The following is a 72089-nucleotide window of genomic DNA, read 5'->3' as shown; positions in this document are numbered from 1 at the left end:
AAAACAAAACAAAAGAAACAAAATATAAATATCTTGAATTTAATAAATTAAAATATTATAATTTTATTAAATGAAACATAAATTATATAAAATTTTAATACATATGCAAGTACAATTATTCAAATACAATATAAATGACATTCTCAAAAGTCATTTTCATCAAGATAAGTAATTTTCTCAAGACTCTTGAATACATCATCTTGGTCGGTGTTATCATTTTTCTGAGCAAAGTTTGTTTCAACTTCATTAGCCTTGAAAGTAAGGTTAGCCTCAACCCCCTTTCCCTTTTGTTTCATATAAGCCTGATAAGATTCAACAATATTTTCAGGCGAACGACATATACGTGCCCAATGCCCAGTCAAACCACATCGATAACACACAGTCTCATTGCTTTTTGGAGCTTTATAATTACCATCATATTCTTTTGCTTTTCCTTTTCCTTTGTCATTGAAGTTGTCCCACTTCTTGTGATTATAAGGATGATGGTAATTTGTACGACCACGACCACTGCCTCGCCCTCTTCCTCGTCCACGGCCTCTACCACGACCGCGACCATTATATTGTCTGTGCGTTGTAGCATTCACTTCAGGGAATGCAGCGGCACCAATGGGACGGGCTTGATGATTTTTTATCAACAGCTCATTATTTTGCTCGGCAACCAACAAGCAAGATATTAAATCAGAATATTTAGAAAAACTTTTCTCACGGTACTGCTGCGCCAGAAGCATAGTACCCGCATGAAATGTTGATAAGGTTTTTTCTATTAAGCTCTCATCAGTAACACTTTCATTACATAATTTCATTTGAGAACTTATTTTAAATAATGCAGAATTATAATCGCTGACTGTCTTAAAATCTTGGAACCTTAAGTTCATCCAGTCATGCCGAGCCTTTGGCAATATTACCGATCTTTGGTGATCATATCGGTCTTTTAGATTTGTCCACAACTCCAGTGGATCTTTGACAGTCAGATATTCTGTTTTTAAGCCTTCATATAAATGATGACGTATAAAAATCATCGCTTTGGCCTTATCTTGATTCGATGCTTTATTACCATCCTTAATGGTATCACCAAGGCTCTTAGCATCAAGATGGATTTCAGTATCCAGAATCCATGATAAATAATTTCTTCCCGTAATATGAAGGGCCTCAAATTCAAGTTTTACCAAATTTGCCATGATGCTAAAAATTTCAAAATACAATCAAAATTAGATTATATCATGACTATCTCATATTTAAATAAGTAATATATTCAAAGACATTCAAATTGTAATTGAAATAAAGTCATTTGTGATCATATATAAACAATAAAACTCAATACATTTTTTTTTATTGTTAGGTCATTTACGTATACTACTTAAACATGTCACCATGAATAAGAGAGAATTGATATCAAAACAAAAATACTACCTCCGTCAAGTGATAGACGATTATCTTTGATAGCTTAGCGGTAAGAGTCTCGTGCTGATAACGTGTTGTAAAACAAATAAAACGTAAACGAAAGATAGATAGTATAAAGAGAGGATCTTATTTACTTGTTGTTGTGTACATTACATATGAAATCATGAGTTTATATAGTCCCTTAGACTACATGAGTTTCACTTCATTTATAAGGCATAATAAATGAAACTCTAAGTTATATTATAAGACTTAAATGAACTAAAGAGTTATGAATGTTACTATGTTTCATAACAAAAATATAATTTTACAATCTATATTTGTGCAGCATAATTATTTAATAAAAATCAAATTTAAGACATGAATTATATAGCTCTAAGCCGACACAAATTTCCCTTTAAGCCAGAGAGGGCCTCAGTTCTTCAATTTCTTCTTTGTTAAATTTTCTTAACGCCGTCATGATGATTTTCTTTGTTTGTATACAGTTCAAATTCCTCCATCCAATTTTAATCACTTATAATTTAACTAATCAAACATATAAACAACCAGTTAAATCCTTTCATTGATTTTTCATCAGAAATAGGTTCAGTAGAATAATCTAATTAACACTATTTTTTTTAAGTTTGATCATCTAATACTATTTTTTTTTTTTTTTTTTTTGACAATAGAATGACTTGCTAAGTAGTTGAGATAAGAAAGCTTCTATCATTCTATGAAGACATGTTCTTTCTCCCTTGATAAAAGTAAATATCATGGCTTCATTTGAAATGCATGATAGGATAAAAACAGACACACACACATATGTAGGATAATTGAAAGGAACACGTTTGTCAAATTCAAAAACTTCAAGGACCAAACTCCATCGACTCAAATTGAAAGACATATCTGATTGAAGAAGAGTGGCTTGACTTCAATTACGACATTCCACTTTTAATATTAAAAGCGAATAGTCAGTGTTCTCTTCGGAAGAGTTGTTCAAATTTCCTAGACTTGTTGTTTACTTAAGACTCAGTTGCAACTCTCTAATTCTGAAAAAATGCCAACTCTGCTTCACTTAATTCTCTCAATTTCCGTCTATATATAACAAGTTGACATGCTGTGGGATTTCTTTCGAAACAGTGCACACGAGCAACTTAGATTACATCTGCCTGGATTACTATTATTACAACAAAAGACAAAATAGTGGGATCTGGAGCACAAGTGAGTTGACATGTGCAATTAATTACTGCTCCATGTACAAGTATTTCAAAGAAAATTAAGTATGCTTTATTGATGAATCTGAAGTAAAATGGAGTTACAAAATCCAATTATCAGAGCCTTCTAGACGAGGAAAGACTCCAAGCTAAGAAGACCGATATCTATGTAAAACAACTACGGAGTATCAAGTATGTATTAAGCAAGACTGAAAAAGGATAAAACTTTAAAGTTTAATATTGTAACATATTGTGTTCATTAGTTCTAGTTCTGTAATAAAGGAAATAAAAAGAAAAATAGAAGCTTTTGTAACAGATCTGTTAATCAAGTAGAAGAAAAGATTCTCCATGTTCTTAATAACTTGAGTAACAAAAATCAGTAACAGCAGCAGTGTTTGTATGAAAATGGCAAAATAAAGCTTGAAGGAAGAAAAACAGATTTCAAATTTGCCGTTCTCTTCATTAGAAAATTTGTGACTCACAATGAATACATAGTTCCTACTCGAAACCCTAGATAGATCAGCTAATCACTATTTTCCATGTGGCATTTTTCAAATTTCCTACACAAAAGATCTCATTGGCTTCTTACAAAAAGAAATGCAGATAAGTCCAAAATGCAACAATTCTGGTAAAGTGAAAAAAGGACAACAGGTCATTCCTGGTTTTACTAAAGTACTGGTTTTTCCAAACTGACTCTTTTCTTGTATTTGCTCTTTGTTGTTTCTCCACTTTAGTCCCATTTTCTTGATTTTGATCAAATTCGATCCTTGAGTAGTGATCAGCTCTTCAGATTTTGCTGTACATTTCTTGTGACATTTGGTCGAACACTTTCCTTGCAAATAGCTTGAGTTGCTTGCTCCTCAAGTTATCATGATATTCACTTCAAAAGCTTAACCCAGTTCTCTTTTCTCAAAATATGTTTCATTAGTATGGTGCTAAGAGTCTTCTGAATATTCTCACAAACTAAATGAAATCTAAGTGAGTTTACAAAGCAGACACAGATTGCTATGTAGAACTCAGTGACAGAATCAAGTTTTCATATCACAGCAACAGGTCGATACATCACACTTGATTTAAGCATGCAATATATCCCCTAGGCATTGTCTAACCTTAACTAGACAAAAATTTCAGCAGCAGAATTAAAACATGAAAATCCCTAATTCTAGTCTACCATAGATAAGCCCTAGAAAAGTAAAGATAACAAAAGTACCCAATTGATCCCTTCAGAGGACGCGCCTGAATTCCGCAATCAAAAGCCCTCTATCCTCATGATCTTAATTCTGATAATTTACCTTCAAATGTCCATTGTACGAATTCCTCAGTTTCTCCATTTCTCCAGAACCCTAACTCATTGTGATCTGATCGATTTTTCAGAGTTCAGGGCTATTTCCGTCAATTCCTTTCAGCAAAATCCCCAATCCTTTCGAATTTGAGGGCTTACTGTTCCCTTTAAACGAGTCGTTTTGAGACATTTCATCAACGTTTCCGTTGACTACTTGCTTCATTCCGTCAAAATCATTAGCTCGATCCAATTTATATTGAACCGATCCGTCAATTACATGATTATTTCCCGTTGATCTTGTTTTTGAGGTCGAATCAATCACGTTTCCGTCGATTGTTCGACCTTTTCCGTCAATTACGTTTGATTTATTCAAGTTTCCTGGAATAATTCTGTCAATTTCTTGATTATATCAGATCGGGTCATATTTTGAGATCGAACGAATGACGTTTCTGTCGATTGTTCGATCTTCTCCCTCAATTCCTTTAGTATGGTTCGAGTTTCCTCTAGCCAATCCGTCAAATACTTGTTTATAATCGAGAGGGTCAGTTTTTGAGACCAAATCAATCACGTTTCCGTCGATTGTTTGGTCTTTTTCCGTCAACTGCATTGGTATGATTCGAGTTTCCTCGAACCAATCCGTCAATTTCTTGTTTATAGCCATCAAATACTTTATTTTGGTCCACAGGTTTTACCCGCTTCCAACTTGAGTCCTCTTCTTCTCGACCACATTTATGGTTATCCTCGGACTCCTTCATTTGTGAATTGTGACTTGTGAGCTGTGCTGCTTTTTGCCATTAGCATTATAGTCCTTCCACTTCTCTCCTGGAACAATCTCCTCCTCAGCTAATGCAGCAATAACCTTCTTACCAGACAAGTCTTCCAAACAACTTCCTAGCTTTTCCAACATCTTCCTGGCAACAGCATCCACCAACTCTCTTCTCAAGGTGCACTTCTTTCTTCTGATTTCTTTCTTTTGGTCACTGACATCATGAGATTCTCTACTACATACTTCCATAGTTGCAGAGTTTGTGAAACAACTATATTCAACGGAATCATGACGAAGAAGGCCGCTCGGTCGAGCCGACATGGCATGGGTTAACATAAATGACTGGCACTAAGATTGTGTTGACATGGCTTGTTTGATGGGTTAACATAAATGACTGGCACAAAGACAACAAGGAAGTTCAGAAGGAAGATGAGCTTCCAACAGAGAAGCTGGAAATTGCTAATTAATGTGGGAAGACAAGATGCTAATTAAGAAGCACCTTGAAGAACACATCTCCAACCTTATGTGTCATCAAATATTGTCCGAACATTGGGAAGTACTATGCTTGATACAGTTGTATTCTAGACTAGTTACTCTGCTTTGCTGTCCTCTTCAAATGGAACGATGCTTTTTATTAATTTATTTTATTTTTATAATGTATTCAATTATGCTCGAATCTGAATCATTTTTATTGTTTAATGGCTTCTTAAGAAATGGTTTTGTTATTATGAATGAATGTAAGCTGTAGTTTGCTGATTTGTTGACGTCTTACTCTCCTACTCCTCAACTAATAGTTAATTCCTCGCCTCGATTCCCCTCGAAAGGGGAATTGTTTTCTCTATATCAATACCCTTTTTATTTCTTTTCTGTTTTTTGTCATCAATTTCATTCTTTATTTGGGTCTAAATTATTTGAACTGGTTCAATTTGGATTTGATTTGATTTCATTATCATATCATTGTTTAAATTTTAATAAGGATAGTTAGAAATTTTTCATATATACCCACATATAATATTCTAAAAGTAGTTGTGTCATGTATATTGGGAGTCACTCCAGGGAAAAAAAACTGATAATATTGATAAAGATAGAAGGTAGTTGTGTCATGCAAAAGAGAGAGATATGGGCTCAATATCGTGATGTCTTAATAAATGGCCAGCTATATATAACGTATAGCACAGCCTAAGTGAGGCACCGTCAAACTTCTTGAGTGTTTTGCTTGTAATTTAGCGATCTTCATAATTATTTTAGGGATATTTTGATTGATTTGAGAGATTGAGAATGTGTTAACATGTATGGTCTTTATGCCATTTATATTTAGTTGCATATATAAAATGCCTAGTAAAAAAAGTATATTTCTATCAGAATAACTCTCCTATGCAAACAAGAAAGGGAGCTAAGTTACACTCCCCTCTTTTCTATTAATCTTCTCGAGTGAATTAATGTAGTTGTGTAATGTATATTTAGTTACATCCGATGCGATACAGATATTGATATGAGTGTGACAGGAGCTATTTCCGAAATAGCGTACATTTCGGGAAAGATATGTCGAAATATACCCTATTTGAAAGTTAGCTCTTGTGATACTCATCACCAATATTTGTATCTCACCCGATCTAACCTTGGGCATCCCTTTTATATATGCTTGGCTTTCGAGGATTGAGAAATTGTCCGATCAAGTCATTAATCTTATATATATGCTTGGCTTTCGAAGCTGCAGGTTATATAATTTGAATACTGGATGCCCTAATAAGCTTTTTTATTAATTGAAAAATGGTTATATATCTTGTTCTTATTGAATGGAATTTCTTGATGACATCGACAGGTTAGGAATATGAGTTACATATAACATAAGAAAAACAAAAAACTAATGAATTTATAAATCCTTTATAATTTGTTTATGACAGGTAATATTATTGGAGACGAAAGGGATGAAGAAAAGATGAAGACAACTGCCATTGTGCAAAATCTCGTTACTTGTGTATGACACTTTAGGCTTCTACATGATTTTAGCCGTAACTTATTTTAGGGCTCTACATAGTTTCGGTCCATTTTCATTGTGCAGCTCATTCTCTGTCAAGTCACATTCACAGCCATACTTATCAAAAGACTTGTCCTTGTTCTCTTGCCAATCACGACAACTGGAATGAGTTTTCATTCCATCCGACCTCTATCATATCGCAACATTCTTTATACCATATTTAAAAATTAAAATTAGACTTTACTATAAACTCTATCGAGTATAGATATTTGTTATGTGCGTAAATAGACAATAACTCCCTTCGTAAAAATCAATTCTAACTTTCTCTCAAATTCTTGCACTTTAATTTCAACATCACATGCCACATCAGCTCGATTTAAACCAGAATTTAATAAATTGTGACACCTCTTTATGACAAAGTTTAACCTGAGAGCCACTTATAGTATGTATACTTAAGTAAATACAGTGGCTTAATCTTTTTCCTTTTTATATGTTCTCATCCTAATTCGAATCTTAACCGTCCGACGCATGTCGTGGTCGACTATCCTTTAATCTAAAACCCATGCATGTTTGCTAAAATAATATTATGTTGGAAGAATTAATCGATTGGGTTAATGGAATTAAAAGTTGGTGTAGACTTTGATTAGCTCAATAATGCTAAAATTTCCACATCTTCAAATAAACAAACAATTCATATGCAAACAAGTCTAATAAAAAGTCACGATCAAACTCTTTATTGACATAGACATAATTAGACTCTTTATTGAAATGAAATGAAAAGCTTCTTCTACTACTGATTAATGAAGGAAGCCCATTTTTGAATCAGATTGTTGGCTTCCACACTATCAGGATTAAATATATGAAATACATGATCTTCTTCTTTAGATTCAACAACCTCTATGTTCCCTTTCCATTCACATCCCAACAATCTCTCATAGTAATATATACCTCTATCTCTCAATATATCTTTCTCAGCCACGAAAATTAGCAATTTATCACACGATCCAAACCCTTTTTCGATATCCGGAGCTCCATCGGCAAACGGGTTGATAAGCGGGTCTTCATTCCCCTTGTCGGAAACACACACAAAATTCCACCAATTATCTACCATCGCTCTCCTCAAATGATCCGTTTTCTCCGCTCCAATCGGATCCTTGCCCCAAAAATACGGGTGGATCATTACACAACCCGAAATTCTCAATTTCGGATCCTTACAGAGCAAATAGTGGGCTATTGTAGCACCCGCGCTGTCACCGGATAGAAACACGTGGTCAAAGTCAACGTAATCTTTAATCCACGGCTCAGATTCATCCATGCTGCTTTCCTTATTATGATCAGCGATCCACTGGACTGCGTCCCACGAATCCTCGAATGCAGCTGGGAGTGGATGTTCAGGGGCTAATCTGTAATTGACCGAAGCGACGATGACGTTTGCTTGTGAAACAAGTTTGTTGAGACACGTGTGATATTTGAGCTCGGCCGTTGTTGCTATGAGAAAAGCTCCGCCGTGGAAGTAAACGACTAGTGGAAGCTTCTCGCCGGATTTGGCCAGATTTGGACGGTAGAATCTGACGGAGACACCAGTTTCCTTTACGATGACGACGTCCTTGGACAGAACTCCGGTGTCGGGATCCAACCCTTGTGGAGCAGTTTCTGTTCCGGCGAGGCGGTTGATGGTTCCGTCTTTGTAGACTTGAACCCATGGGAATACATCGATAGCTACTTCAGACATGGTCGAACCCATTTCAAATCGAGTCAAACCGAAAACTAACACACACAGAGAGAAGAGATGATGAATTTCCAGTAGAGAGAGTTTGGATTATATAGAAAGTTGTCAAAGTCAAAGAGACAATTTTGCATTATTAGTGAGGAGAATGTCGATGCGTGTTTAAGTAAAGCAACAAAGTAATCAAGTTTGAAATTTTACTTTACTTTAATTTAATTTAATTTAATCACAACTCAAATTGACCACTAATTTGTTGTGTTTAAATTATCATATTTTTGTATTGTGAAATTGTTTAACCTTTTACTTGTTTGGTTCTTTTGATAAAAACAAAATTTTCTGGTACTTGTATAAGTTGACATTTTTTTTTTTGTATGAATTGTTTAAGTTGACATTATTGAAACGAACAAACAGATGTGAAATTATTTAACTTTTATGTTAGTGGACGTCGTTAGTGCATCTTCCATTTGTATATGTTTATCTCTATATTAGAGTAATCATATATCATAAAATATCGTCCATATTTGACGGTAAAATCTCCAATAATTGCGGATACATCCGACGACGGGCCAAGAGAAACAAGCGAACTAGTTTTCGAAAGAGATCGAACCAAACTGAATCGATTATGACCATTAATTGAATTCTATATTTGGTTTAATCAATTACTACATATTGGTTTGGTTTGAAGAGAAAAAAAAGGTCAGTTTCATTTGGAAAACCTCAAACCATTTTAAATGTGGTTTGGTTTGGTCTAGTATCCAAATCGGACCAAACCAAACCAAACCGTTCTCACTCAGGCAGGGTATATGATATGATATCGTAAAAATGGAATTCTCTCATTCGGTCTCAAAGTCAACAAAAGATGGGCTCTTCTGGTTCTAATGAAGCAACCCGTCGTCATCACTGGAACATTCTTGACACTATGAAGCCCATCCCATCATCATCGTCACCAGAAGCTCTATTGGCGGAGATCGACGCCAAGATCTCCAATCTTGAATACGCACGCGCCACCTCCCTGCTCGAGAACACGTCATCATCGTCGTCTAATAATAGCTCCTCTGAATCTGATGTTAGAATGGCCGATGAAGCTTATAGAGCTGGTTGTGCCGCTTTGGCTGCCGGAAAACTCGATGAAGCTCTTCACTCTTTGAATATCTCTCTCTCCAAATGTCCGCCTGATAAGACCTCCGCCGTTGCCAAGCTTCAGTCTTTAATCTCCTTAACCTCAAAGCAACTCCAAAAATCGTCAAACTCAACAGATGGGTATTAGTTTTTTCGCTTTATTATGAATTGCCTTCTCTGGGTTTTGGCCAATTTTGATTCTGTCATGCATTAGGTTAGTTTGCTGTACAGAGATTTGAATTATTGTGTTGCGAAATTAGTTTGATATGATAGGGTTGGTTGTACATTATTACTCCTAGTTGGTTTTATTGACAAATTATTTTCCACACCAGCAATAATATGTATTTGGCTTTTTTACTAGCTAACTTATTGTGTGAGTTGGTTCTGCTGAATGCTGATGATTATTGATTAGTGATACATTCTGAACTTTTTCATTTTAGTTTCATTTAGGAATGTATATATACTTGTATACAGCATTGGTGCCATTCACTGTGATACATTCCGAACTGCTGCATTTCGCATACTGGTCTGAAACTCATTTCAAGTCTGTTTCGTGTGTCATTAGAATTCGCTATATAATCTAAATGCTTATGTTCCCACCAATTCATTTTGGTTGTGGACATTTATGTTCAAGAGCAAAAAGGGAGACTTTTGATGAAATTCTGTAAACGAGTAATGCGATATTGAGGATGGGTTTATAGAAGTGTTTTGGCCAAGAAACATTTCCTAGCATTTGATGTGGTGGGATAAATTTCTGAGTCTTTTCGTTCGATTTTTCTTATTCGGTTGGGAGGGATCCTAGGTTTTCAAACAAGCCACATTCAATCCATGGTCACCTCTAGAATGCCATCTTTCTTTCTGTATATCTATGATAGGATTGGATTGAATTTGATTCTTTATGATGATAACTCACATTCTCAAATGTTTCTAGGTTGTCTCGTTTGCAATATGTATGAACTATTTTACTTGTTCCCGACAGATAAAGCCTATATAAATATAGATTTTTTCTGATGGGAATAAGTAGATTAGTTCATACACCCGGTATTGCAGTTTTACTAGTTTTTCTGAAAAATTGAATCGAGACTTCTGGCCGCCCGTCTCTCTGCATCTCCTTCTCTCCGACCGATCTCTGTATTCCCATTGTCAATCATGCATTCCGTCATAATTCACAAGCTGTTCAATGGCTGCTTCGAGGAGCGGCCATGTTTTAGGACCCTTCTTGTTCCTCTGGCTCCTATCTTTGAACCAAAACCCAAGACATGTAGTTTTGAGAAAATAACCAACTAACTTTCCGATCCCCATTTTCAGTGAAGTGATTGTTGTGCTGAAAGGAGTTGTATCTTTTATAGTCAGTCAAAGATTGGAGTAGGTAAAGTTTAGGTTATTTATTTATTAGTAGAAGGTAACATACTTTTTCTGTGTTCAAAGGTTTTAATATGTTCCACTGTTTACTTGTGATCTTGACCTAACTTTAATTAGCTCAAAAAAAGATGACAGCTTTGTTTACGAAAAGGATTATTTTTAATATACAAATGTTCATGAAAATTGAAATAACGAATTTTTTGTTGGAAATTCCGTTGGAAGTACTTCCCAAGGACTAACCGGTCGCAGTAGTAATGGATATTTATGTCTCAACTTACGACTGAATCTCAAATATTTTCCGATTGAATACTATGTCATGTTAATATTGAAAATTGATAGAAAGATTTATATTTCTTGTGAAATAAATTACGATCCTAATAGACATCTATTTATATAAGTATTGAAAAGAAATAAATCTAGAGTTGTTGTACTGTAAAGTAAGTTAATTGTGGTATGATTGGTGAAAGACATTAGCTTAGCATGGTTATTGATTTGAAATTACGAGCATGTTGATTTTGGTGGAGTGTTGTGTAAGGAAGTTCTGTTGATATGTATGGAGAAGGAATTGATTCAATTGAACCAAAACAAGAGCGTTGGGCCAAAAGCCCAATTTACACAAAATAGCCTCAAAATACAATTGTTTTTAAGGGAAAATTATTTTTAACGAGAAGCACAAATTCAAACTGACTTTGCCATTCTGTCTTCTTCACTTATTCTTCTTCCTCTCAAATTCAAAACATCATTCCAACACGAACAAAAGATAACTCGAGTTGGAAGTCTCAACATGTCTTCGTCTCAAATACTCTGACATGTATGTCTCAATTTCCATTTGAATATTCCATCTCAAATAAGCCTGCAACAGAAAGTTCCGTTGCAAAGAAATAAGAAAATTAAAAAAAAAACTATTCCTTCTCGTCCACTTCAAGTATCTCGTAATAAAAATTGCAAATCTTAAGAAAATTACTAATGATAGAAAAAAATACTTGTATGCCCATCATTTATTATTCGGAAATCATAAATGTTTATTCAAAATTGAACACTAATTGAAATAAATGCAAGGATAATTCTAAAAAAAATAGCTCAAATCTTCATGAATTTTATAAAACGACACTTGAAGTGGACCAAAACAAATTTTATTATGAGACACTTGAAGTAGACTAGAGTATTTGTTTATGCGAAATTAACTAGACAGTAGAAGAAAAGGAAATTGATAGTTTTGTAATAGTGTTTATCGTGCAACTAAACTAGTCGAGAACAAAACTTTCCGTTCATTGATTCAAACTACTTAAAAGTTATGTATCTAAACAAAACAAAAAACAGATACAAGAATTTGTTTCTTATTATGAAAAAAAAAAAAAGAATTTGTTTCTTTCGTATGTAGCCAAAATTTGATTAACGCGACATTATTATTATTATTATTTAAAGTACATGACATTAATTTAACTAGGATGTAGTAGTAATACTAAATATGATGGGGAGTACTTCGAATCCATCCTTCCCAACTCTATTACAGCTTCGAAGAAACTATCCGAGCTTCCTAATTCATCAAACCAGTCTGCTTTACAAAAGTTAATCAAATTCCACATAAAAGCTATCTTAAGTTAAATTAATTGAAAACATATCTTCGTTAGTAACTAAAAGATCAAAATATGAATCCGATCGCCAAGAAAATCGATAGGTCAACAGAGACTTGGGATTAACATCCATGTGTGCAAGTATGAGAAGCAAGTTTAAAAGCTGTTTACCCGACATGAATGATGATAATCCTTTTGCATAATTATTAAAGTATATAAGAGAGTGTTTACCTGAAAATTCCAACATGACTATATATTAACAGTCATCTGATCATGAAGCAATACTTGGCTGAAAGCCAGCCCTAAGTCAAATTCATATTACCAATTAAAACTGCTAAATATAAAAGAAAAATGTGGGAATGCCGCTTCTGAGAATTTGGAGCACAACTTTTAGATTAGATCGATACCATCTTTGGCTTTCGGCGTTGAATCGATAGGCTGAAGATTGTGATCTGTAACGACCCGGCTCCTTCCGGTGTGGTGGCCATTCTTACCGGACACGAGCACCGGTGGCACGACGTCACCACAAAATCGATAAGATTGTCTTCACAGAAGAACACACGTCTTTCCAGCATGCTTTGTCCTCACTCGCACGCTCTTGGGAAATTTCGAGAAATTTTCCGAAACTTCCCAAAGGTCACCCATCATCGACTACTCCAGATTGAGCACGCTTAACCGTGGAGTTTCTATCGATGAGCTACCGAAAAAAAGCTGCAACTTGTTGGTATGAATAGTACAAATCATTTAGTATAGCACATCAACTCCCACGTAGCTTTTACAATGCGGGCTGTCACATGATCAGAGGAGGATGAACTATGAAGATACCTTTGTAGGATTCCATTTTTCAGTCTCAAATGGCTGTGAGTGAGAAATCTTCACTTGTTCATCAATGGAAGTAATTGCTATATTGGTGGGTTTTAGTAAAAATACATTTTTTTTATCACTGGTTCTTCTTGGATTTCCATTGTTCTCATTCAAGTTTTTTACATCTGCACCTACTACAACTACAATAAATTTTTATATTGAGCTTTTGTTGGTCGTCAAGCACAACATAGAGGAATCTCTGGATTACAAGTGTTCCAATTAGCATCTTCCTCATGTCCTACTACATGTTGTAGATTTGTTGAGTTATTTTAGAGAGTTGTAGGCTTGTTGAGAACTTTTAAAGAACTGTTTTAGCGAGTTATAGACTTGTTGATTTATTCTAGCGAGTTGCAGGCTTGTTGAGTTTTTTTCATAATTGTTAAAGCGAGTTGTAGACTTGTTGAGTTGTATTAACGAGTTGTAGGCTTGTTGAGATTTCTTCCGAGTTTTTTTGCAGCGATTTGTTGAGTTATCTTAGCGCGTCGTAGGCTTGTTGAGATTTACCATAACTTTTTTAGCGTGTTGTAGACTTGTCGAGGTATTTTAGAGAGTTGTAGGCTTGCTGAGATTTCTTCCGAATTTTTGAGCGAGTTGCTGAGTTATTTAAAAAAGAACCCTAGTATTATCTAAGCTAATGGAAAGGCGCGCGTTGATGCTAAAAATTACATGTGAATAGTGTTACATTCATTTAATTAATTAAATTATTATTAGGATTCTCAATTAATTATCTGGCAAGCCACGTTCATATATTTTGTTAAAAACAAGCCATCAGTTTAGTCCACGACTGGATCGGTTTCGGGTCAAATAGGAAGAACTAGAAGATTCCACCTCTGGAAAGCGCCTACACCTAATGGCTTAAGCCGCTCTTCCCATTTCCTCGCTGACCCATCATGCAAAAGGTACGCCGTTAGAGTGAGTTCACTTTACTAAGAGAATATTTTGGAAAGGCTCTCCCACTCCTTCAACTGATTGTTCACGTCGGATCTCAAATTTTCTATTTCACTCCCTAAATAGGGTTTTTTTCACCTTTCCATAGCGTACAAGATATAGAAATGTGAAAAGTAGAGAACAAATTAAGTTATAAATTTCAGAACTAGCCTTGAGAAAAAAATTCATGCATCAATTGACGTATTAAAACGCAAAACATTTTAGTCCTTCAAAAAGCATATGAAATACAGTATATATAGAAAGAAATGTGAATGTAGTTGTAAGCTTCTGTTGAGGAGATGCTTACTTTTCTCTGAAATGTTAATTTGTGGCTGTTGGAAACAATAGTAAAAAGAAATAAAAAACAGCTCCTTTTGTGTGGCAAGAGACTTTCATGTAGATGTACAAAATAGCATTTGTATTTTTTCTATGAGAATGACAATGAGAATTATCATCCTCCGTGGCTTTTTAACATTCATTATACGATCTCACTCCATAAATTGTGGTATTTATTTGCTGCTAAAAAAAAGGAAAGGAAAAACGTGCCATATACTTATATAACATTAAAATGGAAAAGTGTAATAAATTTGAAATATAAATACATGGACGTAATTATAATCTCCGGTGAGAAGGAAAAGCATAGGAAATACAGCAGATGCCGTCCCAACTCCAAACTGCTGCTCCAAACATTTTTCCTGTCCCCATATAATGAGTCAATAAATTACTTCGTTTAGTTAATGTTTAAGCGAAGAGAATTCTTTAAATTAATGTTTGTTTTGGACTTGGCTTGTGATATAGCAATCAGTATGATGGCAAATAAGGTGAAAAAGAAGCAGGGGACATTTCTCTTGACATGACAATTGATAAAGTATACAATTATGGTGAAACGTGCGGTGTTTCACCATAACAGTATATTTTATTAATTGTGAAATTCGGTGCCTCGTACAAAGTTATATCAATTGCTCCAAAACCGACTAACTTGAAAATAGCTCCGCTAAACTCATTATTAACATACCATCAAATGTACTAGTACTCCACAAATTACACCTGATAGCTTTCTAATAATGAGTTTGGCAGGAGCAACTTTTAACCTAGAATACATTTTCTATTTACAGTGAATCTTCCATTTACTTTTAAGCTAGAATACATTTTCTATTTACGGTGAATCTTCCATTTAGAACGAAAAAAAAGGAAAACATATATTTGGTTCAAATTCGTTTCAACTCAAACTCTATTTATATAGTTACTAAAATCGTGTGTGTTTGTTGTTAGGTGTGTTTATGGTAAGCATGGCAAATCGTGTGTGTTTGTTTAAGTCAGGTTTTGTTGGGTGCGTGCGTTGGTAAGTGGTGCTTGCCTTGCTTTTTTTCATTTTTTTTAACTCAAAACTATAATTGTCAGTTAGTAAGTAAATGTTTTGTCACAATCTCTTAAAATGAATGCATTTGCCATGTTTCTGCTTTTGTCAACTATTCTTAGAACTTGTTGAACCGGAAATTTGAACTCAAGAACTCCAGGTTGAATATCCAATCAGATAACTAGTTAGTTATCGACTTATCGTCTGTAGTTGACGCAAATGGCTCAAGTGTTGTCACTATTTTCAGCCTGTTATAATCTTATATACCATTCCTTCAACATCATATGTTATTAATGTTGCAAGAGTTTTGAGCTCAATATATGTGATTAAAGCTTTTTCACTAAAACTTCCAAATCATAAACTAGAAAAACAGCTGCGTTCGTCGTAAACTCCTTAGAATCTATGATCATCGAATAACATGGCATCAAAGTATAAAACAAAGGTGGCCCACAAAGAAAAAAGAGCAAATTGTGAAAACTCGTAGCATGAAGATAAGAACCATCTATACATAAGCTTTTTATTGAAAAGCCAATCACCACCAAACTTTTTGGAGGTATTCACATCCCCAACTATCTAACTAACAAAGATTTCACAAGCCATGCAAAACTAGGCATGAACCATTCCCAATTAATCATGCTAAGCTCTTTGCTCCACATACGATCCAGAGAGTCCCGAGGTTCCGAGAACAGATACCTGCAAATTAAAAGACCAAATCATCTTGAAGTGAAATTCTAATCTCCTTAAAAAGTGAGAGGAAAATTAGTTTATGATATCAGCTCAGACCAGAACAAAAGATCAACTAGTTTATGATTTCAGCTCAGACCAGAACAAAAGCGCAATTCAAACATGAACTTATCAGTGAGTCTTGTTTTCAAACTCTTCCACTTGCAATAAAGATGCATTCAAAATCAGTGAGGTAAAATGAAGGGGAACACAAAAATATATATATAGTATAAATTGGTATATATACCTCTCCTCAGCTAGAATCTGTTGCAATGAGATAAACTGCAGATTCAACCTTGTCTGAGCAGCAAAGATAAAGTTATAGGAGCAAACTTTGCAAGCCGAGACTGAGATAGTTGCAGCAATAGTGAAGTTTATATATATATATATATATACACATATATATAAGAAAGTTGTTAATGTTAAATGGACAGAGAAGAGATTATATTAGTATCTATCAACTATTAAGCAATTTGAACTCTTATGATTGCAGATTCCTTTCGGTTTGAATGCTTAATCACTGATATTACCTAAATAATCTAAGCTTTTAGTATGAAAATGGTAGAAACTTAAACAGCAAGAAGAAAAGTAGATCTTAATATTGCCGTCTCTATTCCTTCATAATTTTTCAATCTCACAATGAGAGTTTAATGCAAGAGAAGTTTCCAAAACCCTACTCATCTAAACTAATCAGCGAATTCCATCTGTCCCTATTAATGCTTTTTCCTAACCAAGAGCAACCAATGGCTCGACCAAAAAGCAAATACAGAACAGACCAAAATAGCAAACTGCCAGTTTTGGTAAAAAGTAGATTTCAGGTCCTACTTGTGTTTTGATCCAGTCTGGATAATTAAAGCAAGTAGTGAACGGTTAAAATAAGTCACTTTCCCTTTTTGCCGAGAGGAACACATCTTCTTAGGTCTGCACTTGAATGTGCTGAGTAGAGAAAAACAGTATTTGAATTCCAGCAACCGAATACCTTTTGTCGAACACTTAGTAGGCACAGATGAGTGAAGCTTGTTGAACAAGAAACCTTGTGACTCACTCCTTCTCATTGATTTAGAACGGAAATCTTCATTCCTTCATAGCCATTACTCTTCTGAATATTCTCAGAAACTAATTGAATTCTAACAAGTTTTCACAGCACAGAGGATTGCCATGATAAACATATATATTGAATCAAGTGTGCAATATCACGAGTCGATATGTCACACTTGACAAGATCACACATTACGTTCCTTATCCATCGACTAACAATATTACACTATCAATTTGATCATAGTAATTCAGAATCTAAAACGCCTAATTCTAAGAGAGAGCTGATAAGCCCTAGAAACCAAAAAGTAAAACATACCAAATTGAACGCCGTTATGGAAGCGCCTGACTAGTGCGATCAAAAGCCCTATATTACTGTAGCTTGAAAAACTGTTTTCACGATCAATGAGGTCCATACTGAGTTGTGCTGAGTTCTTCATTTCCCAGAACCCTAATTCTTTCAAAATTGGGTATACTGGTGAAGGTCATTTCCGTCAATTCCTTTCAGTAAAATCCCTAATTCTATTGAGATTTGGGATTTTCTGTTCCCGTTAAACGCGTTTTGAAACAAGCAAACAGCGTTTCCGCCAATTGCTTGCTTCATTCCGTCAAATTCATTGGCTCGGTTCAATTGATTTTGAACCCATCCGTCCATTAATTTCCCGTTGGACCAATTTTAAGAGACAAATTTGTCACTTTTCCGTTGCCAATTTGCTCACTTCCGTCAATTTCTTTTGATAGGTTCAAGTTTCCTTGAGTCCTTCCGTCAATTACTTGTTTTTCCGAATGGGTCAATTTTGAAGATCGAATCAATCACGTTTCATCTTTTCCGTCAATTTCATGTTTTTTGGTTCGAGTTGCCTCGAGCCGATCCGTAAATTTCTTTGTTTAGGTCCACAGGATTTCCCCGTTTTCCATCAAGATCCTCCACTTCCTGATCTTGCTCTATCAGACTCTTTTTCAGTGACTTCCATAAGGCCCGCATATTTTGTATCAGGCACAATTAAGTCCCTGGTTTCATCTCCAGCTCCACTTTCATTCTCCAGCCTGCTAGTCTTCGTTTGAACTAGATGATCTTTATTCCCATCACTTGTATCAGGGTCTAAATATTCATTAAGAGTCCTCGACATTTTCTTGGCCACAGCATTCACAATCTCAGCCCTTAAAACACACTTTTTCTTCCTTGACTTGTTCTTTCTTGCTGCTGAAGTCATTAAGTTCTCTATCACCTCCATTGTTGCAGAGTTGGTGAAACAACCATAGTTAAAAGAATCAAGGCCACTGCACCGCATCTTCAAGTAAATCAAGGCCACTGCACCGAATTTTTTCAGCGAACTTGTTGATTATTTTAGCGTATTGTAGGCTTGTTGAGATTTTTCAGAATTATTTTTAACGTGTTGTAGACTTGTTGAATTATTTTTAGCGAGTTGTAGGCTTGTTTAGATTTTTTGAATAATATTTTTTAGCGAGTTGTGGACTTGTTGAATAATATTTTTGAACTCCCCTGAAACTTGTTTAAATTAGTGTTGCCTTCTTCTTTCAGCTCATGCGCTCGCTTTAGAAAAATGGATGAATCCAGATTAACACCTCCATTAGCATTTGAGTTTGAATTTGAGTTGTTATCCCCTGAAACTTGGTTTGAACTCCCTTGTTTAGATCATCCCGACTTGTATTGTTGCTTGAATGGTTCAGAGTTGTAAACTTGTTAAGAACTACCAAAGTATTCCTAGTTGTAAGCTTGTTTAGATAATCCTAACTTGTAATGTTGTTTATATGTTTCCGAGTTGTAAACTTGTTAAGATTTGTTCCGAGTTATAAACTTGTTTAGGCAATCCCTACTTGTAGTGTTGTTTAAATGGTTTAGAGTTGTAGCATTGTTAAGAATTTTTCCGAGTTATAAGCTTGTTTAGATCATCCCGACTTGTAGTGTTGTTTAAATGTTCCTTGTTGTAGCATTGTTAAGAACTTCCCAAGTGTTCCTAGTTGTAAGCTTGTTTAGATAATCCCGATTTGTAGAGTTGTAGCCTTGTTAAGAAATTGTTCCTATTGTCAGCTTGTTTAGATCATTCCGACTTGTAGTCTTCTTTATATAGAGCTTTCCGAGTTGTACGTTTGTTTAAAAACTTCCCGACTTCTTTTCATATTGATTTGTTATAAATTAGGACATTACAAAATAAAATAGATATGAGAACACGCCGTCATCGTCGACGTCGTCTAATAATAGCTCCTCTGAATCTGACGTTAGAATGGCCGATGAAGCTTATAGAGCTGCGTGTGCAGCTTTGGCTGCCGGAAAACTCGATGAAGCTCTTCACTCCTTGAATATCTCTCTCTCCAAATGTCTGCCTGATAAGACCTCCGCCGTTGCCAAGCTTCAGTCTTTAATCTCCTTAACCTCAAAGCAACTCCAAAAATCGTCAAATTCAGCAGATGGGTATTAGTTTTTTCGCTGTATTATGATTTGCCTTCTCTGGGTTTTGGCCAATTTTGATTCTGTCATTCATTAGGTTAGTTTGCTGTATAGAGATTTGAATTATTGTGTTTCGAAATTAGTGTGATAGGGTTTGTTGTGCTCGTACATTATTAGTTGATTCTATCAACAAATTATTTTCCATACCAGAAATAATATGGCCTTTTAACTAGCTGCTTGTGGGAGTTAGTCCTGCTGAATGCTGATGATTATTGATTTGTGATACATTCTGAACTTCTTCAGATTAATTTTATTTAGGAACCTATATATATAGTTGTATAGCATAGGTTCTATTCACTTTGACATTCCGAACTGCTGCATTTTGCATATTGGTCTGAAAATCATTTCTCATCTCCCCACGTTTCTTGCGGAATGGTAAATGTGTTCTTTTATTCAAGTCTTCTTTTCGTGAGTCATTAGGATTCGTTATATAATCTAAATGCTTATGTTCCCATCAATTCATTTTGGTTGTGGACATTTATGTTTCAGAGCAAAAAGGTAAACTTTTGATGAAATTTCGTAAAAGAGTAATGCGATATTGAGGAGTGGTTGACAACCAGATGTTTCTAATTTCTGTCGCTTCCTTTTTTCCTAGCATTTGACGTGGTGGGATAAATTTCCGAGTCTTTTCATTCGATTTTTCTTACTCGATTGGGAGTGATCCTAGGTTTTCAAACAAGCCACATTCAATCCGTGGTCACCTCTAGAATGCCATCTTTTTGTCTGTATATCTAGGATAGGATTGGATTGAATTTGCTACATATGACCTTCTTAATTATGATAACTCACATTCATCAAGCAGCAGTAATGACGGATCAACTAGAATTTCTTAACCTATACTCGTTCTTTTTTATACCAATTGGAGATGATCATCTCTACTTTATGATACTTCTGCTGTCGACTCATGTTTCCTAGAAGTCTCAAGAATGCAGCAAACACTAATCTCTCTTATGAGAAGAACTTGGAAAGCTTGGTAGATATATATGGTACGTAGCGAGTTGATTCGTATTAATTAAGATTTAAGAATGTTGTTGTTGTGGTGGTTGGCTTATTTCCTAGGAATGATTTCATTTATGGTTGAAGAGTTAAAATGTTGTGGTTTGATAGTTTAATGATCTGGTTGGCTGATTATTTTATTGTTCTGGAAAGCATGATAGATATTATATTGTTCTGGAGGAGAGGAGTCAACCATCTGTGGTGGCGACGATTATCGGAGGAGGAAGTTGGGGTGGCGATGATCGGCGGAGGAAGTTTGGGGTGGCGAGCTGAGACTGGAGAAGAAGCATGGTGGTACTGTTGAGGTGGCAGATCGAGTGGAATTGGAAGAGAAGATTTATGTGAGTGTTTATAAGGGCTTATGAAATCACGGGTGATGATGGTGAGGTTATCAATTGATAAAAAAGTTTTATTTTACCATACGTTTAGGAGTTTAGTTAGATAAATCTTGTCTTTTGATTTCTTTAAAATGGACGGTTAATTGACGGTTAAGATTATGGCGTAGGTTTTACACTTACTCATGATGTCAATATATCCCTCTCATATATTATTAATAATTACTCAGCAGCACCACCATGCTTCTTCTCCGGTCTTAGCTCGCTCCGTCCCAACAGTGCTAGTACCTAGTTTTCATATAAATTAAGAAAATAAAGATGAAAATACTAATTTAACCAACATAATCATAATAAGCATTAACATATAAGTGATGTAGAAGTAATACAAAAATGTTTTTAAAAAGTAGGTGGTCAATCTTATTTTGTGTTAGACTCGCTCGTTATGTTGTTCAAAAAATTACTCAAATACGTTCGACTTATGTTGTAGGTGAATGTGGTATAATCACTTATATAATTTGACTGTAAAATAAATTAAAAATTATATGTTGAAATAAATTGTTTAATGTATACTGTAAAATATGGATAACTTATGGTAGTAGATAAAATGAGAAAAATATCCTCTTTTTTTTCTTAAAATTGTCAAATTTATATCTATTTTGGGACAAAAAAAATATGTCTAAATTTTTATATAATTTGAGAAGAGGAGTAGTTTTTAATAATTGTATGTTCTATTCGGTTCCGTTCGGTTTTTAAGAATTTTAATTTTCACCGAAAATCGAATTGATTATTTTACTTTTAAACTGATTAAAATCAATTGCTTATCGGTTTGGTTCGATTTTTTTAATTGGGTTCGGTACATATATGGTCGGTTTAATCGGTTTGATTTGGTTCATGAACACCCATGTAGAAGATAAGAAAATCTATGGATTTTTTTAACACATAATATACACTTGTCAAGTTACGATTGGTTAATATTGTCAACTAATTTAACGACAAATAATGTTGAAGGACCAAGTAGTCTAACGGAGAAGCAAACGCGAGGACCATATAGTCGCATTTGGAAAGAAAGAACATGTTGAAATTAGTGACCAAACGGTTATTTTTGCGGAAAATCTACTAAAAAGAAACTCCGAAATGCATTATTAATGAATGGAAATCTGTTGGATAAAATGATATGCAATATATGAAATTGTTGTGAGATTGTCGAACAAATATTGCATACAATCTCTAGCCTTCCCATAACATACAGGATAGCTTTCTGATATAAGTACGTAGAAGTTCGTCGAACATATGAAATTAACTGTCTACTTGATGGCTGGTGAATCGTCGCGTGATCAAGACTGTCCTACACAAGTAAGAAAGTATATAATTTTGTCATCGAAAAAATAAATGGAAGAATGTCATGATTAATTATAAAACAACCTCAGGCCAGGATTCCACCTCTTCTAATATAATATTAGCCGAAGTTGAATCCAGACCTGAAGTTGGTTCATCAATCATCAACGAGCACTAATGACGGATCAACTAGAATTTTGTAACCTATACTTGTTCTTTTTTGTTCCCCGCCTGATATTCCGTTACTTAACCACTCCTCCAATTAATTTTCTATAACGATAACTCGCTTGTCGTTGTACCAAAATTAAATGGAGGAGGGTTAGCCTAGAGATGATCATCTCTATTTATGATACTTCTGCTCGACTCGTGTTTCCCAGAAGTCTCAAGAATGCCGCAAACACTAATGTTTCTTAATTAGGAGAAGAAGTTGGAAAGCCTGGTTGATCGATATATATGGTACGTAGCGATCGAGTTGATTAATTCATATTAATTAAGAATGTTGTGGTGGTGGTGGTTGGCTCATTTCCCAGGAATGATTTCTTTTATGGTTGAAGATCAGGTAAAATGTTGTGGTTTGATACTTAGTTTAATGATCTGGTTGACTAATTATTTTATTTTATTGTTCTGTGGAAAGCCAGGTAGATATATTAATATTGTTCCACTGTTTTATAATATAGTAGTTAGGAGGACAAAATGCGGTTGAGGAACAAATTAAGTATGCTACTTTTTGTACATTGTTCTGTGAAATAACACAGAGGCCATCCAATTGTGATCTTTTCAATTACTATATACATATATAACTATCTATCTATACTGAAAAGAAAGAAATTGGATATCAAATCACTTTGTCTTTCAGAGAACGAAAATTCATAAAAGAACCAGAGTTTTCTAAGCTAATTAATGGAAAGGCGTTGATGCTATGCTTTTGACATACATGTAACTATATATATATATATATATATATATAAAATTATATGTGAATATTTATGAAAGCAGTACTGGGTGGTTCGATTCATGGTTTATGTATAGTACGTGTTTCATTTATTTAATTAATTAAATTATTCGGAGTTCCAAATATTCATTGCTAATTACCAAACTATACAGAGATTCTCAAGTTAGCTGGGTAGCCACGTTTATATATTTTGTTAAAAAAGAAGCCATCAGTTTAGACTCCACGACTGGAGCATTGCTATATATATAGAAATGTGAAATGTGGAGAACAAATTAAGCTATAAATTAAATTTCAGAACCAGCTAGCCTTGGAAAAACATTTCATGCATCAATTGACGTTGTATCAAAACGCAAAACATTTTAATCCTTCAAAAAGCAATAAGAAATCTAATATAAATAAATATATATATATATATATATATATAGAAATGTGAAATGAAGTTGTAAGCTTCTGCTGACGAGATGCTTTCTTTTTTTCTCTGAAATGTTAATTTGTGGTTGTTGGAAACAATAGTAAAAAAGAAATAAAAAACCTTCTTTCATACTCATATATTCTCCTTTTGTGTGGCAAGAGACTTTCATGTAGATGTACAAAATAGGATTTGTAATTATTAGAATTATTAGCATCATCCTCCGTGGCTTTTTAAGTTTTAACATCCATTATTCATTTATTCTTCTTTTTTCTTTCTTATGCTAACATTCATTATTCGATCTCACATCCTCTCGGGAATAGTACTTGCAATTTTTTATTAGTTTAGACAGTATATATATATATACTTCTTCTATTCGATTTTTTTTATTAGCTTCTTTAATAATTTAGCATTTAATCCTATCCTCCTTACATGATTAAGCAGCTTAATTTGTTGGCAATTAATTTAGTCCTGCTCCTGCCTATTAAATAACTTATATATATATATATATTTTCATGCAAGCAACCATTCAAGTTCACTGTATATATATCAAAAAACGTTGAACATATATATTGTAGAGATCTCCTTGGCTTTGGCTTTCATACAATTTATCTGCTGACTGAGTGTTCTTATGTCCTTCTTGAAAAGTATCATATTGAGATGTGAGCATAAGAACATTTTAGATTTTTTTTTTTCGATAATCACATTTTAGTATTTTCGTTTCAACTCAAACTCTCTTTATATACTTACTAAAATCGTGTGCGTTTGTTGTTAGGTGTGTTTATGGTAAGCAAGGCAAATCGTGTGTGTTTGTTTGGTTCTAGGTTTTGTTTGGTGCGTGCTTTGGTAAGTGGTGCTTGCCTTGCCTTTTCTTTTCCTTTTTTTTTTAACTCAAAACTAATTGTCAGTTAGTAAATGCATGCTTTTGTCACAATCTCTTAACATAGGAATTAGAAAAGTTGTGGCTATCTTAGTAGATGTTAAATACTATAGCATGATATATACGAGTCCCCTAGACCAAGTCAAATTTGATGATCGTAGTACTACTAGTACATAAGGATTAAAATGGCACTTCTTCACAGTTTTTCCCTATGCCAACTTTGAGATTGATATTGCTTCTTGATTATTAATGTTGCAAAGAGATTTGAGTTCAATATGATTAAAGCTTTTTTCACTAAACTTCCAAATCATAAACTAGAAAAACAGCTCAGTTCGTCCTAAACACCTTAATTAGAATCTTTGATCAATTACATCTTTATTTATAGATTAACTCTAACTGATTCCTAACTAACCTAACTAACTGGCAACTAACTTTCCCGCCATTTTCAACTAATTACAAAGTGATGGGCTGCGTGTGTTTGGGCTGATGTATTATTAGTGGGCTTTCAGCCCTTCTGTTTTTCCGCTTTCCTCTTGATCAAAACGCACCGGATCATCACTTCTTCTTTTGTCAAAAACGCACCGTATCATCAGCTCTTTCTTCTTTCAAAAAAACTCCAACGGTAACCTGCAATTTGCTCATCTCAACACCCCTCCTCAAATTGTAGGTCTGAATATATCTTTCATTCCTATTTTCTTGGTCAGATAATCATGTTGATTTGATCCCAACGCTTTTGTAAAAATATCTGCAGGCTGTTCTTCACTTTGAATATGACTGGTTTTGATCAATCTTGATTGAATCTGTTCCCTGATTAAATGTCAGTCTATCTCTATGTGTTTTGTTCTCTCATGATATATTGGATTTGCAGCAATATGAATTGCAGCTTGATTGTCACAGAACAGTTCAATTGGATCATTGATTTTTACTCCCAATTCTTCAGTCATTCCTCGAATCCAGGTCAGTTCACAAACTGTGTCTGCCATTGTTCTATATTCTGCTTCAGCTGATGATCTTGAAATTGTTTTCTGTTTCCTTGACTTCCAGGAAATGATTGAGTCACCCAACTTTATGCAGAATCCAGTAATTGACCGCTTGCTGAGTATACAGGATGCCCAATCTGAGTCACAATAAGCTCGAATTTCAAGTGAATTTTCTTTTGGCATAAACAAACCTTTCCTTGGATCTTTCTAGACATATTTAATGATTCTGAGAGCTGCCTGGAAGTGAGACTCTTTTGGCTGATACATAAACCTGACTTATGTGATTCACTGAATATGCTATGTCTGGTCTAGTGATGGTTAAGTATAAGAGTGTTCCCACTAGTCTTTTGAACTTACTAGGATCATCAAGTAATTTGTTCGTTGCCCTGATTTTGCCATCTGACTGTCTTTCAATCAATTCATCATACTCCTTGGTTGTAAGTTTCAGATTCTGCTCAAATGGTGTAGATATTGGTCTAGTTGCACTTAATCATGTATCACTAATGAGCTCCAAAGCATATTTTCTCTAATTCATTATGATTCCTGTATTTGATCGGCTAATTTCTATTCCCAGAAAATACCTTAAGTCACCCAGGTCTTTTAATTTGAAATGACTATGCATAATTTTTTTCAGCTCATCAATCATTCCTGTATTATTTCCTGTGATTAGCAAGTCATCCACATAGATCAATAGAATTACCTTGCTTTCTCCTTTATTCTTGGTGAAAAGAGAATAGTCATGCTTGCTTTATTTATAGCCTGAACTAATCAATGCTGTTGTGATCTTGTGATTCCACTGCCTTGATGCTTGTTTGAGACCATACAAGGATTTGCTCAATTTACAAACCAAGTGCTTGTCCCTTCCTGAATTGAGCAATCCTTATGGTGAGTTCATGTAAACTTCTTCTTCTAAATCACCTTGCAAGAATGCATTGTATACATTCATGTGATAGACTGACCAGGAATGTGTAGTAGCAAGAGAAATTACTGTCCTGAATGTGACATGCTTTACCACAGGAGAGAATGTCTCCTTATAATCAATGCCATACCTCTGTTTGAATCCCTTGGCCACCAATCTAGCCTTGAATCTTTCAATCTCACCATTTGCATGATACTTGACTTTGAAAACTCTCTTGCTACCAATAGATTTTTTTGATTTAGGTAGAGGAATAATTGACCATGTATTGTTGTTTTACAAAGCTTGTAATTATGTGTTGATTGTCTCAACCCATCTATGATCCTTTATAGCATCCTCATAGTGAATAGGCTCCTGGATAGCATCCAGTTTACCAATGAATGACTGATATTGAGGCTTGATCTCTGAATAGCAGAGATGATGTTGAATTGGTAAAGTGCATGAAGCTGTATAATCTTTCAACCAGATAGATGGTTATCTAGATCTAGCTGATTTCCTGAGCTGTAACTTTTCAGGATGTGGACAAGACTGATTCAAGACCCCAATAGGCTACACAGGACCTGTTGGCTGGGCATCACCCTGTGAAGGGAGCTCATCAGCACCTTCCCAGGGAAGTGACTGGGCATCACCTCCACAAGGGAGCTCATCAGTTTCCTCATCCACCATTAGCTGAGAGTCAGAAGAAGAATTTAGATCATGTGATGCAGGACTTCCAATAGAAAAAGGGTCTTGTGAAGAATGAAATGGTGATGAAGGAGACATGCCAGAGGAAGGATCAAGAATGGAAGGATGCAGCTGAGCATGTGATGGACTTGATGGCACAAAATCCTTGACAGAAAAAGGAAAGATATCTTCATGAAAGGTAACATCCCTATTCACCAAGAACTGTTTAGTCTCTAGGTTATAAAGTAGGTGCCCTTTCAATTGACAGTTACTTCAATCGTCTTCGAGCTTTATGGGACGAGTTGGATTGTATCTCTCCACTGCCGATAATTGATCTTGCTCAGGCAGCTCTGATTTATGTTGTCTTTCAGGAAATCAAAACTCATCAGTTCTTAATGGGACTTAATGAAGCTTACATTCCAATAAGGGGACATATCATCATTATGCGGCCTCTACCTCGCTTGTCTGTTGTGTATGTTATGATCAGACAAGAAGAAGCTCAGCGTTCGTTTACTCCATCTGTTGCTCTTACCCAAGCACCAACATGTGATCCCACTGCTTTCTATTCCTCATCTAAGTCTTCCAATGGGGCTTCTTCATCTGGCATCAAGAAGAAATTTAATGGCACCTGTGATCATTGTGGAATTAAAGGGCATAAGAAAGTTGATTGTTACAGGCTTGTGGGATTTCCACTTGATTTCAAGTTCACCAGAGTCAAACCTGATGCTCGTGCAAATAATGCTAATTCTAGCAGTGATACTTCAACTGTACCATCTGTTCAATCCTCACAATCTCCTTCAGCTGTATTAGATTCCTTTGCTCCAACTCCACTTCCTGTTTTCTCACAAGATCAGTATTTTCAGATACTTAGAATGCTCTCCAGACTAGCTCCTCCATCTGCTAATACTATTACCACTTCTGTCTCTACTGCACACACAGTCAATTCAGTGAACTCACAGACAGGTATATTTAAAACTTGGATAATTCATAGTGGTGCTACAAATCACATGGTTAATTCTAATGATGGTTTGCATAGTGTTTCCAATATTGCATCATCTAGGTTTGTTTCTTTACCTACTGGTCAAAATGCATCTATTTCACAATCAGGATCACTCAGTATTCTTCCTTATATTCACCTAAACAATGTTCTTCATGTCCCTGCTTTTCATCATAATCTTCTTTCTGTTCACAAGATAGTTAGAGACTCACATTGTTTTATTTTTTTTCTATCCTGATTTTTTTCTGATTCAGGACATTCCCACCGAAATGGTACAAGGGATTGGTAAAGAAACAAATGGTCTCTACTACTTGCAGTCTAGTTCTCCTATCAAGCCTCCTATTTTTAGTGCTTATTCTTGTAATAGTAAACAGTTAGGTGTAAAACGAGATAATTAACAGGTAATCAATCAATTTCATTGATTAATTAAGATCAATTACAATTTTATTTATAGATTAATTCTAACTGATTCCTAACTAACTGGCAACTAACCATTTTCAACTAATTACAAAGTGATGGGCTGCGTGTGTTTGAGCTGATGTATTCTTAGTGGGCTTTCAGCCCTTCTGTTTTTCCGCTTTCATCTTGATCAAAACGCACCGGATCATCACTTCTTTTTTTGTCAAAAACGCATCGTATCATCAACTCTTTCTTCTTTCAAAAAAATTCCAACGGTAATAATATGTATTAATAGAGAAAAAAAATAATATAACTGAACCTCTTTAAATTAATACTATCGAAATTTAAAAAATCTAATATTTAAACGAGATATTAATTTATTAATATATGATTTTTTTTTAAATTATAAGTTGAGATTAAAAAAGTTATTATTTTAAGAAAATTATTATATTATCAAATATTATTTTATTAAGCTTATATCGTACGTAATCGATTGGGATCGTAGGTTCTGAGAAATTCCGTTCTCATAAAAAAACGAATTAAAGAAATTTCATCTAACCGATAGTAATTCTACATTATCCACTTGGGTAAAATTAGTTAGTAGGAGTTGAATGATGATGTGGCACCTGCCATTCTCGATTATCGTCTCAGAAGATAAGTTGGGAAATGTTATTCCCTGTTCACACGACTTCGATCCACCGCAGCAATTAACATAAAGCAGCCAATCAAATATCACGATGCGAGGGTAATCCCGTCACATAAAAAACAAATGTAAGGGTATTTATGTACGTTTAAATGTGATTTTGACAATTGTAGTTTCGCCCATACCAAAAAACAAATAATAATGGTGCCCTCCACCAAAAATTATCACTTGCAGACAAAAAGACCTCCCAGTTTCCTTTTTCGTCCTCCTCCTCCTCTTCCATAGTTTGAATCAAATTCTCTGCAAATCCAGAGATTTTTCTTGGGATTTTAAATTACGAGTTGAAGAATAATACTGGGTAAGTTGAGGATTTGGGAAAGAGGAACAGAAAAAAGTTTGGATCTTTTGACTTTCTGTTTTAGGGAATGTGGGGATTTGGTGGGAGATACTATTGGGGAAGAAGAGAAAGTGGGTATGGAGGAAGAAGAGAAGGGATAGTGGTTGTGTTTGCTTGGATGTCAAGTCAAGATAGACACTTGAAGAACTATGTCCAGCTCTACTCTTCTCTTGGATGGGATTCGCTTATTTGTCACTCTCAATTCCTCAATATGTCAGTTTCTTCTCTAATCTCTTTTATGGGTTTTGTTTCTCAAGCTACATGACGATCTTGAGCTCGATTATATTTAGTTTACTTCAAGTGTACGTGATTGTGGTTTGCTGGAAATTAATCATGAACTAATTTTGTGTCTTAATGGAGCTTACAAGATTTAATTGGTAGATGAAATTTGCTTTCCCAAGTTAAACAGTAACAGAAATTAGCTGTGTCATTCAATTTAAACATCTTTCTAGGATAGTTGGAGAGTAGGCCCTTCCTGGTTATTTATGAAAAATGTGTGGATCATAGGATCGGGGTCTTCTAGCCTCTGTAATCTGTATGCAATCGAACATGAATTGTTTGTAGCTTAAGAGTGAACTAGTGTCTTGTGTTTCTATCCTTAAAAAGCACAAATTCTAGTTCTATACAGGCTTGCTTTGTAAGCTTGAAATTTTGTTTTGACTGTGCTTTTGCAATGAACTGTAATTGGATTAAATGTGAAATATTACTTTGGCCATGCTTCACTTAACCGCTGTAACAATTTTGGAGGTGAATTTCACGTCTGTATACATCTTCTACAGGTTCTTTCCCGAGAAGGCAGCAGCTTTAGCTTCTGATCTTCTTAATGAACTCATTGAGGTCAGTGCTTATTTTTGCTCTGAAACTTGAACATGGCCAATGTTTGAAATAATTCCCATGTGCCTTCTCTGTCAATAGTTGTCGTGTCTGAGAGATGAGATAGAGTTTGGATAGAAACCAGCATTATATAAAATGGAAACAAAAAAAAGATATATAGATTCATTGCCTTTTTTTACCTCATATGAAGATAAAGCAACTTAATCTGTTTATCTACCAGCCTTCTTAAGAATTCAGCTATAGAAGTGGCTGTCTAACTGTTATATATCTTTCTTTTTGTCCTTCTGCTTCATTTTAGGATCTGAAGATTAGACCAAGTCCTGTAGTATTTGCTTCATTTTCAGGGTGTCCAAAAGCTTGCATGTATAAGGTTCTTCAGGTAAACCTTTTCGCATATTTTGTGTAATATATCTTTGTTTACGATATTTGGTTGCATATTTCTTCAGGCTGATTTTTCCCTTCCTGTTACAGATAATTGAGGGGCACTGCGAAGCACAAGTAGACATGGTAAGTATAATGTAAATTTTAAGAGCCTGTGTTTACTTACGTGTAATAATGTTGTAGTTGTTCTTTAAAAGTATTTTCAGAAACTACAAAATGTGCTTAAGTTGTACTACTATTTCGTATTTTATCTTTAAATAATTAGCTCTAGAAATTTCAAAAGAATTTCAATCACGATGTAAGGGTTCTTTTTTTTTTTTAATTTAGAAGTGATTCGTTTTTAAATGTATTATTATGTCATTTCGTGAATGTGTTCTATTTCTCATGCAAATTGAAATGTTATTTCCCATTACTTTGGTGAAGGAGGGGTGTCAACTGGTGAGGGACTGTATTTCGGGCCATATTTTCGACTCTAGTCCAGTAGATTTTACTAGTGATTTGGGAACTCGGTTCGTGGTTCACCCATCAGTTCTGAAAATGTCTCGTCCTTCAAAAATGGTTTCATGGATCGCTAGTGGCATAGCTTCTAGTCTTGATGCTCTCTTCCTTAGCAGGTTTGAATCGCAACGAGCAGAGTATTGGCAAACTCTATATGCCTCTGTTGTGAGTATACATCAATATATGAGCATAAAACATTTCATAATCCATTTCAAATATATTTTAGTTTTCATGTCATTCTTTTTTTCTTTTCCAGAACATGGGAGCCCCATATCTTATTTTGTGCTCCGAAAATGACAATCTTGCTCCATACCAAATCATCTGCAATTTTGCTCAGAAATTGCAAGAACTTGGTGGTGATGTAAAACTTCTGAAATGGAGTGGTTCTCCTCATGTAGGTCAGTTTCTAATCTTACGACTGTTTTGGGAAACATTATTTATAATACACCATTAAAAAATTCAGTGATAGAAAAAATCATCTACCGGATGCATAAACAATAAAGTTTTGCTTAAATAAACAAGTATTGTACTGGACTTTTGAAACAATAAAGTTTTTGCGATAGGAACTTTATCTGAATCTTTTGAAACAATAAAGCTTGTGTTTACTAATCATCCTGAGAAATTCTGATCCCATCCATTTATGTTGATCCAGGTCATTATCGACATTACCCCGTTGACTATAAAGCTGCCATAACCGAGCTTCTGGGGAAATCAGCAGCTATTTATTCCCAAAGAATTCAACAGTCCGAAGGAGAAAAGCCGGGGTTGGACGGAACACATGATGAAATCTCGGAGCCGTTGAATGACTTGAGGCAGGCCGCTTCTAGTCCTACACATAGCTTTCAAGGAACTCCTCTAATGGCAACTGACCATTTCCTCGTGCCAACTTCGATGGAGTATTATCAAGGCAGAGATCATGTTGGCTCCATTAGAGACGAACAGCATAAGGAAGGCTTCATTCGTTTACCTAGCCCATCACAAAGCATAAGTGCTCATGGCGTTCTTGGCCAAATACTTTTCGACGTCTGTCTACCCAAGACCATCGATGATTGGGATATAAAGTTGTCAATGTCGAATTCATCTCATAGACGTCCATACGCTTCTTCTTCTCGGAGGAATGGGTCGTTCAATCCGATAAAATGTATACGTCGCTCCAGACTGTAGAGAAACCAGACTTTTGGTGAATAAGTTATTCACCACTAGGTCTTGATGGTTGAGGAACCAGGAATTTTGTGGCTTAAAACCCAAGAAACAATAGGGGAATGGAACAGTGAAATACTAAGATATGTGAAAAATTTAATTTGTTGTTAAAATAAAGAGAATGCTTGTCAGTGTTGTAGCTAAAAGGCCTTATGTTTGTTATACAAATGAAATGGACAAATAGGGCCTCTCTTTCTGACACAAGTTGTATAGAATGCGGCATTATGTTGTTGGTGATTGTAATAAACTATTCCAAATATATAGTATATTTTTCTTTCTGCAGTTCTTGTAAAAGTGTCCTGCTCCTGCCTCCAAACATTACGTTTCCTATAAATAAATGTATCAAAACCATACAATGTATGTTTAAAATATCAAACCCAACAGAACAATCTTGGAAACTAGTTGCAATGCTACTAATAGAGATATATCAGTATAAATATTTAATGATTAAAATCAAGTCACCAGTCAGCATCAACTGCGATTCATTACACCTGGTTAAGGATCTTCTTTCCCTAATAATGATTTTACCCAGCTATGACACTTGAATTATTAACTATCTGAGTCGAGCTACCAGTGTTGAGACCTGTAGAACGAGCTAAAAGTTATCATTGGCCTGATGGTTTCATCCGAAACAGAGATTTCCTCCTTTTTAGCTTTCACAACCAATTTCGTTCCGTCATCGTTTGTCCTTGTTTCAGAGTCAAGTGGTTCTGAGCCAGCTACTGTAATTCCAGATATGCCATTTTGATCCAACCCATTTTCATCTCCAGCCTCATCTAACTTGTCATTATTTTCAACAGGATCAATATTGGTATTGGCTTCAACCCATTTTCCCTTCTTAAGTTTGGTTTTCTTATCAGTAATGGTAATCCATTTGTCCTTCTCTGCCTTCATAAGTTTGATTTTCTCATCAGTATTGGTATTGGCTTCGAGTGGCCTCTTTCTCCTCGGAATAACTGAAAGCCCTGGCTCAAGCTGGAAAATGACAATTACACAAGTCAGCTAAATAAACTAGAAGCAATAAAATAAAGAAGCGTGCATGATTTTGGACAACTAGCTTGATCCAATGCACTCATAGGAAGAATTATCTGGATTGTTATGACTGGACTCAACTTCAAGACTTTGTTATGGAAGACAGATTATGCAAGACAAGAAGACAAAATCCATAATGAAATTGTCAAAAAAAAAAAAAAAAAACTTACAAGAGGCTGAGAGACCACTTCATTGATTTGACCTGACTTTGTCAACTCCTTAAGAGCAATCTCAGCAGCTGACTGCTCAGCTGCCTTGCCGTTAAGAAACCCAGGAAGAGATGTATATGGAACATCATTGACTATAACAGTTGATTTGAAAAATGGTTCATGGGGAGGACCTTTGCACGAGTCTTATAGAGAGGAAAAGCGATGCCAGCTTTTTGGGCAAACTCATGTAAATGCTTCTTGAAAACATAGCCTGATGTCAAGATAGTGTAGAAGTGAGAAAATAAAAACGTTTTAGGAACAACTACAAAAATAGCGAAATTCATTCTTCATGTTTAAATTTTAGTACAAATCACTCATTTATTTGTAATTTATCTGCAAGGACTTCCATTTGATTATAGTGCAGATATAACATAAGACGGCGTCATTAAGCTCGCTTTCCATGCAAAAGTGCTTATCTCTGAAGAATTCATTTAAGTATTTTTATTCTATGTAAGTTGTAGCGTACCTGTGGATCCTTCTTCTGAAGCCATAGTGTAAGAAAGAAGTCCATCGAAATTTATCGTTGGCTGTTTCAGTCTGCAGAAAACCATGCATATAGTATGTAATTAGGCCCACACAAGCACGTAGCCAGTAAAATGGAGGTCTATCGAAAGGTGAGTGTTATGAAATGCTACCAAAACATTACTGTAATTCATGAGTTAGTCAATTTAGAGGTATCACTCAATACTAGCTAGGTGCATATGCAACTATCAAACTATACACAACAACGCCTATAAAAATAAAAACTTCCATAGTTGTCAAAGCAGGCTACTAATTAACATTGACAACTACCATAAGCTTAATTAGCTTGTTTAAATGATCATTACAGTGTCGATGAAGACAAATAATAAGGATGGACGCAAGAAAACAAGTGAAGCAAGTGAACTCTCTTATCTATAGGTTGTACTTATTGTGGACACTATTATGTCGGAAGCTTAATGAAATGCGTTTTGGTGTTCTGTTTTTCAGTCAAAATGTTGTATCCCGGAGTTAAATGTCTTTTTTCTCACCTTGGTAAAGTATATACTACTTCCGTCCCAAAATGGATGCAGACTTTTACATTCAATTTACATTAAAAAATTTATATCTATTTTGGGACGGAGGGAGTATTTGCTTGCTGACAAAGAAATATGAATTTCACACAAAGTTGCACTTATATGAGGCTAAACTATTTTAGTTAAAGCAGAATTTGTGGAGAAGATGATTTTACAGATGACAAGGGTAATTTCAATGTGTGAGCTGTTTCTTGTGGTATATTAATATTGTATGTATGAAGGAAAATAAATTTATAAGCAGAGAGAGAATTTGTTAGTTGATGGATGGCAACTACACATTAAGTTGGGCCTTACTTTTTTCCAGCCTTGCATTTCCATCTACTCTTCAGTTTATAATCTTCTAATTGTAATTTATTGCATAACAACACTATTATGGGTGAGTTCGTTTTGCGGTTTACGGATGCTCGAGCATGCTTAAGCTTGCTTCGAACTGCCTCAAAAGACATGTTTTTTACTAAAAATGGCAAAAAATACGTTTTTCGAGACAGTTTGGAGCAAGCTTAAGCATACTCGAGCATCCGTAAACTGCAAAACGAACGCACCCATAATCTTCCACATTATAGTATGTTCTACCTGAGTAATTAATTACAACCCTTGTCAATTTATTAAAGAATATTATGTTTGTAAAAGTTCATCTAATTGTAATTTAGAGTTCAAGTATGTAATGTAAAATAATCAATCCATCCGTCATGAATTTAACTTGGTTGAATATGTATATATTATGCCAAACAAATTTCCAAATACTACTTAGTACTGTATGGTTTTGTTTTGCCTTTGTTAATTGTTGAGTGCTTAGTGTGAGTGCACTAATGTTAGGTGCGCGTGGGTAAAGAGAATGATCATTGATCAGATCAGGTAGAGGAGGGGATGCTAATTGGCGCCGAGTAATTCGGTCTCTCAAGTGGAGTGGAGGAGGTCAAAGGGTTAGGTTTGAAAAGAGGAAAGAAAGAAAGGGTCTTAACAATTTATTTTTTTGGAAACAAAACATTTTCTTTCGTTCACTTTACTATGAAAATTCAACCATCTATTCAAGATCATAGGAATAGGAGTATATGTATTTTTTAATTGGCAGTGGCCAGCATTCATTCATTACTAATGTTTAAGAGAATAAAATTCGCTACATCTTAAGACAATTTGCTCAAAAAAATAAAATAAATAGAACTAGAAAAGAAGTTAGTATTTCATTTAATTAAAATATGAGTTAATTTATTCTCCTCCCTCTCTACGAAAAAAAATGAACATGTGTATGTTCTCTTTTTACATTCCCAAATATTCCAATATTAAAAAAAAAAAAAAAACAATATGGTGTCCGAACCATCATCTTAGTTGGTATGTATATTTTATCACTAGATAATATGGACAACGAAATGTATATTTATCAACTTTTAAAAATGTGAATATTTTTGTCACATGCAATAATGTTTTTTTCTTTTTACTTTGTCCATAACTAGTAAGTGATATTGCTGCTGATGTAGCCTGTAGAGCTCATTTTTTTTTAATATGTAAAGTTGGTTTCTTCAGTAGTTGAATTCATATTTTTTTGATGGAATAAACGTTTTAATCATTGAGTCATGTTTTATTTGACGATTTAGAACTCATTTATGAAAGTTATATGGAAGGTTCTCATTTAAATCGAGCTAATGTTGATACTGACGAAATAATAGTTAAGGAAGAACATTAGGGGTAAGAAAACTAAATAATATAAAGATTCCAAAATTAGGATAGCTAGGTATTTGGAAACACATTAATAACATAAAAATTTGACTTCGTAAGAGGTTAATTTGAGCCTGAGAAAGCACATGAAAGTTTTAAATTGAAATGGAGGAAGTATTTATTAAATGAATTATAATGAAACAAAAACATTTTCCTAATCAATTTTTCTACATATAATGTCAATGTTCCAATGCTTCTTGATGAGGAACTTTTGAAAAGGTCAAAGGGGGAAGTACATGAGTGGATAAAAGGTGATTATCGAACTATATAGAGAAATGGTCTTATGATCATAAGACTTAATTAGTTCTATTTTTCTTTATGTTCACGACAACTCTACTACTTATCATCGTTAAATAATCATATGAAAAACCAGAGCGTTGGCAAATCGGGCATGTTCGTCACGATACTTTCTACCCTCCCCTATCTAATTAACTTAATCTATTTTTGTAGGGCCCAATGTTAAATTTAATATATATTTTTTAATTTTTCTAGATATATATATTTATTAATATTGATTAAATATAATTTTTTTTATGTATGTAAAAAAAATTAAAAAAAATATGTATTATATTAGGAAGAAAAAAAGAAAAACCATTTCGAGTCCGATCCAACGGCTGCTATAAAGCGCACGATCGAGATGCTGTTTGGTGGGGTCCATATCAAAACGGCTTTTTTGAGCGCCGAACGAACGGTACGGTGCGTTTTTGACATGCCATTTACCAAAAAAATAAAGTAAACCATGTATATTTCGTCCCCATTGTTTCATACTCTATTTTTAAATACCCCTATCAATGTGGTTCCGTTTTATGTAATGTACCTACCGTTATGTTATTTGATGTAGTAAACCCAACAATAAAGGAGACAGGATTTTGACTTTCAAAAAAGAGAAAAGGAGACACTGAGACAGGATTTTTATATAGAGATTGCCAAATTCCTACTACGTACAGTCTGTAATAATTTAGGAATGAAAAATATCATAATTCCTTTTTTTTTATGTTCGATTTTATCTTTTTTTTTTTATATATACGATTTTATTTTTTTTACGAATATAATTTTCTTTATAATTGCGTCTTGTTTATATTTTTTGTTTGTAGATGGTTGATTTGAATCTAATGCATATTTAGAATTGTAATTTTATGACCCTTAATTTGAGGAGGAGGCAAACATTTTTTTTCTAGTGTTCAAACTGTATTTTATTTCGCATAATTAAATAACTTTTCCGATAAATTTTACGAAAATAACCATAATTTAAACTATAAATATTCAAATGGGCATTTGTTTGCGTCATTGAAAAGATGGGACATGTGCCTATAACTTTCATGAAGAAACTCAAGCTTGTTTATCACCTCCTACCTTCTATTGATGGATTTACAGATATAACTTGACACACATATGGCCACCTCAAGCATACTTTTTTTTAATGAAGATAGTCATACAAATTAAGTACAATCATACAATATATCCAACAGAGGAACGGAAGAATAAGTATAGGGGTATTTAAGTCAACAGTTTAAAACCACAGGGGGCCAAATGTATCGTTTACTCAAAAAGAAGCAACTAAAAACGAAATTACAGAAAGAATTGAGAAAGTAGGCATCAATTGCGCATAATTAGAAAATACAGACATAAATTAAAAAGAAAGTTTTTTATTCTCTCTCTCTCTCTCTATCTATCTCTTTTGTTGTTTCATTTCAACGACAATGGAATTATTGCAGTTTTCCGGGATCCGCGTTTCTCGTTCACAACAACCTAGCATCAATTAATCATCTTCTTCAACAATCATCTTCTTCATTCATTCGCCCGCGTTATTTCTTCTTCTAGGTACGTCAATGTATGTATGTATGAATCTACGCGTTTTAGAGGACAATTTCTTCAGTTTTTAGCATCGCATTAACCTGCCTGTTATAATCTGTTTCGGTATCATTTTTTTTTCAAACGTGATCTTCATTTCTGTGAATTTCGTAACTGTTTGATGTTTCTTTTTTCATTAAATTTATTTGTCAAGTTATCTTCCGTTCACTTATTGGTTGATTTGAATCGAATTGAGACATACATTTTTTATTTCGTCGGAGTATTGTTGGAGTAATGTCCTGATATCTAAATTTTGTATTATTCACCGATTCGACTGCGTCAAGGGTGGATATTTAGAGTCGGACATTGTCCACATTGTGGATTGTAAAGGATTACAATCAAATCAAGGAATAATATTCATCTGTTTTTTCTTTTTACTTGGAGGGCGTTGACTATGTCCACCAGGAGCGATAATCATCAGACTATCCCTCTCGCTGTGCTGTTAAGGCGTGAATTAGCCAATGAGAAGGTTGAGAACCCAGAGATTATTAGTGGACAGGCTAGTCAAAGCAAAAAAGGAGAGGACTTCACGTATATCAAAATGGATTGTCAAAGGGCTTTAGGAGATGGGGTTACCACGTATTCTGTTTTTCGGGGTATTCATCTCTCTCCTTATCCCTAAGCTTATATGGTTCAGTTTGCGCTTCGTGTTCATCATCTACAGATATTATTGTTGTCTCAGGGCTTCCATCTTCTGATTTTGAAAAAGGCACACTGACAATAGTGTACCTTTTTGAAGCATGCTGGTGAATTTCACAATAGGATGCATAGACACGTATAATAATATGTTCATCTTCCAATGCCATGAACTAGTTTGTTTTCGTAGAACCCTTATTATGCTATTTTGAACATTAAATCACTCAGTAGCTTTAGGACGAGCTCTTAAAAACAATTTAAAAGTGCGTTAAAGTCACTTGTCACAACATTGGCTTGGTATGTTAGGCACCACTTACCAATTATCTCTCAATACCACCATTGCTCCTATATTTTCTACAACGGAATAAGAATTCTAATCTTGAACTTTATTATGCAGCTATTTGATGGACATAATGGGTCTGCAGCTGCTATTTATACGAAGGAGAATCTCCTAAATAATGTTCTAAGTGCCATTCACCTGATCTTAATAGAGATGAATGGGTGGCAGCATTGCCAAGAGCATTGGTTGCAGGCTTTGTAAAAACAGACAAAGAGTTCCAACAGAGAGGTATATTGTACTATGGTTAGAATTTTTTTTGTAGAATTTGTCTGTTGTTGTCTTTCTCATTTGCTACTCCTAATGAGATATGCATTTTCCTTTTCAGTTTCTTGCCGGACTTCATATGTTGTTTGTGCTTAACATGTTTTTGAATCTATGATACTAATGTTAACTCTTCCTATTTTGGGGATAGCTTAATGAATAAGTTGCATCAAGTGAAATATTGGTTGAAATCTTTGTTACACTGAGTGGGGAACTTGCTATGTTACGTACTCTTGACTGTTGAACTCTGTGAAATTTAGTTTGTCTTTGTTGACTTCTATTGGTTGAACGTCCATTTCTTGGACACTAATTTTAGGGTTTCCCTATAGCATTACACCCATTTTATTATATATGGTATTTAAGTACTAATTTTTTGCTACTTTTCAGCACAAATGTCAGGGACTACTGTCACCTTTGCGATTATAGATGGGTGGGTTGTGAGTGTTGCATCAGTGGGTGACTCCCGTTGCATACTTGAATCTGCAGAAGGAGATATATATTACTTATCAGCAGATCACAGGCTTGATACCAATGAGGAAGAGTAAGCTTCAACTTACAGTCTGTCTGACCATCTAACAAAAAATTGCCTCTCTTATTAATCATGTCTTATGGATATTCATTAGGAGGACCCGTGTCACTGCAAGTGGGGGTGAGGTTGGACGGCTCAATACAGGAGGAGGGACTGAGGTATCTTCCCTGCTTGTAGTATCATACATTTCGTGTGTGTGACACCAGTGACAATTGTCATTATACAAACAAATTAATGAATGTTCAACCTCTACTGATTTCATTTTTTTTGTTCTTTTTGTGGCTATAGATTGGTCCTTTGAGATGTTGGCCTGGTGGCCTGTGTCTCTCACGATCTATTGGCGATATGGATGTTGGCGAGTTCATTGTTCCTGTTCCTTATGTAAAGCAAGTGAAGGTTTTGATTTTTCTCTAATGATCAATATATTACTTGCTTCCATACGATGGGATTGTGTAATGATGATTGATTTCAAGTGTAGCCCTTTTTTCCCGTTAATTTTACCTTTGTCGAACCTTTCTAATGATCATTCAAATCATGAGATTCTCTGAAGAATGTTTCATTCCTCACTTTTGAAATGTCCTTACTGTAAATTGTTGCTCTATTTTAATTTTTAACCAACATATTTCTTTTTAAAAAATTATCTATCGGCTCTTTAGTCCTGTTGTATAGTTTAGGTTCAGAGGAATCAATCCTAATTTGTTACTAATGAATATCTTTCAGATGTCCACAACTGGGGCTAGGATTATCATCTCAAGTGATGGAGTTTGGGATGCTTTATCTGCTGAAGTGGCTCTTGATTGTTGTCGTGGGATGCCACCAGATTCTGCAGCAGCACAGATTGTCAAAGTAATTTGCCACCCACAACATTTATGTTTATGTTTGTGTTCTCGTTCTATTTATTTTCATTAGATGTTTACCTCGTATATGTTTTCTTACTCGTCTTTCGATGACAGGAATCTGTCGGATCGAAAGGACTTAGAGACGATACAACCTGTATCGTGATTGATGTACTACCTCAGGAGAAGCCACCAGCCCATTGCCACCACCTAAAAGAACAGGAAAAGGAGTGTTCAAGTCCATGTTTCGTTAAAAAAAACACGGAATCGTCGTCTGCGATGGATAAAGACTACGTCGAGCCACATGTCGTGGAGGAATTGTTCGAGGAAGGATCTGCAAACCTTTCTGAAAGGTGCAAACATTGTGTTTATCGATATATAAGGACTTTCAATGTTGTTAGTTATGGTTTCTTTTAATAATGCGATATATGACGTTTCTGTAAAATTGCAGGTTAGACACAAAATATCCATTGTGCAACATGTTTAAGCTGTTTATGTGTGCTGTTTGTCAAATGGAGATGAAACCTGGAGAAGGTATTTCAATTCATGCTGATCCAGCTAATTCTGGAAAGCTACGTCCATGGGATGGACCTTTCCTATGCTCAACTTGCCAAGAGAAGAAAGAAGCCATGGAGGGGAAAAGACCTTCTGGAGGTAAACATCTGTTTTTCCGCTCGGTCCATAAATTCTCTTATGGTCAAACAGCTGTTGCTGAATTGCGGATGTTTCTTTTCTCTTGTTTCTGCTTTTGTTCGTTTATTTGCAGATAGACATAGTAGTGAAAGTGACTAGCAAGAAATCTCTCCATAATTTCTACAAGCAATTAACGATTATTTTGGAGGTGCTCGTAATTGGAAAAGACTTGAATCACTGAAATGTTAATATATTCTGAAGCATCTCGAAGTCAGAATGTCAAAAAAGTGATGGCAACTTCTGCTGCTTTCGTTTTTAAGAATTTATTTTTCTGACTTCCGAAGTTATAACAGTTGTGCTCGCCTACCGAGAAAAAGATTTGAGGAAAAAAAGGCTCTAACAAACTCAGTCCCTGCCTGGTAATTCAATTTTTTTTTTCTTTCTTTCTTCTGAATACATTGCATTACATAGAGATAACATTGAATGATATAACTACCTTCAGTGTAGTGATATAATTAATATAGGGAGTTTTTGTTTTTATACATAATTGCTTCAAACAGACATAGACCAAGAACTTGTGTGATGCGCCGAGTTTAACGAATTTGTTCGTGTATCATTATTAATTTGATCCTGTTGCGAGACAATGGAAGTTAAAGTCTTGGACATTTTGTTGATGAATTATCAATTTAAAATTTATTACTTCGTCGTTAATGATTGCATTTAAGTGTACATGTTTGTATTTTGATTAAGTTTTGGTGGTCAAACGGGTAAGGGTTGTATAATGAAAGTGCCATAAGAGCTACAGCTGTGTGTTCCATAGTTCCACATGATTGGGACCCCATCCCTTTGAGCGCGGGGACAATAAACAGACATACACAACTAGATTGGAAGATTTGTGTATGTTTTGTATGTGGATCAATTACTAGCTAGCCTGCCTAGTTGTTCGCTAATCGTGGGGGACCTCTCATCCTTTCTCCTACTTCATCATGCTGAATCTCCTCCATTCGCGTAAAAACTAGTATTACTTGCTCTGTCAAAATAATAATACGTAAATACGTAAACTTAGATCTCTAGTATTACTTGCATGGAGACATATTTTCACATCACAAATCTATACACATGCATCCTCTTTCTTTAGACATTATGGTTCGGTACGAGATTCTCATTCCCTTGTACGGATTCCTATATATGGGTTTTTTTTCCAAAACTTGTGAGAATTACCTAAGAAGTTCGATCATGTTATGGAGAATTGAACGGAAAAAGCTTTGGATACCTTTTAATTAATATCTATGGTGGACCTATGAGTTTTTAGAATCTGGACTTGGTAGTACATGTAATTATTTTTCAATCACATGGAGTAATAGGAGACGATCAGTACGAGTACCACACGCAACAACATCGTTTGTGATTAGTTGAGACAACTTTGTCCGTTATTACAATGGCCTTCGCTTATAGTTAACTTCACTCGATGGAATTGGTGGTAAATATTTAAGGTTTGGATTGGGTTTTGATTGTAAAGATAGCAGTGTGAAAGTGAATAAGAAGACAACATTATGATGGGGTTGGAGATAGATACAGAATTGAATGTGTTAGTGGTAAACAGAAAGACATGATTCGGAAAACAAGCTTGCAAACATAGGGAAAAAGATAAGAATAAGAAAGAGAGTTATTTGTTTGATACAATGTTTGTATGTTTTCTTGGCTTTTCTTTCGTTATTTGACCGCTTTGTCTTCAAACAGAAATAAAATATATATATATATATATAAGTGGCCACGAGTGGCTGAAACAAAGATAAAGATAAAAAAAGGGATTTGCCTACTAAAAGGATCTTTACATTATATGTATGGGGCTACTCCTTATGGAGTGTGAAATCTTTGTTTTATGCATTCTTTTTCTTATTCTCTACTATACATAAAATTAAACTCTTACAACGAAACGGGGAGTGTATTAGATTAGACTATTACTATTAGTATTATATTATTAGAGATAGAGAGAGATATTAGTAGTATTAAATTTTTGAGTTTAGTGTAAAGATGAGTCTCTCCACAAAATAATGCCTCCATGATTGATTCTGATGTTGACCTTAACTAAACGAACAAAATTCTTCTTCTGCTAAAACGGACCCCACCACCTTGTACACGTGTGTGTGGGCTCCACCTACCTTCACCTAATTGTGTGATTTCTTCCTTTCGGTCTTTCCATTTCATTTTCATCTTTTTTTTTTCTTTCTTTCTACACCATATGGATTCAAGTCTTCATTTCGAGCACCAAAGTCTTCACCCAAAAAGAATTTTAACTTGTAATTTTCCAACATATTTTACCATCGTACGTATCTTCATCAAAACGTGCCGATAAGTCGAGCAAATAGCATTATAAACAAGTTTCAAATATAAGTAAAATCATATGTTCTTTTCACGATATTATTTTAACATATTATCTAGATCCTGTCTAGATATAAGTGACGACTCGCTCACATGTCCTTTAGCTTCAGGTAGCACCGGATGTAACTCGGCCTCACCAAGGACCTGCCATCGTATTACACAATAGATTATTTACTTAATTAACTTCATTGATAAAGCGATAAAACCCAATAAAAGATGGTCCTTATGAACTTTTTATATATCATGACCGATCATATGCTAATAGGAAAGATTTTCATATTTTCGATAAAATATTTTAAACTCAATTTCTCAACATCAAATTCAAAACAATTTTTAGAACTACTTTAAAAATAATTTTAGAATATGACTTATTAGACTATTATTATACTCCATTATTTTGTATATTATATTCACTATTTATTGAATAGCTCTATTCATCTAAAAATATGTATGAATATTTGATTTGTATATCCATCTAAGTTTGGATTCTCGGTGTAAATTTATGTTTCTTTTGATAGTGTGTGCTCTTTTGCTACACATATTTTTTAATACTAATCCATTTAGATTGAAAATTGATTGATGAGAAACTTTGATCCCAAAACAGTGGTTTGAATGTCACTTGTCATATTTTCAGTGTTCCCCTTTCGGTTCAAACATCAAAGATATAGAGGTTGTCTAATCTTCCTAACTTGACAAACAATTGATTGTAATCATATTTAGATATCATAATACAACATAGAATCTGATACATTTATAGTAGCTACCTATGATTTGAACCTCTAATAGACTATACATCTCTTTCTGCAATGCCCTTTTGTCAAGCTTTGCGTATTAGTCCTTTAATTTTGACTAAACCAAAACCGTCCGTAAGCTAAGAATTAAGGGGGTGCGCTACTTTTATACATCCAAAAATTAAAAGGTAAATATCAAAGAATCTTATCGAAATGAAGTTTCTGGATTAAAAAAAAAAAAAAGCTCATTCCGGGAATGGCATTCCCGGAATCACCTAATTAATTACATCTACGCCTAATTAATGAATACTCGTTCCGGAAATGCCATTTCCGAAATTAACTTGTTCCGGAAATACTATTTCCGGAAAGAATACAAATATTTACCTTTCCCACAATTTCCATGCAAATGTTTACGTTTTTATTTTTTAATACACATATATAATTTCTTGAGAACTAAGGTCAGTAAAGTGAAAAACCTAGGGGTGAAAATTCTAAAACTAAGGGGCTCTCCATATAATGTTTCCCGGCCCGTTTATACTGTACATGAATTGCCTCTGTACTTTTTCATCATATGCGAGGCATAATTAATAAACTCATTAATTCATAAATTCTTTAAATTTTCTAGGCAAATAAGGTTAAATAGTAAATTACCCTCATATTTTGCTTCGAGAAGTTCATTGTTTGATGGGTTCATTTACCATTCCACGTTCATTTGCTGGCATGATATGTATCTAGTAGTGGGACATAAAATGAAAAAGAAAAAATGGAAAAAACTTTCCATTGAATTGAAATCTAGGACTGTTCAAACTTGGATTTTGACATTAAAATTTGCTGGGTAGGCAACACCCTGATTCAGATATTGTACTTGGCCGAAGTAAAAGGAAAAAAGTTTACCCAAACAAGGTAATACATACTACAATTATTAGTGAGCAAGTGGCAATAAGTACACAAAAAGATTCTCTTGAAATGGGCGTTACGACTAATAAATAAGTATATAGATAGATATGGACTATTGATTGTATAGAGAGACAGATGAATCGATGTTAAACTTGGAAAAACAAAAAGGCACAAAAGGACATAAACCTGGAAATAAAAAAATGCTTTTTATGCATATGGTGATTCATTCATTCCCATCTTTGCTTTTTGTGGGCAAATTTGGATGTTAGTGAAGCCTTAATTTGGTTTTAATCAATCCCCCCTTAGAATGAAAATGAATGGAATAGCTGTTAGATTTTGAAAAGGACCCACTCCCAATACCATTTGCCTTCTCTTAACATACATATTCATCTTTCTGTTAAACTACAGTCGTGTAAATATCGTGTCCGTTTCGCCGTGTAAATATCGTGTCCGTTTCGCCGTACTCTTAACAATAGTCTTGTAAATATATTAATCTCATCTAATCTTAAAATAGTGTCATGTCCATTGCCACCACACTATCATTCTATCTTAATCTCTCTCTATATCTTACAAGAATGGAAAAAAAATAATGCATAAAAGATAAGTAAATTATTCAAATCTTTTTTCTCTCTATTTGAAATTTTCTTCTTCACTATGTGATACTAAAGACACATTATATTGCCTAACTTCACACCGACATCTCTCTCTCTGTCTCCACTGATTTCTGATTGCCTTATCCCTTCAATCTCAATAATCATCCTTTACAGTCACTTCCATTTGTCATTCTTTCAATCATAATTCAATCTTGAAATTCATATTATGGAGACTCGTCAATCTCTAAAAAAATCACAAGAAGAAGAAGAAGAGCATATTACATTATGTGAAGCTCAAGCAACGACAAGTACAACAAACAATAAGCAAGCTCTAGCTCAACCAACTCCGCCAGCTTCGCCGCCGTCGGCGACTTCATCTCCATCTCATGAATTCCTCCTTCACAATATCCCTCCAATCTAATCCATCTGCCACGTCAGCACAACAACAACAATCTTCTCGAAATTCTTACAACATAGTAATAATAAGTTTTCCAAGACGCCTCAAATTCATTCGCCATAGATTTATCACCGGCCGACGAGATATTCTTCCACGGTCACTTACTTCCTCTCCACCTCCTATCCCACCTCCCAGTCTCGCCCCGCTCCTCCACAAATTCATTGGACAGTTTACCCTCCCCGTCAAAGATTTCTTACTCGATGATCCAAAACCTAGTAGCAACAACAACGTCGAGAGCTCCAAAAACCACGGAAACGATAAGCAAGAACATTTCAAACTGAAATCGAGAAACAAGTCGTCCTCGAAAACGTTTTCGCTATTCGGGATAAACAAATGGAGGAAAGGGTTCGATTCGTCGTCAGAAGAGAAAGCAAAACATCATCATAATCATCATCATAATAATATTAATGATAGCAAGAAGAGGTTGAAATTCGATCATGTGAGTCACGTGATAAAGAGGTATGTGAAAATGGTTAGGCCATTCTTGTTCTTCAAAGGATCAAGGAAAGAGATGAACAATGTCCATTTCAATGGCCGACAAGCTTATTCGTTTTCCGGGAATGTGAGTATGAGGAGTCGAAGAGATCAGTTGAGAGGGAGGAGGGGTGAATTCTCAGCTCGGCATCGATGAGGACTTCTCCGACGAACAGCGGTTTATTGGTCGCGACGGCATCGAATAATAGCGGAGGGATTCATTCTCCGTCGACGACGAGTGATAGCACCATGGAAGAGCTGCACGCTGCTGCTATTCAGGCTGCTATTGCTCATTGCAAGAACTCATTCGCGGTCGAAGATAAAGTAGTCAATTGTTAATTACTATATACTTATGAAAATACACGATCAATTTTATATATACATATCGTAATGCTTTTCATTTATGATTAATTATTTGGTCTTTGTATAAATTGGTGTATATGGAAATTAAAGTGCTAATGGGAAGAGTAATGGGAAGTAACTTAAAAAATTACAGTTACAGGATTTTTTTTTAAACTTTCAGATATAATATGAATTTTTTTCCTTGATCTTGTCAACCTTAATTTGGATTTGGCGTGACCATTTTCAGATTTTGAACGTTTGAAGATTTAATTTAGAGTGAATCTATAAGTTTGATGAATTCTTTAATGAGTCCACTTACATTAATCCCAGTCAACAATAAAAAGTAGTCCCGCATTGAATTATATACTTATGAAACAATGACGTGATGATTTTGATTTTAAAAATTTTGGATGGAAGGGTACGTCCTCGGTCTGGAGAAACTAAGAAAAACCCATCTCTCATATTTCATCACATACATTCTTTTCATCCCATACAAAACATATATGTCCATCTGCAGTTAATTTTATCGACGTGAAACTTAATCACTCTCTAATCATATATATAATGATATGTGCCCTTGGATATGTCAGACCTTTTCTACGTCACTGACCCTTTTCTCAGTTAGACTAAATCCAAAAGCCTTTAAAAATTTCACAGGACAAATTTATCATTAAAATACTCCCTGTATACTATATCAAATATATGTAGTTTTAGAAAATTCGAGTAAATTAAGATTTTTTTTTAACTATAATATGCTCGATAAAATAAATAAGTAAATAAATCAAACTAAAAGAAAATATTTTACAAAATTTACTCAAGTTGTTGTAAGGTGGTGGTGGACCGCTGGTCGTCCACATTAGTCAACGAGGACCTGCATCTCTCAACAGTGGTCAATGACAGCCAATATATTGGTAGCCAATTGTTTGTATATTTTGTGATCTTTTCCTTATAAAAAAAATCGTGGCGGTCAAAAGTTGTCAACGACAATCAAATGTGGTTGTTTAGTCAGTCAACGAGGATCACTTGATGGTCCGTGGCGGTCAATGGTGACCGGTGATGATGTGCGGCGAAGAGTGGTTGAGGTGGATTAAAGGGTTAGTGACGTGTAAAAACTTTGAGACGTCGGATGGCATGCACGAATTACTATATGAGTGGCTAGAGAGTGCCACATCAACGAAGTTGACTGTAGAATGACATATAACATCATAAAACTTTCATTTTATAACGAGTTCGACGGTAAATCAGTAAATTGAAATTATACGAGGTTTTGCGTCTGCCCACCAAGTTTTATATTCTCACCTCCTAATCTATTATTATAATTGAGAAAATAGAAGTAGAGCTACATACTATATATTTTTTGAAGAAATTATATACTAAATATAGAAGAGTTGATTTGGCATTCTGATGCGCACACTATAGGTCTTTTTATATAAGAGTTTATTTCGTATAATTTATCATCAATAATACATACATATGTTCTCTCTCCTTTTTTTTCTCCACAGTAATTTTTTACGAAATTTTTTTATATGAGTCATACTTAATATTTCATATATAGAAATATTTCTATAAAAATTCGACATATATACAATTAAAATATGGCAAATGAGTAGGAAAGTAAATATTTTATATTCACATAAAAACATTTCATTAACATTTAAAAACTGAAAAGGAAAAGATAGTAATAATTCACCTAATGTTCCTATTTTCAAGTTAATTTCAAAAATCAACTACCACATTATTATTTCACTGTCATCTTCCAAGCATTTCAATAGCCTGTAAAAAAAATAGCAGATTTCTATTTGTGAGTGTTTTTTTTTTTTTTTTTCAATTTAATGAACCGATTAAGTATGCATGAAATTAAGATTGTAATTTGTGAACATTTCATGTCGGAGTCGGAGGTCATCGCCCATCCGAATTGGATTTGATGGCCGGCCGGGTCGGGATTGGATGTGATTAGTCGTGTGCTTATAGACTGGTTTTATTATCGACGTTATTTCCGTCAAGATTAGGTTAAGCTCCTTGCTCATCGGACTACATAATCGGCGGCGGTTTTGTGATGAATGGAGGCGTTTCCTGTTTGTTTGGACGAGAAAATGGAGAGTTATGGGGAGAGACTAACTCTTTCTATTTTAATTAATTAACAACTAATTTCATCATTAAAAATATTTACTTTCCAGCTCACTTGTCACACATGCTTTAATTGTATACATGTCAAGTTTTTATAAGAATATTTAAATATAAAATATTAAATATGACTCATATAAGAATTTTTCCTCGTCTATATGTACGATAGAGAGAAGTAACCCGTATACAAAACGATATTAATTAAAATATCAAGCCAAACGGGTTTAAAACTTACTTCAACTAAGAAAACTTGCCATTAAATGATGTTTAATAAATGATGATTGCTTAATAGTAATGGAATCAATTTTTTTGGGCATGTAGAAATATATTGCTCCAGAAATTGTAATCGATTTTGTTAGAGAGTTAGAGCATCTCTACTAGCCATCTTGTATATGTAAAGTCTCAAATCTCTCTCAATGGACTTCTTCTAGGACCTTTTTCCTGTCTCAATTTTTATTTTTTAATATTTTATCTTTAAAAATATTGGACCATGCACTCATCCACTTGTCAATCAATTTTTTTATTAATTTTAATTTATAAAAATTTAGTTACACTTTAAACTTTATTGGACTATGTTGTTAACTTGAACTTGAAAATTAGCGGACAATGACGATGACCTTCCCTTTACAACATGATCAGTAGGCTGTATGGATTTTTTTATGAGAATTAATATTGTTCATATATATATAAATGATTTCTAAATTTTGGATTAAATCTGATGGTCCATCCATGGATCGATAGTTCAAGCTTTTTTCTTTTTTGAACATTCAAGCTTCTTTGCATTGAAACTGAAATTTTCACCATGAATTAGATATTTTCCACCCTAAATAGTTACTGTCAAGTAGATTATGTGTATTTTATGAATAAGCATTGGGATCTTAAGAATTCAATATATGCCATTGACTAAAAACATAACTACAACGAGCTGCTTTGTAGACTTGTAGTTGAGAATAGTACTAATGGCCCTAACTCTAAGGAAATTTATGCTCATACATAATGAGCTTACCCTTGCACCCGACGTCTCTTATTGGTCAATATATATTTTTTTATAGGTAAATGCTCCTTTATTTATATGATAAATATTCATAAGTAATAATTAAGCTTGAAATTTTGTCACAATTATACGAGACAAAGAATCCCACAAAATAAGATGTAATAGGAAAGTTTTAAAGCTGAGGTTGTGCATATTTGGACCTCCTTCTTCACAGTACCACAACAACAGAATTGCAAATTTAAGTTGCAACAAAAAGATGTACTCATGAATTAGATGTGTGTGGGTCTTATGAAATTGATTGCTTTACAAATCTAAATTAATGAATAAAGAATGATATAAAGAAAAGGGAAACAAAATACAAACAGTGATGTATTTTTATGATAACAAAAGAATAAAAAAGTAGTTTGGCACGTCAATTAAAACTTTATATAAAAAGTCATTCGCATTTATTCATGTTAGTCGTGTCATATATATATATTTTGATGAATATCACATTGTTTTTTGCCATGGCATAAAATGACATAAAATCAAAGAATGTTTTTATATTGGTCATGTTTGCTCGTGATTTGGTTCATACATGACATTGCTTGCTCATCCCATCGATGTACTTGATGTCGCGAAGAAGGCTATTCGTAGTCTAGTTCAAATCTATATCAAGCGGCATACAAATGGAAATGTACAAGATGGGATAGGATTGACCGGTGCAAATGGTGAAAAGGTGGTTATATACAATTTACGAGAAACCCCCTCCTCTGACTCAAATTTTCTGATCGAAGTTGCAGTTGATATGGATGATTTGAAAGACTTGCTCCTCCAACATAATGCAAATTATTCCATCTTCTTGGATTTGAAAAACATGTAAGGTTTTAATATGTATTTATTAGTAATATTCGTGATTTTTCAAAACATGTAACATGAGGTTTATATATGTTTTGCTAACTGCTTTAATTTTGTGTTCGACAGACATTTTGGGACTCTTCGTGATTTTGATGAGAGAAGAATGTATATCATTTCGTAGTTTATTTCGTCAAAGACATTCACTTTAGCAGAGCAATATACATTTTTTAGAAAATCACATGAAATCTTATGTATGCGACAATCGGCTTCTCACAATTCATTGGTCTCATGGGCCCCATACATCGAGAATGAAACATAGCAATGATACTATATTAATGTTTGAAATGAATTTTACAGAATATAATGAGCTTTACTCTCCAAATGCTAATTCAAGTAGGTAGGATTATACATGACTTTATAAGTGATTAATTGAAGTGGATACATCCCGATGCGAGACTCAACAATCTTCTAGAAACACAATTCTTTTTAAGGTTATTGATATGACGAAGGTTGAGACTTAAAGTTAATTCCCTCACTAACGGTGCTTGTTGATTTTTGCCCATTAATGAACTGTCGAGTACCGAAAAATAAGCAGCAAAACATAATCCAAAATTTTTTATATATATATATATATTCAACCATAGAAAGCGAGATGCGTATCTAAACGTCCAATTTAGGAAGCATTAAACTTCCATTTTCTTTTCTCGGTTATAAAACACAAAAAATGCATGTTAATTAGTTTGAAATTAGGCTTAATCAATGAAGCATGCATGATTGTTGGTTGCACTTGCACAATAACAACCATTAGGAAGGTAGAAAAACCAACTAATTAACTTACCTTGAGTTTGATTGTTTTTGTGCAACGATTGGTAGCGATATCATAGAAGATAAGCTGAAAAGCATCGTTGACAGAGCCGATCTTCCGATTACCGTCGGTGTAGACGAGTTGGTGAGTAATTTCGAGATCCTGAGAAAACGACAAGTTTGACATGCATTTATATATACTCCTTTTTAATTTTTCCTTTTACAATTGAAGCATACAAATGAAAATACAACATAGAATCATGTATACCATTTACGATTTTTTTTTCACCACGTTGATGACAACTATGCGAGAAAGAGAAAAAATAGTATAACCACGTAATAAGATTCTCAATAACTCCAATATATGATGTCTAAAAATAGAGTAAAAAGTAATAAAATTACATGAGATAAACATGGAGAATATGAATTTTATTTTCCTTGATCTTATCAACCTTAATTTGGATTTGGCGTGACCATTTTCAGATTTTGAATGTTTGAAGATTGAGTTTAGAGAGAACCTATATATAAGTTTGATGAATTCTTTAATGAATCCTCTCCCAACAATAAAAAGTAGTCCCGCATTAAATTATATATGAAACAATGACATGATGATCTTGTTGATTTCTAATTTTAAAAATGTAGGATAGAAGTGTACGTCCTCGGTTTGGAGAAAACCAAAAACTCCATCTCTAATTTCATCACATACACTCTTTTTTTCTCTTCCCAGGCATATATGACCCTCTAACGTTGATTTTATCGACGTAATATTTTGGTCATACTCTATGATTAGTAGGCTTGTATATGGATTTTCTATGAGAATTAATATTGTTCATATTTATAAATGATTCCACATTTTGAATTAAATCTGATGGTCCACCCATGGACAGTTCAAGTTTCTTTGTGTTGAAAGGAAATTTTCATCATGAACTAGATATTTTCCACACTATTTACTATATATCAAGTAGATTATGTGTATTTTATGAATAAGCTTCGCGATCTTAAGAAATAAAAATTCAATATATGCCATTAACTAAAACATAACTACAACGAGCTACTTTGTAGTTGAGAGTAGTACTAGCCCTATGGAAAATTATGCTCATCCTAATGAGTTTTGCTTATCCTCACACCCGAAATCTCTTATTTGTTCAACTATATATGATTAATATCACATAATACTTCTATCGTTCCAAATTAAATATAAATATTTGAGTTTTTGCATAGATTAAGAAAATAATGATGAAAACAATAATTTGATAAGCATAATCTTAATAACTTAGCATATGAGTCATGTATGTATAATGTTAAAATATGTTGAAAAAGTTGGTGGTCAACTTATCTTTGACCAAATTTTGTGTGAGACCTGCTTATTATTTTTGTCATAAAAAATTACTCAAATTTGTTCTACGTATATTGTAGATGAAAGTGGTATAATGACTTATAATTTGATTATAAATGAATTAAAAAATTATATGTTGAAATAAGTTGTTTAATGTATATATAAAATACAAAATATGCATAACTTTTGATGGTAGATAAAATGGGAAGAATATCATTTTTTTATCTTAAACCTTAAACTTTTCAAATTTACATATATTTTAAAAAAAACAAAGATACATCTAAATTTTTATATAATTTGAGATGGAGAAAGTAATTAAACTTGAAAATTTGTCACAATAATACGAGACAAAGAATCCCACAAAATAAGATGTAATAGGGAAGTTAAAGCTGAAACGGTGCACAGAACTTCTTCTTCACATTACCACAACAACAAAAAGTATAAATTTAGTTGCAACAAGAAGATGCACTCTTGAATTAGATGCCTGTGGGTCTTATGAAATTGATTGCTTTACAAATCTAAATTAATGAATGAAAAATGATATGAAGAGAAAGGGCAAAACCATACCGTTGGTCCTAACATGTCCAGTCTACATCGTTTTTTATCGCATAAATTCGTATATATGGTTTTAAAATTTGCAAAAAATTTAAATACTTGATCCTTGCTCCATAACATCCGTCAAATATTAACAACATGACAAATTTAATCAATAAATTAAAGACATATATTAACTTACGTGTAAAATAAATCCACGTGAGTTACTAATAGTATGCTCCAATCGTTCTCAATCGGAGTCAATTGTCATAATTGCACATTATTTTTTTGTACATGTATTTTTTATATCCTAAATTGATTTAACATTACATAATTAATAGAGGTCCCTGGCTATTACTAGTTTCCAGGAAAAACAAGTCACCGGTTTTTATCAAATTTTTTCTAAAAAGAGGTAGTATCTCTACTTTTGATCATATTCAAAAAAAAAAAAAAAAAAACTCTACTTTTGTTCTAGTAATAACAGTAGAAAGATAAACATTCTTATTGAAAATTCAAATGCCATAAGAACACTATGACATATTTTTTTTTTTTGTTTTAAATAAATATAAAATAAGTTCATATAATATGCTTTTTCAATCCCAAAATACGTGCATGTTTTACATATAAAACATATCGGTGACTGAATTTCGAATGATCAGTAGAACTTAGGGATGTTGATGGGTCGGGTATTTTATGTTTTTTAGACTTTTTATTTCCGTTCAATTAAATTTTAGCGGGTATTTTTTGTATGTCGGGTATTCTATTCAGACAATTTGATTTCCAATCCCAATAAAAAACGTGTATCGTGTTGTCACGGGTTTCTTTTTCCATCTAAAATTAAAATTATGCTAGATAAATTTTATTCCTCCGTTTCATAATACTTGATATTTTGGGTTTTAATGGAACGTGTAATTAATCAATAGCAGTAAGGGTATTTTATGAAAAAAAAATTCACGTTTTTTCAAATTGAACAAAACACATGTATAGTTTAAGAAATGTTTTTATAAAAAATATCCTAGTAAAAAATATAAACAACTCTATTCGTATTTGGTTTCTACGAAATAAGTGAGGGTTAGAGATTATTCTTTTTTGCTTTTAAAATTTGCTTTGCTATAAGAATTTTGAAAGAAAAGGCTAAAACATCAATAAACATCGATAGGTACTCGAATATATGAATTAACGGGTATTATACGGGTTTTCGAATTCTAACGGGTATTGCAATGAGTAGCATTTTGGTCTTCCATGAACATTTCAAGTAGAACTTTATTAAAAATGGCAAAAAACATATCTTTTAAGAATGTCTGAAGTAAGACGGCGCACACTCCAGACACAAAACGAATGGAGCTACTTTTTTTTTTTTGTTTTTTTTTAATTTGGACCAAGCGAAGAAAATTAAAGACCTCACTGAAAAGGAAAGATATGGCTATTTCGTTGGGCTCAAGATGAAAACTCCCTCATGATTAAAAAGCTTTTATTTGCGTTTTCATGCGGAAATGATGCTAACACTGAAAATTAAGTGGCGCTATATAATTAATATAAAATTTAAAAAGCCTTCCCTTCACATCTCAATCAAATTCGAAATGCTAAATTCAGCCGTTTGCATCTAAAAAGAATAAGCTAAACACAAACACAATACCTACTACTACTACAATCAATTTAACATTATATTATAATACAGTATATCTCAATCATATTTGTTTGTATTCAGTTTTGTTAAACAAGCACATTCATTCAAAACATTATTCATAACTGTTGAGTTTGTACCAAGGACTGTACAAGTAGTCCGCTTTAAACGGTTGTATCTTCAAAGTGCATGTACACCAACACCCTTTTGCAGTTTTGCATAAATCGCAATCACGGAAAAATAATTCCATTCTATACTCATAAATTGTATGATCCATTAGAATTCCGCAATTATTTTCTTATCATATCTCTTTGATTTTTAATTCTCAACTATTTTCTTACCGTGTCTCTTTGATTTTTAATTCTCAAGTATACAAGTATGAAACATTATTCTCTCTACTTCAGTTTTCATTTCAGTTTTTTACAACACATTGTGATACATATTTGTCCTTTACTTGTAAAGATTGTCTATATCATCCTTGAATTTAGCTGTTACTCTGTCCCTTCGGATTTTCATAGTTTCCGTCATCAACCCGCTGTCAATCTGCAATCAAAATGCAGAGTTGAGAAAAACCACGTGTCTTGCCTGAACGAAAAATTACTAACGGTGTTGAAACGTCTTACCGTAAATGGTTCTTCTACAAGAAGGATTGGTCCAATTTGGAAAGAACACTCTGAAGTCCTGAAACAAAACAAACGGTTTCATTACCATTAAAATTTTAGGAGGATCGTATGCCATGAACCAATGATAAACCATTTCACAAACTTGAGAATGCGAGTAATGGACGCAAGTCAAATTTGATTTTTTTTATTATTTATTTTCCATCTTTTCACCTATACAGTAAACAAGAGAAGTATACACCTTTGTCATGTTAAGTTCTTGCCCTTCAAGATAAACTAATGGAACCAAATGGAACCACTTGAAACCTCAGTTTTCCCTTTTTATGGTATAATTTGTTTCAGAATAGGAACTGTTCAAACCATTGTCACAAAAAGAATGAAAGAAAGCAAGCAAGCAAGCAAGCAAGCTTGTAAGTTGTAATTGATCGATGTAAGAATACACTCTTTTCCAGATCAAGCACGCACATTGTGTTGGGAAGGTCAGGGGCATTCATTTATATATGTTTCCGAAATAAACTTTAAATTTAAAAGAATTATCCCGCAACTTAGTGTAATCCTTCTACGCATTTTAATATAAATTCAGAAATTACCATTTCCTCAATTCTTCATGTATCAAGCCGACAGTTTTTTCATTACTTAGGTGAGAGGCATCGGAGTCTATAATGGAACTGGTTTTGGCTGTCATTAGTACTTCATCTTTGTTTGGAACAACTATAGCTCCGAGGCGACGTCGATCCTGCATATGGAAGGGAGGTGTCACCCATGACATGATCCAAACAAATAAAAATTATTATGGCAACTAATACAAGGAGAAAGTTTGAATAATCGAACACCGCAGCAGAAGGAAACAATAAATAAATAAATAGATGCAATATATTGTACCTGACCAACAACAACAATCTGTTCGATAAGACTACTTCTACGGGCAGCGTCTTCAAGTTCTTGGGGTTCGACATTTTCGCCTGAAGTATGAAAACAAGTAGATAAATAAACTTCGAGAAATTTTGTGCAGTCTTGAATTGAAAAAAAAAAGAAAGTAGAAGCCAATTAGAAGGATAAAAATCCATGGAAGAAGAGTCAGGCAAGGAAAATCTTTCAGATCCAGCATACCTGTTGATAGTACTATTGTGTCTTTAGCACGTCCTTCAAGAACAATCACACCTCCACAGAAACGACTTCGGCCAATCGAATGGTGTGGAGCAATCCATCCTAAATCACCGGTGTTTAGCCAACCAGCCTTATCTATCGCTTCCTTTGTGGCCTCCGGATTCTAATAAAATATTAGCACAGTGGTTTTACGATAATAATAAATTAAATATTATGATCTGATTATTACATTTCATGGTAAACTATCTTGAATTTCCAAATTCATTTCACTGATCTTTGAATTATTGTAATTGAACTCTGAATTACAATGCTGCTACTTTTTTAGCTGTCACGTCACATGGACTATCACTCCCAAACATGTTAAAAGCATCTGCCACGTGTGAGGTTGAATTGAATTCTGGTACAGAACCTAATACCTATCCCTTCTATGTAAATGGTTTAGTTAACCTGACCCTAGCCAAACTGTATACTGCGTGCAACTAACATAAGTTCAATATTCTATGCAGCTAATTTCCCCAGTAAACATAAAATCTACCCATCTAGTTTAGCTTTCACTATTTCCTGATAGGTTACAGAGAAGTACATAGTTGTTGCTTCAGGATTGAGTGTGTTCCTGAATCACTTCAAGGGCCTCCTTGAGCAAGACAACAAACATTCAAATAGAAAATCCAGAAATTGTAATGAGCGCTCAGGAAAATTGTACTTCCAAAGCAGGAATTTCTCTATGTAAATGAGTGTTCATGAGATAAAATTAAGCATATGCAAACATGGCCCCGCCTATTTTGTTCAAACGTTCTCAATATAGTACGTCAGTTGAGAACACTCAATGTAAATTGCTAAAAACAAGTACATTCCTAAACAAATCATGTCCCTTAATTTCATGTCCCTATCTGCATCAAATATTTTGGAACTATGTTTCAGTGGATTCAAACAAGTTGAGAAATCATCTATCAGTATGAATAAAGGAACAAAGAAAATCTCATCATATAAGCAACTATTACTTCAAGACCTTTAATGTAAATGTAGTGGTCAAGCATAATGTTTTAATTACCTTGTAGTAACCTTTCATCACTTGTGGCCCTCTAACTTTAACAATGCCCCGAGAACCAGGAGGGAGTGTTTCACCAGTTTCAGTGTTCACTATCTTGAATTCTGTGTGTCGAAGCGGATGCCCAATTGAGCCAATAACCTTTAAAAAAGTTAAATAAAAGCAAACATCATTTAATGCACCACATCTAGTAGCAGACTAAACCCACGAGAAGGAGAAAAAAACTTAAAATAGATTCTATGGATAAATTTGCCAAGTAAAAAACAACACAGAAAATTACGTGCAAAGAAATGGTTGCTGGAAGAATGGTAAAGCTGCTCTTCTACATACTTTTTAGTCTCTAATGTGGAGCAAATGGAAAGTAAGTTGAAGCTATCAGTGTAATTTAAGCATATGAATCTCTTACGTTAACATCAGGTCGACGACAAGCGATGACTGGAGAAGTCTCTGTTAATCCATAGCCATTTTGTATTTTTACACCAATTGCCTGCATTTCCACAATGTCAATGAACGAGTACAAAATGCTAGTTAAGAAGCTTGAAAGTGTTTGTTCATCTAACCTCATAGAACTTGTCAACATGAGAAGACAAACTACCACCTCCACTAATGCGTGCCTGTAAGGCACAAGTTTAATAAATAACATATCTGGTTAGAAATTTGCCTAGTATTCATAGCGGCAAGAAATTAGATGACCGCAGAAAAAAGTCGGGCATAACTTAAGAGGGAAAAATACATAGATGAGTTTCTTTCAAAAAGAGCAGAGGTGATGAATGATGATAAGTTTCAAACAACACATTGAGTTTTTAAAACTACAGAGAATCCAAACCGTGAAAGCGAGTGAGGAGATGGGTTGCTGACCACATTGTATATACAAACCTTGCTATGTGATGATCGGGTTGCGAAATGGAAAGAAGTTGTCAGAGACACATGGCTAAAAATATACTGGACTAGATTTCAAAAGACTTTTTTTCAGAGAAGTTTCTCTAGTAAATTGAAAGCCAGAATCCAACAGAGTGCCACTTGTCATTTGTAAACAAATAACAAGATGAGCTCTCAGATCTCAATAAAAATGAATGCTACTGATACAGAAGTCTTGTGGGAAAAAGAGGGGATGGAAATAAATTACCTTTGACATCCCGATAGCAGAGCGAATCTTCTTGTGGACTAGTATCTCTGCTAAAACATGCAGTGGCAACAACACTGAAGCAACAATTCTCGCCCACAACAAATCTCCCATTGAAGAAATATATGAAGCTTGCTTCTGACTATTGGTAAGATACATACCCTAAAAACAGAATAAGAAATAGGATTTGACTATGGGCCGTATACTGAAAACTATAGAACTGAACGTCAGATATAAAAATCAAATTGAAATATTTTCTGTTAGACTATCTACTTGTATATAGTACAAAATCATTAACTTCAGAAGCACAAGCCTACTTGGTGCTATTGTGTTTGAATCTGTCAACTGCTAGATATATAATAATCATGACAACAGAGAAATTCATCAATGGTGCATTTCTGTGATGCCAATGTAGAATTTATTGGTGACTCAAACAGTCAGCTAGACAAAGTCCATTAGTTCCAGCTTCTTTTAAATATGTAACGAGACAATGTACAATTTCCTTAGTTTTGCAGAACTTGCATTAAACACATGGCATAAGCATTTGGGCAGACTTGGCCACAAAAACTATAACTATGAACTTGGAAAAATGAAAAGAAGAAGAAGAATTAATTGGAAAGCAATCCAGTTGAAGGAAATATAATAGCTGGACTGAAGGCGATAAATGCGGAAGTTCATGGCAAACGAACAAATCTAGCTTTTATATTCAAAGTTCAAACAAATAACAATGGTTTGGTGCTACATAAATAAAGATTAAAGCAGTGAGATTTTTCCATGTATTTAAATGATTTTCTGGCTATATGATAGGGGGAATTGTATAAACTACTCTTTAAAGATGATTAAGTTATGTTAAATTAGAGTTCATAAGATTCCAAAATTCTAGTGTCATGAAGCTGCAGCACCAAACTACTCTTAGAAAATACATCTATGATAGACCATCAATCTATATGTTTTTTCCCATTATTTCTCCCACTTTCTTTTTATATCTCTACCTTTTCTCAATAAGCACCTAGATTTGATTTAATAAAGACTGCACAATCAGACCCGATGCTTAAGAAGTAGCTCATAGTTACTGAGTAAATGAAGCACAAACACGAGACTACATAACCATAAAAGAGTAGAAAATCGCAATAATTCTAAAAGTCAAACCTCATAGATTCTCTTAGCATCCATATATGCAAAACTGACTTTTATCAAGGTAAGCGCAATCAGTTTACGGAAAGTAGAACTTGTCAAAATCTGTTTCTGTATACCACTGGAAAATACAGAAAATTCAGTCAAAAAATTTGTTCAAATTTTGTCTCCTGCTCAAGCTTCTCCCAATATTTCCAAGTTTATTAGAAATATTTGAAAAGAAGACCTCACAAAAAAATCACAATTTCCACAGGAAAATGTATGGCACACACATTAAAGTAGGCATTACTGAAGAGATATCACATACTTGTAGAGCGTTTCATAGACCAAGGGAACAGAAATCAGGCACTGGGGTTGATATTTTTTCAAATCATCCTACAACAAAAATAATGGAATATTAGATCAGACAAATTTGAGCATCTATAAGGGCAAAACTCACTTTATTCCATATAGTTTCACAGTAATTACAGTGAGCATCAAAGAAGGGAATGGAGCATCGTGAATTAAGTTTTCATATGACATCATCACCAAACTTGAGGCAATACAAGTGCAATCTCTGTTATCACTACACGTTTGAACGGAAGAATACCTTGAAATATTTTACGGTAGTGTACACATGCTCAACCCCTTGTGAGAATGTATAATACTCAACAGCTCGCTCATATGCATGCCATGGTGGAAGCATGCTTAGACATCTGTCCCCACGTCCAGTCTGTACTATATCATACAAATATCTGATCTGGTAAATGATTGACAGAAATCAGTTTCACGAACAAAATCCTATATAAACCTTAAATGAAGACTAAGAATGATGGGCTCCTTCTACAGAAACAAGTGAGTAAAAAGAAACAATACAGAAGATCATCAACAACATGGTTAACCAACATGAAGAGCAGAAAGACAACAGTGTTCTAGAGAATTATCGATAAATGAAATCCATATCCAATATGGCTAAACTAATAAATCTATCACAACAAGAACAATACAGAAGATGGTTATCGATCTGCTGTTGGCTATTCCCCAAAACAATAAATTTGAAATTAAAAGCAGATCGGTTTTCATTATCCGTTAGGATGCCATCAGCACTGTTAATCAAGAAGCTAATTCAAAATGAAACCCATAATGCTGCCATATATGGAGTGCTTTCCGTTGTTCTTAATTTTCCTTGTAATAGACCCACTAAGGTCTCAGTTCAAGTTGGAACCGAACTTTTTGATATCAGTGTAAATGAGGATTTATGTCAAGATTTCCTCCTTGATGTTAACAAAATCATTTTCAAAGAAGGGTCTGCTGATAACTACATCTCTAGCACTTCTTTGAAGGATTACGTTAATTCGAGATCAGGTGAAAGCAATACTGAGGAAATTCAATATAAGGAAAGTTTGGAGGAATCAATTGTGCGTGAGTGTGAAAAGAAATGACAGGTGATGTTGGTTCGCCGGAAATCCAGTCGGAACAGAATATCGAAAAAAAAAGACCCACTTATAAATTTTGTAGCTCAAGTTTGAAGAAGCAGAAAACTTGTCTATTATGCTTGTTCTTAGATGAAAAAAGTAACATTATGCCTAAATCCATGTTTTCTGCCCATAGACTACAGCTTTGTGCCTGCAATCATTCTGTGTTTACCAGTACAAGACCACATCGTGCTAGACAGTAGGAACTAAGGAAATGAACTAACATCAAGCTAGCATAGCAAGTTCCAAATGACCACTTTTAGAAAAGAATAAAACAAGTCAAGTCTTAAACCTGGTGTAGCAGATTTTTATGTGTAAGCATAACACCCTTAGGATTGCCAGTTGTCCCACTTGTGTATACAATTGTAGCAACATCATTAGTGCTGATGGTCTCAAACACATAGGGTTTTCCTGCAATCACATTCATTGCAAGTTCATGTTAAAGCATCAAGTTAATTTTTTGACTGTGCCATCATTCCCGTTTGGCTTTGAAACATTAACTGTAAAACACACAATTTATGGAGCTCCAATTTTGTTTTAAGGTTCGACTGATACGTTTACAGCTGCTCCATTAATTGTTTTTGTTCATCATACGGAAGATGTCAACCGTAAATTCTAATAAAGTAAACATAAAAGATTTCTAAGATTAGTCAAAGTCAGCTGTTCAACTCACTAGAATCAAGAACAGCCCTGCGACCCTTTCGTCCGATATTTATGATGTCCTTGTAACTGAAAACAGGAAAGTCTTTCGTTCCATTACTGGCAAGGAATGACTTGTCCCCCCATAATAGAATGACAAATCTAACACTCGCCTCGGAACAGAATGTGTCCGCAATCCGATTGTAAAACTCAGGATTGTCCACAATAAGTCCAGCACTGGTGTGACAATAAGATATAATTAGATAGAACACAATATTTAAAAAAAAATGGACAATTATTTTTTTGGATATATCCAGTATACATTCTGAAGACTGTGATGCGTTGAAGATTTTTAATGATACTAAGTTGTTACAATATCCATATTTACATTTCATGTATAGCTATATTTTCCTTCATAGATAAATGAACGGATAAGTGGTTATGATGTACGTCCAACATCAAGTTAAGAGATTAAAAATACTTTTCACGAACCTTTCAGAGTGATTGTAAATTCGCAACAACTCCTCGTTTGAAGACCTTGACCCTCTAACCACGTTAATTGCTCCAGTAGCCATTGCACCTAATCAAAATAACACGAACATCCATCAAAGTTACCAGTAGCCATACACCTGAGCAAAATAACATCCATCAAAGTTACAATCTATGGATGTTTTCAACTGGGCAACTACGGAAAAATAGATATTCAAGCATCAATCATGAATAATCATGGTTTCAATCTGCAATTTTTGGCAGACCGATGATTTCTATGTTGTTTCTCTATAGTTAATGTTTCACAATACAAAATCTATGTCTTATGCCAGGAACAAATGAAGTTCCTTTCGGGTAAAACTTTCCGCACAGATTCCACTGCAATGTCATCACAAGAGTATCTGCATGTCTGTTGAGATGACCTATAAATGATATCACATATTTACCACAAACTGTTGGTGTTTGCCAGGGCGCAAATTGGTTGAGGAATCCAAAAAATAAAAGGGACGTTATCTCTCCTTGTTGAACATGTTAAGTCGTTTCTTCAGTTGTAGAGAAAAAACTTACAAGAATAACAAGCATTTTCACGTTCAACATAATGGAGTGCGATTTTTCACACAGAAAAAACCACATATTTTTTCCCTCTAAAAGGCATGTAGCGTAGTAACGGAGATAGCAGTAAATAACGTTTTTGATATTGGCGCTGTTTATACCTTGATCAGCAACAAGCCACCGACAAGAATTCTCTGCAAATACTGCAACTTTCTCGTCTGGTTTAACGCCAATAACCCTTAGGCCCTCGGCAAAGTCAAGAATTTCTTGCTCCAACTGCAATTTTGAAGCACAGAAGAGTTTGAAAAGAAATTTCACACCTCTATGAAATTTGGAAAATACAATTACAGAAGGAATTAAATATCCAAGAAACAAACAATAAGAGATCAATCAAACAATGTCGCATGCACATGGGTCCAATAAAAATTGGATAGTTGATGGAGGTCCCCAAAACCAGCGGGGAATCATTTACATTAACTAACAAAAACCTCTACTACAGAGTGTTTGAAGAATAGTTCCCTGAGTTTCAACTACTAGTTCATACATAATAATTAATAAATACTGGGATAGTTATAAGAGTTGCTTCAGATACTTCTCGGATGTTGAGAGAATATCATGTATATGATATATAACAAAGAAAATGAAAAATAGATACATGCATTAACCCGAAAACTAACTTGTTTATAAGTCATAGTTGTTGGTGGGTCATGGTATGGATCCACGACTGCAGTACAATCACCATATTTTTCTGCTGAAGATCTCCAAATGTCAGGTACTGCTTTCCAATCATCAGACAGCACGGCACCATTACCAGACAACAATGCACCTTCTAGGCAAGGAGAGAACTTTCTTATCTGCTTTTCTTCTGTCTACAGAGCAATGTTTGGAACAAATGTTAGTTTAGTTAACGAAATATGGATCTTCCTTGAGTACATAGAATCGAAAACAAATGCTGAAAATGCCCAACATTTTAAATGCTCCACTTCCAAGTTGACGGGATGTTTAACAAAAAAACAACGAAGATTTTGTTTGGAAACAGAAGTTCTTGGCAAAGAGTAGTGCACCAAATGATTGATAAGATAGGTGGATAAATTTTTATTATTTTGTATTAACTTTTATATAATAGTGTCAGCATCATATAACAGAAATGAAGTATTCAAGTTGGCCATTACTAGCACATCATGCAATATTCAAAACTCTTATTGGCTATATCCTGATCAGTCACACAAAATGGTATACAAGCAGAGAGGCAATGGATTTTCAAAATCAATATTCAAAGCACCAAGTAAATTTGTTCACATATAAATGGAGGAAATTCAAACATGTACCAAATTTCAAAGTTACTGACACATCTAACCTTACAGCGCTCTATCTAAAAGGAAACCAAGATGATGGATTAAAAACAGAGTATAGAGTATTAGAAATATGGGTATATCCCACATATATCTAATATAGAGATCATTACTGAAACGAAAGAATGTGAAAATAAAGCGAAAACAATCAAACCCAACAAACAAAACAGGGTAAAAAAAATTACTTGAACGGGAGATTGGCAGTAAACTTGGAACGGACGATTCGAAGAAGAGGACGCAAATTCCTCCATAACATCTCCTTCCTTTGTTAGCGTTGTTATTATTCAAGTGGTAGAGAGGCAAACGGAAACGAAAGAGATGATGATCACAAGAGAAAGTGGGGTTAGAAGCCAAGGATATGGATGCCATTGACAGACAAACACTTGTGGGGTTGGTTGAGGCAAAATCATAAACAGATAGAGTGCAATTGTTGAACGGTAAAAAGAAAGTGATAAGCACTCCATCATGCTGGAAGATATATAAGCTAGTGCAACTACATCGGACAGATAAGGAGGATTGGAAATGGATAATAAACAAACAAAAAATATATAAATGGCGCGAGGAAAGCGTTTTTGGGATTGCGAAAATTTGGTCAATAACTGACACCTTCCCTTCCCTTCCCTTCCAAGAATTAAGAATACAAAATAAATAAATGGCGCGCCAAGATTTAAAGAAATGAACAAGACGTGCCCTAAAGTCGAGAAATAACTATATTCTACAAAATTTCCGATACTCTATGTCTATATCTATAATTAAAGTACAAAATATATTTAATTAAATTAAATTTTCTCATGTTATTATTATTATTTTTAATTTAAAGATAGTATTCATTTACTATTATTTTTAATAAAAAAATGTTAATTTGATAATTTTTTTTTAAACGTCCCAAGGCGATTCGAACTTTCAACCTCAAGGATGAAGGCGGAATTTGAATCTTCAATCTTTAGGAAAGAGACATATATCTTAATCAAAAACATAATTTTATTTTTCATTAATTTTTATGGAAACTTCAATTAGTGAAAGCAATGTATCCTCGATTCCTCGTCCATAAAAAAGAAGCAACAAAATCGTTGCACACTACACGTTAGTACAATCTTTAAGAAACGGCCAAATTATTTAATACAGTAAGTCTCTATTAATCTAGAAAAAAAAGAAAGAAAAATAAGTCTCTATTAATCTATGGTCCCTCGAGGTTCCTAAATTAAAGTAATAGACAAGATTATCACGTATCTTTCGGAACCATTCATGATTGTACCTTTTTCTAGTTTGAATTTCTTTTAATTAACTAGACACACAGATTATTTTTATTATAGGCATTTTTATTTTAATTATGTGATTCTAAATAGTATTTTCTTTGCAAATCCCAATTATTATCTCAAAGCCATGCCAAACAAGCACTAGGTACATAGATAGAAAGAGAAAGTAGAGATGATTGTGAAGGAGCTAAGGCCTAGAATTAAAGGTAACTACATTTCTCCCAAGAGTTAAAGTTCTCTTCCGATATTCATAATTTATTTCATACTGCATCCAATAGATGTCGTCATACTCAAATTGGAGGAGGCTTAAGAAAGAGAATATCAGGAGGGATATTGTCAATTATAATAATCAACGTTAATTTCATTAGCAAACGTTAACGGTTAGCGAAACGTTAGACGGAATAAAAATTTAGATAGTTAAATATTCAAAAGTAAAGTTCAGGTGGCCAGTCGTTAGCTGGGGAACTTTGAAGTACCTATGACGCATTAAACTCTTTGATTGCAAAGTTTCACAATTTCATTTATTTTGTAAATAATTTATTGAAATCGAATTAATCCGTGATCACTTAAAACGAAATGAAACGATTCCATTTAATCAGTGACGGAGCCACGTTGAAGGATCTGGGTGCCAATGAACCAACATTTAAAAAAAAAAACATTTTAATCCTTGTTGTTGCTGATATAACAGTTGAACCTTTGTATAATTTAAATCCAATAAAGGGTCCAATAAATTATAGTAACTACACTAATAAAGTAACGACTAACGAGTTTACCAATGTGACTGATTCTAATCTAATCATATTTAATAGACATTTTGTAAAAAAATATTGTTATTACTAAAAATGATTTGATTTAAAAAATGATTAAATTATATATAAAAAAATTATATCGATCAATTCAATAAATTATAATACATTTTAGATCTTTTAACATATACAAAGTAAGGTATTTAACCAAAAAAGTAAAAGACATACATTCAAATCTTATTTAATAAATAAATTCTCAACTGTTTCGTGCGCTAACAGAATAAGAGATTAATCTTATGACTATTGACTGTAAGGATATGCGGAGAGACTAAAAAAATAAATAAGTTTCATTTACTAATTGATTATTTACAAATCAAATCTACGTAGATTTACCGTCTGCATTTTGTATAAAAATTCGCGTTACAAATTATATTTTTTCAACGTTTGAAAAGTTCAAGTCGTAACCTTTATTTTTGAACCACTGATTGCGGGTCCTGACTCTGCCACTACTTATTTAATTTGATTTTATTTGTTTCCAAAATAAAATAAAAGAAATTGCTTCACTGAGTGGTGTCTCCTCCATAAAAAACCTCATAGCCCTTCTATAATGCTCTTTGATGTTTCTTTGGATAATATTTAATACGAAATGTGCGATATCCAATACTCTTTCTCTCGGACCACAATTATTACCTCCTCACCGTTGGAACAGGCCAACAATCTTTCAAAGAGCATGCTTTTATAGGAATAGAAATAACATGCCCTCACTCTCCTCTTGTTTGTTAAACTAACTTTTTTTCCTCTTTAAACACAGATTATAGGAAGCCGTAGATTTGGTCACAACACAGAGTCTAATGTCTGAGGATGTTCATGGAGACCGTCATCTTTCAATATGTCTTAAGTTTGAAGATGTCCGGTACAAGGTGAGAACTATAAATGGATAAACCTGTTATGGCGTCAAAGCTAAATTTGGATACCAGTAATTCCCATAAGCAAATTTTAGAAGAAAGGTTTTAACAAGTGATTGAAAATTGTTTTCATAATGGTTGAATGGAAATTGTTGAGTCCCACATCGAGAATGCTTCACTTTATAAGGTCATATATCTCATAGACAGAGTGGAACCGATCTCACAGCAAGAAGAACGGCACCAAGACTCCATCCAAGCAAGAACAAACAGAACTAATAACTTGCAGCTAAAGAAATCTATTCTACAAGGAAGAAATCGATGATCTTTGCTTCCATGACATAGATTTGATGATTGAAATACTTAACATGGGTTTCTCACACGGTTTGGGGGTTGGAAATCCTAGAAAAACTACGGTTGGGTCGATTTTAGTTGTTCCTAATAGTACCAATGCAGAAAGGAATTTAAAACTGAAAAAAAGATGATGACCTTTCAATTTCTCTTTTCGATTTCATTCAAAGGTCATAAGGAGTAAAGTTTGCAACTTAAGGACTTTATATAGCAGTCTAACATAAACCTAAACATCATAAAAGGAATTATAATTTTTGGAAAATTAAAAATGGCAAGCTGACTTGTAAAAACCAGAGAAAAAGCAATGTTTATTTTTGGGACCACAAGCTGATGTGCTGCCAACTAGCAGGTTTCAGTCAGTTTTCTTGACCACTACTCCTCAAAATTTTTAATCCTTCAATTGAGTAAAATGGTAACTTGTACCTATAAAAATTTCTTCTTCTTCAAAATCTGCAGATCAATCTTCAAAATGCTTCAAAAGGTTGATTTTGGAGTTGACTTCTGTCTCAGGCATGATTAGTGATGTCTACCATTGCATAAAGCTTCTAAATACTCTAACAAATGATTCTACATCTTCACTTCTTCAATAACTTAACTGGAAATTAAAATGACTATTGGACTTGTTGAAATGTAAACTGAAATAGACTAAGGCAATAGCCATTCTCTTCTTCTCATGCTGAAAACTTGCAGAAACCTCCTTTATAACTTCTAAATGCATAATGTAGCTTCACTGAATCGAAAGGAACAAGAAATCTTCGCAGCATACAAAATCCCCAATTTTTAGCAATAAACTCAAGAACACAGCTAATCAAACTTGTAGATTATTCATTACTATATAATTGATGAAATTGACTTAACCATTCGATTCACTGTCATTCATTACTATATAATTGATGAAATTGACTTAACCATTCGATTCACTGTCTAATATAATGAATCTAAAGCTTTGAATTGATTGTTTTGATCAACTAGAGCAAAAGAACTATTAAACCCTAGTTTTATTCTGCGATAGACTAAAAAGGAAAGTTCTAAGTTACTGTAGTATTGTCATAAACGGAAATCCCAACCTTCAAATTGAGCGTTTTGATTATGGGGAATTGTAGATGAATTGCTCGAATAGGTATTCTAGTCGACGTCTTCCTGAACATTTTAGCATGTCGCCTGAGCGCCGACTAATCGCCGATCGCTCCGCCAATTGTCAATTGCATTCTCAATCGACAAGCTTTCAGAAATGTCTGTAGCATCCTTAAGGTTTTTTGTGAGTGACACCAAGATCCTCATATTCTTCACGATGTGCACTTGAGTCCAATCCTGCAACAATACTCTTCTTCTTCTCTGCATTGTCTGAATCAAATCTGAGCCCATCTCTAGCGGCCAGTTTCATGCCGGATTGCCTGAACTTCATTTTAAACACTTTTAATAATGTTTTTGCAGCAATTCTTTCTAAAATAACTCCTTGATTTTCATTCTTTCTTTTTCCAAGCTTCACTTTGACTACATTGCTCTTTTTCTTCCCCTTCTCCTCAATTCTTACATTCATTAGAAGTTCCACAACATCTTGGATTGCTGGCCTCACAAAACAAGCTAACTCAACAACTCCTCCTTTATTTAGAGGGGCCAGCATTCCAATCATCTTCTTCAATGCTTCAAACCTCCATTTTGGCAAAGCTTTGATGAATATATATGCAAGCTGGAAATCTGTTCTGCAAAAGGCCATTTTAACTTCTCCCTTCTCCACAAGATCTCAAATATAGTGATATTTCACCAACACATGCTTTGTTCTTAAGTGATCACCAAAATTTTCTGCCATAAAAATTGCTACACTTGAATCATAATAAATAGTGACTCTCTTCTGTTTTAGCTCATCAATGTCTGTGAGTATCTTCTTAATTCACTCTGCTTGCTTTGCTGCCAAGTTGGCTACAACAAATTCAACCTCTGATGATTGAGCCACCACTGTTTGATTCTTTGAACTCCAACAGAAAATGCCACACCCAGAACTGCAGCAGTAACCACTCCTACTCTTGTATTTCTCTCCATTTACATAACTAGCATAACTGAAAGTCATTAATTCATTACTTTCTCCCCTTTCAAACCATATTCCAAGTTCCAGGCTGTACTCACATATCTCAAAATTCTTCTTACATACACAACATGTGATTTGGATGGATTTGAATTGCAGCAAGACATCATATTAACTGTGCATGCCAAATCAGGCCCGAAAGCATATAAGTACATGAGAGATCCTTTCATACTTCTATAAATTGTACAATCAAACTCCTCACCAGATTTTGTTTGTTCCAGCTTCAATTGAGTCTCCATGGGTGTTGAGATCTCCCTGCAATCTTCCATGTTGAGCTTCTTTATCATTTCTTCTGGTGAATAAACACTCCATCATTTGTCTGCTCAATTTCTAATCCAAGGAAGTATTTCATTTCTCCAAGATCTGTCATCTTAAACTCTACCATCATCAATGTTTTAAATTCATCCACAAGCTTTTCTATTGTTCCATGATTAAGAGATCATCAACATACAATGAACATATTAGCTTATCTTTTCCTTAAAGCTTGGTGTACAAGGTAGCTTCACTAGGACTTCTTTCAAAACCATTCTCCCTCAGATAGTTGTTGATCCTTAAATACCATGCCCTTGGAGCCTGTTTTAGTCCATACAAGGCCTTGATCAATCTATAAACTTTGTATTCTTCTCCTAGAATAATAAAACCTTCAGGCTGTTTGATGTAAACTCCTTCTTCAAACTTTCCATTCAAAAAAGCTAACTTCACATCCATCTGAATGAATTCTCCAGCCTTTGTTGGCAGCCAATACAATCAGTAGTCTCACAGTGTCAAGGCTAGCAACTGGAGCATAGGTTTCTTCATAGTTAATGCCATATTCCTTCTTGTATCCTCTCACCACCAATCTTACTTTTACATCTATTCATAGAACCATCTGCATTTAATTTGGTTCTAAAAACCCATTTAGTGTCTATTACCTTGGATTTCTCAGATGGTTTTTCACACAGAATCCAAGTGCCATTTTCTTCTATAGCTTGTATCTCCTCCTTCATTGCATTCTGCCATTCTGCATTTTTCTCTGCTTGCTTGAATATCATTGGTTTAGTGCAAACTGTCATTTCTTCTATTTCTTCATCAAGAAAATCTTTTGCAATGCATATGAACTCAAGTATATTTAGATCTGGCGCTAGCTATGACTTCTCATATATTGATTTCAGGCGCTTTCTGCTCTTTGGCTGCATATCTTCTGGAGTAGTGGTGTCTAAATCAGGTTCATCTGGACTGCTCTCATTGCTCACAGGTGCTCCTCCTGAATTTGGAGATTCAGGAACTTTATTATTTTTGTTGTGATTCTCTTCTTCTTCTCCTAGTGCATCCATAATTGATGTTGAGACTTCAATTTTACCTCTTGAGAGTGGTTCAGGACTAGATTGAGTACCTGTATCATCAAACAAATTGTCAGAAGTATTTTTGCCTAGGTGAGTTT

The 72089-nt window shown here is 34.2% G+C and overlaps 5 protein-coding genes across 5 annotated transcripts; 3 read left to right on the top strand and 2 right to left on the bottom strand.

The window, feature by feature from the left end:
* Positions 1-7407: 7407 nt before the first annotated feature.
* On the bottom strand, positions 7408-8361 carry LOC139881275 (probable carboxylesterase 2). The gene has a single exon (XM_071865780.1). The coding sequence runs from the start codon at positions 8359-8361 to the stop codon at positions 7408-7410; it is 954 nt and encodes a 317-aa protein (XP_071721881.1).
* A 21343-nt stretch (positions 8362-29704) lies between these two features.
* LOC139881280 (uncharacterized) lies at positions 29705-32553 on the top strand. Its single transcript, XM_071865784.1, has 7 exons — positions 29705-29889; positions 30456-30513; positions 30809-30889; positions 30982-31017; positions 31315-31554; positions 31646-31787; positions 32042-32553. The coding sequence occupies exons 1-7, from the start codon at positions 29705-29707 to the stop codon at positions 32551-32553; spliced, it is 1254 nt and encodes a 417-aa protein (XP_071721885.1).
* A 6290-nt stretch (positions 32554-38843) lies between these two features.
* On the top strand, positions 38844-41843 carry LOC139881276 (probable protein phosphatase 2C 12). The gene is given in 12 exon segments (XM_071865781.1): positions 38844-39041; positions 39480-39558; positions 39561-39653; positions 40074-40227; positions 40310-40373; positions 40504-40611; positions 40936-41061; positions 41169-41247; positions 41250-41302; positions 41304-41404; positions 41503-41705; positions 41818-41843. Coding segments are annotated over 12 exon segments (1284 nt in total).
* A 4670-nt stretch (positions 41844-46513) lies between these two features.
* On the top strand, positions 46514-47557 carry LOC139881278 (BRI1 kinase inhibitor 1-like). The gene is given in 5 exon segments (XM_071865783.1): positions 46514-46681; positions 46683-46728; positions 46790-46909; positions 46912-47361; positions 47364-47557. Coding segments are annotated over 5 exon segments (978 nt in total).
* Positions 47558-56263: 8706 nt separating this feature from the next.
* LOC139881277 (probable acyl-activating enzyme 16, chloroplastic) lies at positions 56264-65582 on the bottom strand. The gene is made up of 18 exons (XM_071865782.1): positions 65523-65582; positions 64657-64848; positions 64141-64255; positions 63431-63518; positions 62973-63175; positions 62592-62710; positions 61435-61584; positions 61153-61220; positions 60861-60966; positions 59715-59873; positions 59149-59202; positions 58995-59075; positions 58592-58729; positions 57544-57703; positions 57316-57395; positions 57024-57169; positions 56437-56494; positions 56264-56356 (listed from the first exon to the last, which is right to left on the bottom strand). Exons 1-18 carry the CDS (start codon positions 65580-65582, stop codon positions 56264-56266), a joined length of 2070 nt encoding a protein of 689 aa, XP_071721883.1.
* Between the last annotated feature and the right edge of the window lie 6507 nt (positions 65583-72089).

Source organism: Rutidosis leptorrhynchoides, unplaced genomic scaffold (assembly GCF_046630445.1).
Source record: "Rutidosis leptorrhynchoides isolate AG116_Rl617_1_P2 unplaced genomic scaffold, CSIRO_AGI_Rlap_v1 contig139, whole genome shotgun sequence".
NCBI lineage: Eukaryota > Viridiplantae > Streptophyta > Magnoliopsida > Asterales > Asteraceae > Rutidosis > Rutidosis leptorrhynchoides.
The sequence above is the reverse complement of the archived record's forward strand: the minus strand, read 5'-3'. Positions and strand labels throughout refer to the sequence as shown.

What these genes read in the sequence shown, in the direction of transcription:
- LOC139881275 (XM_071865780.1), bottom strand. Translation starts at nt 8,361, where the DNA reads ATGGGTTCGACCATGTCTGAAGTAGCTATCGATGTATTCCCATGGGTT.
- LOC139881280 (XM_071865784.1), top strand. Translation starts at nt 29,705, where the DNA reads ATGTGGGGATTTGGTGGGAGATACTATTGGGGAAGAAGAGAAAGTGGG. An exon ending in GCATGTATAAGGTTCTTCAG is followed by an intron (nt 30,890 to 30,981) that starts GTAAACCTTTTC and finishes TTCCTGTTACAG; the next exon opens with ATAATTGAGGGGCACTGCGA. An exon ending in GCGAAGCACAAGTAGACATG is followed by an intron (nt 31,018 to 31,314) that starts GTAAGTATAATG and finishes ACTTTGGTGAAG; the next exon opens with GAGGGGTGTCAACTGGTGAG.
- LOC139881277 (XM_071865782.1), bottom strand. Translation starts at nt 65,582, where the DNA reads ATGGAGGAATTTGCGTCCTCTTCTTCGAATCGTCCGTTCCAAGTTTAC. An exon ending in ATGTTGACAAGTTCTATGAG is followed by an intron (nt 59,076 to 59,148) that starts GTTAGATGAACA and finishes GTGGAAATGCAG; the next exon opens with GCAATTGGTGTAAAAATACA. An exon ending in CACAATAGTACTATCAACAG is followed by an intron (nt 57,396 to 57,543) that starts GTATGCTGGATC and finishes TTCATACTTCAG; the next exon opens with GCGAAAATGTCGAACCCCAA.